The sequence below is a fragment of the Parus major genome, chromosome 20, assembly GCF_001522545.3.
Source record: "Parus major isolate Abel chromosome 20, Parus_major1.1, whole genome shotgun sequence".
Taxonomy (NCBI): Eukaryota; Metazoa; Chordata; class Aves; order Passeriformes; family Paridae; genus Parus; species Parus major.
Window position 1 is genome coordinate 6,803,064 of NC_031788.1, and position 63,673 is coordinate 6,866,736.

The following is a 63,673-nucleotide window of genomic DNA, read 5'->3' on the forward strand; positions in this document are numbered from 1 at the left end:
CACCGGGGATGAGGATGGACCATCCGACAGCACCATTTGTGCAAGTGGCTATCAGGGAGTGGGTCATTGGCATGCACTCCCAGTGCTCAGGGCATGCTGTGTGACCCCAGTCCCTTCAGCCTGTCCAGGAAACCCTTCCCATGGCATGTCTGGCGGGTCAGGTCACTTCACTGCCCCTGGCAATGTCAAGCTTGGGATGGTTTGAATGGGCCCAGCTTGTCCACCTGGCATGGCTGCCCTGCTCACATCAGCATTTCCCACTCTGCCAGTGCCCATCTCCTCCACAGCCTCCTGCAGGAGGATGAAACCTGCCCTGTTCCTGGTGATGTGCCCTTGCTGCTGGCAGAGGCAGCCCCAGCCCCGGGCATCTTGCAAAGTTGCCCAAGGGCCAAGGGTGCATGGGGCTAGGACATGATCCCTGCCTGAGTCACGAGCTGGCGTCTGCTCTGCCGGGGTCCGTCTCCAGGTAATTTAACCCCACAGTCAACAATGTGGCAGGATGGCGTGGCAGTAAATCAGTAACTGTTTGCCTTTGCCTGTGGTCCCCTCCCTGCCGGGTGTTTATGCAGGAACAGGAGCCGGTGCTCAGCCGCCTGCCCCACTGCCGCACCTCGTGTCACCACTGTCGGCAGTGGGAGTGACACATGGGCAGAGGCCTGGGGTGGCAGGGAGGTCATCAAGGCACCAGTTTTCCCTGCACCCTCCAGGATGGGGGCCCGCTGAGGAACTGCTGGGACCTGGCCACGCTCAGGCTGGCAGGGATGCGCTCACAGTGGGCTCAGGGCCAATATTGGGATGCCAGGAATGAAAACAATCATCTTGCAGCCCAGCGGCTCCTGCAGTAGGGCCAGAGAGTAGTGCTGTGTCAGCGAGGGTGGGATAGGGGTGGTAACATCTGGGAGGTGAGCACACTGCCCACCAGGACAGAGAGGAGGGACCTGCACCATCCCTACCTGTGCTGCACAGGGACAGAGCCCACCTGGACCCAGCAGCAGCTTCTCTAGAGCAGCAGCACTGCTGCCAGTCCCACACTGCCCACCCAGGGTCACAGGTGTGTCCCACTGTGACTTGGCTGTGGCCCTGTGCTGGTGCTGTCTTTGAGCATCATTGTCCTGGTCTGACCCTGTGACAACTCTGCCCCAGAATGGGGTGACCCCAGCATGGGGTGACCTGGCAGTGAGCAGCCAGCACTGGGAGGCTGCGAGGGTGGATGCCAGCAGCCAGAACGCACAAGATCAGCTGGATGACTGCAGATGGGAGCCCAGAAATGGAAGGCTCATGGGAGGAGACAAGGGGAAAACCACAGGGGAAGCTGAGAGCTGTCAGGAACAGTGTGGGCACCAGTGGTTTTGCCCACAGTTGTGCCTCAGCTCCAAGGTGCCCAGCTGGCTGCTGAGGGGACAATCCAGCTGAAGCTGCCCCCAGCCAGCTGGAGCACCTGGAGAGGGACTGAGCAAGCTGGCAGCAGTGCCAGCAGCTCCAGCCCACGCAGTTGGCATCACCTTCTGGGAGACAGGAATGCTTTGGCACCAGTCCCATTCGGGATATTGGTGTCCCCACCCTGGCTCTGCCAGGTGCTTCTTCAGCAGAGGCTGAGGATGGCTGTGGGGAGTACAGGGGTCTGCCAGCTGTCCCCATGGCCAGGGAGTGTCCTGGCTGAGCATATGGGAACAGCAGCCCCAAACCAGACCCCAAAGGCTCGTCTCTGCTCCATCCCTTGGGAGCTGTTCCCACCACCACTGAGCCTGGTCACAGTGGCTGCACCCAAGCCTTGCGGGTGACCGTGGCTCCTCCATGGCAGCAGGGAAGGCGCTGGAGTCACGTCTCCTGACTGCTGAGGGAATGTGGTCAATGATTAAAAGGGGCACACTGAGGTGCCCTCAAGCAGTGATCCAGACTCCCGCTGCTGGCACAGAGCAGGGATAGCAAGTACAGGGATACAGAAGGACACCTCATCCTCTGGAGACTCTGCGCCCCTCAGTCAGCAGCACAGGGAGCCCACACCGTGGGCATGGACTGGTTCATGGCCCCTCAGGTCCAGCTGTGCACCTGCTGAGGGCTCCTGCCACACTGCCACAATCCTGCCACCGCCGAGCCCCCCGCTGCCCACACTGCCCCTGCAGCACAGACCTGTGGCACAGAGCTTCAGTGGTGCATGGAAGCTCCAGAGCTTGGGATGTGCCTGGCTCTGTGCTGTGGGATTGCTCCTACCTGCTCATTCCATGTGGGAGCCCAGCCCAAATCAGCCCCACAGTGCTCTAAGGGCTAGCAGAAGGCATCCACCCCAAGCCCCCCAGCACTCACCATTGTCCCTAGCAGTCGCAGGGGCTGCCTGCAGCTGGGCACACAGGGCCAGGATGCCCAGGAACAAAATGATGGTGGTCTTCATGTTGGTGAATGCCACAGCTATGGATGGAGAGCACGGGTTGGCGGGGTTTATATCTGTGTGGGGCTGGGGAGGGGCCATGCACACAATCTTCGTGTGCCAAAACACTCACTGCTGCTGCATGTCACAGTTGTGCCCGAGGCAGTGACGGCCTGAGAAATGATTTACCTGGCCTTCTCCAGCCCTGGCTGCAACAGGGGGAAGGACCCTCAGCACCCTCATGGGGAAAGGGAAATGAGGCCATGGGCTGGGGTCACCCTACAGCCATGGGGAGCCCAGAACTATCTAGCTGTGACAAGTGATTAGATGAATTTGTGGGATAGGAACCCAGAGGGGGTTGCTCAGGAGGATGTTCCCCTGGGGGCTGCTGTCCTGGCAGTGTGTCACTGCGGTGACACAGAGCTGTGGGTCTGCTGGGCTATGCCCATCCCAGTGACCCAGTGCCTGCCTGTCCCAGTCCTGGCCTGGTGCCTGCATCACGCCACGTCTGCCAGTGGAGCCTCAGGGGACAACTGGCTGGGTCCCCGCGGGCAAGCATGGCCTCAGGGGGAGCAGAACCCGTGGGAAGCCTCCATGAGACACAAGGCTGGGTGCAGCCGTTGCTGAGCACCATTCCTCCGTGGGGACAGGCTGGTGGCTCAGTGCCGACACGTCGCTGGCTGCAGACATGTCTCAGCAGATGGGTGCTGTGGTGGGGTCAGCACTGGGGCTGCCTCTCACCTCTCCATGCTCCCAGACTGGTGAGAGGTGACCCTGGGATGTCCAAGGTTAAAGGTGGGGGGTCGGTCACAGAGAGCCCAAACTGAGCATTTGAAGGGTGCCCATGCCAAGGGTGAGGTGTGCTCCCTGCTCTTGGGGACCCCACGATGGCCACTGATGTGTCTGAGACCCTGCCAAGGAGGACCTCTGCTTCCTGCATCCCATTCCACGCAGACAGGGGCATGGTCAAGGAACTGCAGACCTGCCAGGGGGCTGTTCTGTGGCTCCTCTCATTGTTGAACTGTGGCCATGCAGGCACAGCGAATGGCAAAGGGCACCTGCAGGGGCTGCCAGCAAGTTGGGCAGATGCCACCTGGCTTAGCAGGCAGAGCAGGGGGCTGGCAGGGCTGCAGGAAAGCACAGCCGGGGCTGCCATGGATGGAGGACAAAACCAGGCTTTTTGAGGGGCTGGTGGAAGAGACTTGTCCTGTCTTGGAGCTGGACCCTGGCCTCAGCCGGGGTCCCAATGTGGGGGGTGGACACCAGGGACATGTCCTGCCTGGGAAGTTGTGACAAGGCCACCCTGCCAGCATGCAGGCATCCTTGCTGAGGCCAATGTGACCTCTGTGGCCTCATCCGGGGTTTTACAGCTCAACGATCGTACTTTCCCACTTGGAAATTCCTGTGTGCGTCATCCCTGTTCTGAGCAGCCGAATGCATTTGTTGCTGCCAGAACTTTGTGTCTAAAGCAAAAGGAATCACGAGCAGGAACCAGGGGCTTTGAGAGCAGCCTGGTCACATGTCCCTTTGAGTGACACCTTTGCCCCAGTGTGGCATGTGCCACAGTGCAGTGGTGGCGATGCAGGGGTCTCTCCTGAACAGCCCTGGGGTTTTTTTTTTGGCTGGCGCTGCCCTTGGGCTCTGCGGGGACCTTGCACTCCTCCTGCCCCAGCTGCTGTGTGCCCGGTGGGTGTCACGGCGTGGAGCGGCATCAGCGATAGCCCACGGCAGTGCGAGCCTGGCGTGTCCTCCGCCACTGGGCTGTGGGGAATGGACCCCCTGGTCTGGGCAGCCCCTTCCCCACCTGCACCCACCTCCCTCCCGCAGCTCCTCCCGGCCGGTGCCGGTGCCTCTGGCGGCTCTCCCCGTCTCCTCCCGCCGTGTGTCGCGGCTCGGGGGCCGGTCCCGTCCTGCTCCCGGTGCCGATCCCTGGCGGCGGCCGGCAGAGGAGGCTGTTGCTCCGCCGGAGCGGACCGGGAGCCGGCCCGGGCTCTGCCAGCGCTGCCCCATCCCCGTCCCCGGGGGTGAGCCAGCGTCAGAAGAATGTGGAGCTGCTGGAGTGGGTCCAGAGGAGGCCACGCAGATGCTCTGGAGCCAGGCTGGGGGTGTTCAGCCTGGAGACGAGAAGGCACCGTGGAGATCTTACAGCACGTTCCAGTGCCTAAAAAGGCCCCAGGAGAGCTGGAGAGGGACTTGGGACAAGGGCATGGAGTGACAGAACAAGGGGGAAATGACTTCCCACTGACAGAGGACAGGTTTAGATTAGAGATTAGGAAGGAATTTTTCCCTGTGAGGGCAGTAAGGAACTGGAACAGGCTGTCCAGAGAAGCTGTGGCTGCCTCATCCCTGGAAGTGTTCAAGTCCAAATTGGATGGGGGTTGCAGCAATCTGGTCCAGTGGAAGATGTCCCATGTACTCTAGGACTGCTTGGCCCCGAGCTGGCACCGTGGCTGCTGCTGGGTGCTGACATGAAAGTTCCTGTGTATGGGAGGCAGGGGGCTGGCACCTCATCCCCAGCACGCTGTTGCTAGAGCTGGAGGAGCTGAGGGAGATCAGGCAGGACCACAGCTGTCCCCTAGCTCAGGGTGAGGAGGGTGACCAGCACAGGCAGGGTACTGCCTGCTACAGCCCCACTCAGCCCCACCTTGAGCTGTCCCTCACAATCTGGGGGTTAAACAGCACTGCCTGCCTGAACACCCGCAGGGACTGCTGCTCAATAGCAGCTCTAATAGCCCCTATCCATAATGCAGTGAAGCCAAGACAAGATGCAAGGGTCTAGGCTGGGCTGGTGCTGGCTGCTCACGGCTCTGTGCCACGCATGGCGCCTGGCTGGTGGCACGGCCACGCGTGGCGCCTGGCTGGCTGCGCGGGAAGGCGGCCTCCCAAAATGGGGATTTTATTACAGCCATACATCACAGCGGCGGCCTGATGCGGGCAGACGGCAGTGATTTTTCTTCATGGTTTACAGACAAATGAGGGGAAGGAAAATTGATGTGAACTTTGCTATAGCGAGAGGTCGGGCACGGGCAGGGAGCTGGTTATGGATGAGCCAGGGACTGCTGGGGCTGCCTGTCCCTGGGGCCCCTCCTGGCCCCCTGCTCCAGGCTGGATGGATGGGAGCACTGGCAGCAAAAGGACTGGGAGCATCGTGTCCAGCATGGAGACTGTGCTGCTGCTCCAGAGGGTTGGAAGAACAGGGGCTCCCATCCCTGTGGAGGGATGCCCGGAGCGATGCTCTGCTGCTTAGGTGGACCATGTGAGTAGAATTATTAATTCCAGCATGGTTTGGCCATGCAGTGACATGTAGGCTGCTGTCACTGGCTGCTGGCGAGACCTTTGCTGCTCTTACCACAATTAAAGTTGCCTCCAAATATTACAGTCCTGCCCAGTGTAAGATAACAGCTAATACCCTCCAATAGCAGTTATCAGCTTCTCCATATGGTCCATAAATATTAATACAATTCTAATTAGTTCCTTTAAATACATTGCCTAAATAAAATGTTTCCAGGGCAATAAATCAGGAGCAGGTTGTCTGCTCACCCTGCTCACACCCATTGCACAGGGGCTGATAAGCCCCACGGTTTATCATTAACCCCTCACCTTAGATCAGGGAGAAGAGGATTCCAGATGCAGTTTGTGAGCTGGGAACGCGCTGTAACCCTCATCAATAATTTGTTGATGTATTTCTCCAGGTGCACCTGGTTTGTATTCCCAGTGATTTGCTCAATACCAGGACTGCCCGTGTCTCACCTTGGCAGACAGTGGCTCTGGATTGATGACTCTGTGCTGGTGTGCTCCTCTGGAAGATCTGTTCCAGCTGCAGCAGTGCCACAGGTCCCCCTGGCACAAGGCAGTCCCTGACCTGTGAGGCAGGAGGGTGCCTGGGGGGCTGCTGCTCTGTGCAGACCCTGGCCTTCACCCTCACCTCTGAGTCTTCCTTCTCCTGGGAGGTGGCAGCAGTGACCATCCTCCTCAGAGCTCTCCTGTGAGCTGGAGGAGATGGGATCCCTTCAAAGGTGCTGGGGGGGGTGGGGTGAGTGTGTGCACAAGGTGACATTGCTCACAGTGGTGTAAGGGACACAGAGTGCCAGCTGGGGCACAGCACTTTGAGGGAAGCATGGCATCTGTCCTTCCAACGCTCTGGATTTGGGAGTACCGGAAAAGAACAAATACCAAGCTCATTTGCTTGAGGAGGAATTAATATGGTGTGAAGCCTGTAGTAGATGATTTAGAAAGTGAATTTAAAATCTCAACACAAATAGATTTTTTTATAAGGTCAGAGGAAAGATTAAATGCTACAGACAAGCACAGCACTTGCCATTTCCAGCATCACTTTCACCATAAATATTTTGGGCTGGTGCTGTCCCTGCGCTGCCCACGTGGGTCTGAGGCTGCTCACCATGGCAGTGTTGGATGAGCAGGGATGTCCCCATGGAGGGCAGGATGCCTCACCATCCCCTTCCTTACCAGGTTGCTGCCAGAACCTGGAAGCAGACAGTGATGCTCCATGGTGAGAAGAAGGAGAGGTGTGTGTTAATACTGGAGAAACCAGCCTTAACTGCTCCAGCTTGGGCAGGATATATTCCCAGACCCCTCCAGTATTCCTCAGTGGTGCAGGAGGAATCCAAACTGTGGTGCTCACTGTGTGCCCACTGCCAGTTCCTGGTTCCTCCTCCCAGTGCCTGGCAGTGACCAGGATTGATGGCAAGAGATTTGAAAGGCTCCAAATGTGGAGGTTATAGCACTGAGCCACCCCCATCCATCACTGGCCATTCATTACCAAGTAACACCCTGCACGCTGGGCTGATTTCACACCTTATCTGAACCCAGCAGCTGTGCCCTAAATCCTGAGTGCCGAGACTGTCTGGAGGAATTCGGCTGCCTGTGCTTAAAATTAGTGTTAGCATCTATCATTTCCCTACACCAAATGGCTTTTGTGTCGGCACTTGGCAGCGCTCATCCGTCACCGGGGCTCCAGGCTGCCCAGCACCATGCCCTCTCTGTCACTGTCACAGGACCCCTTGTTGGCAAAATGTCACCCAAAGGACAAGTGCAGCAGCTTGGCCTCTCCTCTCAGCTGGCCTGATGGCACTGCCAGCAGTGAGAGTGCCCTGGCAGGCACCAGCTCTGCTCTCCCCAGCCCCACTGCAGCCAGGCATCTGGCACGGGCACAGCCTGACACGTGTCCTCTGGCAGGGTGGCTCGCTGCCTCAGGTGCCACGATGCCAGCACAGCCACGGGGCCGGGCACCTCTGGCTGCAGTGCCCGCAGCCATTCCCGGTGAGGTGAGTCTCTCCTGCCAGGCTGGTGCTGCCGGAGCTGTCGGCGTGATGAAAAGCCTCCCGCAGCAATGCAGATAACATACAAGCACAGGTCAGGCGAGGCCCCTGTAGCCCATCCATCAGGCGCAGCAGCTACAGGCGCTCCTGGTGCCACCATCTGATGCACGTTATCCGGCACAAATGTGTTTCTTCCCCCAAGGTTAAACGGATGAGTGAGGTTCAGGCGCTGACAGCTCCGCCTGCCCCGCGCCAGCGATAAATGAGCTGCAAGAACCAGAGGGAAAAAAAAAGGTTTGTTTTCTGTCAAATGCTCCTTTTGATGGTGCCGGCACGAGGATGGTGGCAGTGCTGAGATGAGGATGGGACCTGCTCCCGGTATGGCCTCAGGGCAGCCAGCGGTGGCACTGTCACAGCTGTGTTGGGTGACGGGCAAGAGCAAGGGCTTGGTGAGCTGCTGGAGTACTGAGTGATGCTGGCAGCAGGCACTTGGTGTGGCCCCAGCGTGCTGCCGAGCCATGCTGGGACCGGCAGGGATCAGATGGGATGGTGGCAGGCCTAATCCTTCCCAGGGTACCTGCCTGCCTTGGGCACTGCCCCAGAGAGAGTGCCAGGTGGGAGTCCCCCACCATTTGCAGTGTCTCTGCCAGGCTGCTGCTGCCCTGCTCAATGTCACATTTGGAGCCTGTCAACGTGAAAAAAGGTTTGCAGGCGATAAGCGATGGGGCTGCGGCCGCGCTGTGCCGCCCGCGCGTGATTTACTGCGGCATCGCTAACGGAGCGCAGATTTTTCTTAATCTAAATTGAAAACTACTCAAGTAGAAAAATAATTTCATTGCTTCATCCTGAAGGGGCGGGGGGAGAGGGAGGGGAAGAGCTGTGCCAGGGCAGGCAGGGCCACAGCCGCCTGCACCCCCTGCACCACCATTCCCCATGGCCTTGGGCAGCTCCTGTGCTGGGGACATGGGGCAGCTGCTCCAGCTCGGGCAGAAAAACCAGGTTGTGTGTGGTGGGGGCAGTTGTCAGGACTTAGCTCTGGGGTGACAGGACACACCCAGTCCTGGCTGGGATGCAGCCCCCCAGTGCAGGTTGATGCTGGCACAGGTGGGGATGTGCAGCCTCACAGATAGATTGGTAATTTGGAGCACGAGTGAATTCTGGGAGCATTTGCTGAGCTGGATAATAACGTGCCCAGTGAGCTGCATCCCATGCATGCTGCCAAATTAAAGAATTTTTTTTCTCCTTTAATTTAAAAGTCACCGTTGGGAAATTTCCACTGGCCGCAGCAGTGATTTCCCCTAGGCTGCCTTTCTGGAGAAATCTTTAATTTTGATTGTCACACTTTGTGGAGTTTATCTCAGGGAAGTAGAGCCATAAATAAGGTGCTACTTCAGCACCCAGGCTCCAGCTGCACCAGGACAGCGAGTGGCACTGGTGCAGGTGGGGAGCAGAGAGAGCCTGACCACAGACACCCTCTCCCCTTGCACCTTCCTCTTCCCTCCCTCCTCCAGCCCCATCTACCCTTGGCTCCATGCCTGGCTTCTCACAGCCTGATTTCACAGGTCAGCAACCTTTAATTACCCGGGCCTGTCCCCATCCCTCCCACAAAATGATTCCCAGGTTCATGAAAATCTCATTAACCATAATACCACAGTTGGGTTCCCATGCTGGCACTGGACCCCTCCAGCTCCTGCAGTGCTGCAGGTTCAGCCAGGGCTGTGCCCTGGCATCCAGCACCACGGGACCCCAGGACCAGGCATGCAGGGATCCTGGTCAGGAGCTGTGCCAGGCTCTCAGGGTGGGAAAATGGCACTGGAGAGGGAGGGCACAGGCTGTGTTTTGCTCCATGGTTACACCTTCACAGCCCCAGCTCAGCTGGTCACGGTGCTGTGGGGCTGGAACGGTGTCACGGTCAGACCGGGCAGGTGGCAGCTTCCAGGGCTTCTCCAGCACCTGCGGTCCCTCCAGCTCTGGGGATCCAGCACACAGCCCTGACAAGGGGCCTGTCCTCTCCCTCCTGGGGCTTGGGGAGGGCATCCCCCAGCAGCTTTCAAGCAATTAAAAAGTGGGAAGGGATTCAGGCAGCTCCCTTCGGCGCGGAGCCGGAACAGCAGTGCTGGGCGAGCTCAGTAAAGGTTACACCATTTGCATTTTACCCTTCAGTAATTCCAACACTTACGGGTGCAATTAAGCGGCAGCCTGGTGTTATGAAGCTATCAGGGCGGAGAGATCTGAATCCCAACGATCTCCGTGTGCGTGCCTGTCCCAGACTGTTCCATCTGTCTGCGGTGACACCGCGGCGATCCCGGCGGGTCACAGGGATTGATTTGATTCCATCAGGTGCCCGTTGTTCCCTTGCTGGTGGCTCAGCCCTGTCCAGGTACCTGGTTTGATACTTGTGGAGGGTGAGCTCAGGCACCACGGAGGGAAGTGAGTGTTGGGATGGTGGAGCAGGTCCAGGCTTGTGCCATACTCGTCACCACAATCAAGCATCCGATCTGATGGTACCCTCCAAAGAACAGCCCTTGGCCTGCTTTGTTTTATGTATGACCCTGATGCTGTAGAGCTGGATGGACCTAGATGTCTGTCCCAGTGCCAGTGGCACATCTCTCCTGTGAAACCTGTCTCTCCTCAATGTCTGGTGGCCCCTACCCTCTGTGGGAGGACAGGGGCTCTGTGGCCATTCTCCTTTCCTGCTTCAGGGGGACAGCAGGTTGGGAAAACCGCTGCCTTCCACTTTAAGCATCATCCCAGCTTAATTCGATGGTTTTGAGTCCCGGCTCATGATTTCTGCAGCAATTTGGGCTGAGATTTCTCTCTTTCCCTCCATTATCCACTCTGATTAACTCAGCTGGCCCTGTCAGCTCCCATTCCGGTGTGGGGAGCCCTGTGAGAGCCTGTTAAAATGCATGAGCCTGTGGCAGCCGCTGCACTGCCCAGCGAGGCTGAACCGAGGGAAGGGGCTGCAGGCAGCAGGGCTGTGGTGGGAAGCTGGGGGCTGTGGGGGTCCAGGGACAGGGTTCAGGTGCTGTGGAGATGCCAGTGTCCCCCTCTGTCAGCATAGGGGTGTCCTGGCAGGAGCTGAGGTGCGGGGGGACCCTGTGGGATGCAAGACTCAGTCACCTCCACATGCCAGGCTGTTGGGCGGCTGAATCTTCCCCCATGCAAAGGCTCATTTCCCATTCCAGCTCTGACTTGTTCCCTTTTTCTCATTTTAATAAAGACGAAAGCATCCAGAAACGCGGCTGCACCCGCCAAAGAGCGAGATCTGACATAATTAAAAAGTGGCTTCAATCAGGCTGTTTTCCTAATGGTTTGTCATATCAGCCCGCACGGCCCTGCACCCCCTGTGCTCCCAACCCCCTGAGGCATCATTTACATTTCTTAATAACCCCTCATTAATATTCATGACGTGGGGAGGGTAATAACGGCTGAGTGCACACCACTAATTCAATTTCAGCGAGCCTCAGTGTGTTTAGTTAATCACCGGGGGACCTGGGTTACTCAGTACAATTATTTATTCGGAATTAGATCTCGAGGCATCTGGGTTGAAACCTGAACTCGGAATAAAATTAAACCAGGATTCTCCTCCTCTCCTCCTCCTCCCACCTCCGCTCCCATCCATGGTTCTGAGCATCCCCTGCAGCCCTGCTTTGCTGGGATAAGGAAATGGGGTTTCTATGCTGTGACCCTTGCAGTGGCTGGGGCTTCTCCTCATCTGTGGCTGCTGCTGGGTCCTGGCTCCTCTTTCCTGTGCCCACCCAGGGAAAAGTGTCAGGAAAGGCCTGGGGACATTGTCAGCCCCGAGGGTGGCAGCCCTTCCCCTGTGGAAGGTGGGTGCCTGGGAACAGGAAGCCAGGATTTCTGGAGTCCTTGTTCTCCCGACCAAGCCAAGTCCCAGGGTTTGCTCCTGCCTATCCAGAGCCTTCAGCCCCTTACCCAGCTTTGCTGCACGTTCCACCTGGGAGAGGCTGGTGCCAGCCCCATGCAGCACCCACCATCCAGGGCAGCTGCTCGTCTCCATCCTTCATTTATTTCCTTGTGAGCTTTTTTAATACTCTGATTTTGCTCCTGGTTTCACTTTTTAATTCAATATTTCGTCCCTGTGCTCCAACTCACCTTATTGGATAAAATTTCCGTTATTGAATCCTGCCCTGTAGGACTGGATGAGAATTGGGTTTCCCAGACAGCAGTGCAGTGCCTCGGTTCCTCAAATTCATGCTTTTGTTTTTTTGAGTGTTCCCCCTGGCCTTTGAGTCCTGTCAGGGAGGTGAATTGAACATTTTCTATCCCTTTGTTTAACAAAAAGCTCGAGGTGAAGGTGCTGGCCTCACTCGCTGAGCTCAGGTTGGGGCTCTTGCCATCACTGAAGATTTTTGCCTTCCCCCAGCTCCTCCCAGAGCTGTTCCACTCAGCGGGAATGAGGTGGAGGGGAAACCTCGTGGCAGGAACAGGAATATTCTGTGTGTCCGTGGATGGTCAGTTCTTGTCCCACGGCTCTGTGTGTGTTCTCCACCTGCTTGTTTGGTTATCCCTGGATAGGGGTCAAGCTTCCCAGTAGCTGCATCCTGTTCCCAGAATGTGCCAGTACCCCTGGAGGGTCTCCAGATGTGGTGGTTTCACAGCTGGGGAATTATGTGAACACTCAATACCCCAAAGCCAGATAAGCTAATAATTATCTTCTATTTATCTCATCTTTAACATGCAGATTTGTTGAGTTAATTTTCCCATGACCGATCTCCTATATTTTCTTGGAACAATGGGGGATGTGAGGGACTCCTTCAAAAACATTATATATTTTTTTAATTTTCTGAGATTTCTCAAGCCAGACTCCTGCTGAGATAACTGCGTAATAGCTGCAATCATTATGAAACATTATTTTAGCTCAAAACTGTTTTTTAAAGCATAGTTGAAATAAATTCAGTAGGATTTTGGCCGAGTTGCCTCTCTCCTAATTACTCTTATTTGTTAAACTGAGAAATGCCTCAGTCTGTCTGGGGTTCTGCATCTTGTGGAATTACAGAGCGATTTGTCACGACCTCAGCATACAGGGGCTGTCACGTCGCTGCTGCCGCTCTCAGAGCCCGGTTATTGGGCTGTTCTCAAGGTGACAGCGGTTAATGACACCGGGTATAAATAGAAATGTGTTGTCAATAAACGCTGGCAGCAGCCGCCCGCATTCCCGAGCGCGGCTCAGCCCGGGGAGCGTTTTTAGAAGGTTATGGGAAATGTGTCACGAGAAAACGCCGCTCCTCGCTGTCCCCGGGGGTGGCTGCAGGGGGGCTCTGCTGGCTGTCGCTTCCCCCGCGGGTGACAGCAGCGCCCGGCTCCCGGCGGGGACGGGACCCCCGCTCCCCCCTTCGCCCGTGGAACCGCCTGCTCGGGCCAAGGAGGGTTCTCCCCTCACCGGGGAGGGGTCTCGTCCTCTCCCTGCCCTGTGGCACCGGGGGACAGGCGGGAGTCCCCGAGCCCTGCCCTGGGACCCCCGAGCTGTTGGGTGGCCCCGCCGGGGCTCGCACCGTGGGGTGGGGGTCGCCCCGCTCCGCTCCCGTTCGCGACAGCCCCGCGCTGCTTTACGATAGCGTGGCGCTTCCCGCCTCTCCCTTTCCGGCAAGGCCCCCTCGCGTCGCTTTCCGGCAGTGTGGCATCTCGCCACCCGTCCTCCGCTGCCTGCCTTACGGCAGGTGTCGCGCGACCCCGCTGGTTTGCGACAGGTTCCCGGTGGCGGGGCCCGGTGGGTGCGATGGACGTGGGGGAGCTGCTCAGCTACCAGGTGAACTCGGGAGGTTGGGCCATACTGGGGGTGTCGCGGTCTCCTGCGCTCCGGCCACCGGCGCGGAGGTCCTCTCGTCCGTGGCCCCGCTGCGGTGGCAGCGAAGCTGCTTCAGCTCCGGTGCGGCCGCGGGCCTGGGGCGGCCGCCGTGCGGGGCCTGCCCGGCCGCACTCGGTGCGCTCGCACGGGGTCTGGTTAAAGTGTCGCTGAATTCTGGGGGTCTCTCCCGCTCTTCGGAACAGCGGTGCCCGGTGGGACCCGGTTACCGGGGGTTTTGCCGGTGTCGTTTCGGGCACAGATGGGCAGATTTGTGCCCGCCTGTGCCTGGAGCGAAGCCTGAGCTCGTTCCATAGCTGTTCTAGCATGTCTTTTTCTCCCTATTTTATGACAAAACCCATTTAATTTCACGTTTAACAAAATATTTTTTAAAAGTTTTCCTTATAAGAAAACTCCTTACTTCCTTTGCCCTGCGGTCATTGATTGCTCGTTGTGTGCAGGTATCGAGTGCGTTGATTTATTGTCCCAGGAGCAGATTTCAGGTGTTCCCTGTGAAACAGGGAATACGAGTGTGAACTGCAATGACATTTTGATATCTTGGCTGGGATAGTGTTGGGCTTTACTTCAGTTCCCAGCCCGGCATGCAGCCATGGGGCTTCCTTGGATGAGGAAAACACCCTGAGACATTTTCAGGCGTGTGAGTGTGGCCAGGTCTGCTCCTGAGCCACAGAATTCCTTGGGGAGCTCAGTGCCATCCTGGTGTGCCTCATTCTGTGGGGCACAGAGGTGAAGGGAGGGTCTTGCTGTTCACCCCATGTTTGTGCTGTGAGAATCTGTTGTTTGGAGATGCTCAGGGAAATAGGGAAAGTTGCTATGGGTTTGAGAAGTTTCTCAGCAGCTTTCCCAAGTGTCTGGGGCATGGCTGTGGGAGGAGTCTGTCTTTGAGAGCTCCACTAGATTCCTCCTTGCTCTGTCTCAAGCATCCTTCCACATCCTGCTGCATTCAACAGCAGAGCCTTGCTGGTCTGAGATCTACTCCACTTCTGTATTTCTCTATCTTTTTAAAATGTGATTTTTCAACATCAAATTAGAATTTTCATTTCTTACATTCCTTTGATTCTTTTGCCTTCTCCACCCCATCTGGGGGTTGGTAATGTCATCCCTTACATGTCTGGGATGCAGGTTAAGGCACAGAGAGGTTAACCTGAATGAACTTTGACATTTTTTTTACCCAAGTTCCAGTTTGGGGTTTTGTTAGTTGGTTTTTCTCTTCCTCTCAAAATGTCAACACCCCAGGATTCCCTCCACTCTGGAGGGAAGTGTCCATCCACTTTACTTTGCTCACTTGAATTTTATACAGCTTTCCCTTGGATGAGCTTTCAACGCGGCAAGGGGGTGATTGCTTGTGACAGCGGGAACTGTATTCTGTTGAGGTAAAGAAACGCTGCTTAGCTGCAGGATATCGAAATTTTAATTTAATTTCTTGCTGCTGAAATCATTCTTAGCTGCAGGGAAAAGCATTCTGCAGTTTTCAGCCAATTGCTGAAATAGTTCCTGAAGGATTTGTCTTGGCTCTTGCTCTCCTGGGCTCTCACCTGAATGCAGGTGGTTCTTGTGTCACTAGCTGAGGTGATGCTTTAGTGAGCATTGGAAGTCAGTGGTGCTGAATTCAGACCTCCAGAACTGGGTACAATGGTGAATACAGGTGAAAAATGTGGAGGAGCAGAAGGCAGGTAAATAGCTCTGGTTCTGAGAAAATGAGCTTCCCTTTTGTGAGGGCATTTTTGGCTGAGAGGTGGGGAAAATTAGTTGGAAATAGCAGATTTCACTGCCTCTCATCCTTTGGGTCAAACTCTGCCTTTGGAGAGGGTGGCCTGAAGAAGATAGCCAGGGGAGGGTGGCTTTGGAGCTCACCCAGCAGCTCCTGGCCCACTCCAGCCCTGGATTTTGAAGCTTCCATGCTCTGGGCTGAGCTTGGGCTGTTTCAAGGTCTCCTTGGTTGTCCTTGTTGCAGGGGTGGTACTGGCTGTCAGGTAGGTGGTGTGGTGCCTTAGCTCTCTGATTTTAATCTCTTGCTGCAAATGAGTTGGTCTTCTCAACCTCCCTCAGCACAACCCAAAATAATTACTTTCCTCTTACACTGTTTTGAATTTTCTCCTCTAAATGTGTAATCTGTGCCCTTGCTTCAGCAAGAAGATGTTCTCCCTTGGAGCCAATCTTGGCGTGGAAGACTGCAGGCACCATGCCACCAATTCAGCACCAAGTGTCTGCCAGAACAGGAAAAGAAACCTCTTGTAACAAAAAATACAATTAAACAGCACCTGGCCGTTTATACAAAGCTCAGGAATCCATAAACTTTACATGTTGCTGCAAAACAGTTGCAGATGGTCTAAAGTGATGATTAAATATTGCTGCTGTTTGCCCAGATCCTCCGTGTTTGGTCTCTGATTACAGAGGGTAATTAAGAGGACAAAGCCAACTCTGGGGCTATTCCGAGTCCTCTTTCAGTTGTCTTGGGAGGGAATAGGGGAGATTATTTGAATTCTCATTAAAGGCAGATTTCATCACCGTGAGTGATCATTACAAACTGTTAATTTTTTGATGGAATGTCAGTAAAATCAAACAGCAGAAGAAGCAATAACTAACAGGGTGAGATCTGACTTCACTGCGCTGGGCGATCTTCCTGTTGTCTGTCAGGGTTTTAGTGTGGTGCGTATGGGGATGGATCTCCGTGTGTCCATGGGGGCACAGCATCATTTCTGCTACTGGGACAGATAATTTGCTGTGAGTTTCCAAAGTAATGGATCCATCTGATGGTAGGGGCAGCTCAGCTGAGCTGGTTGTTGACTACTTACAACATTATTACTCTAGGAGCTCCGAGCCGACATTGGCTCAGCTGTCTGCCTTATCCCTTGGCTGTGCTCCTGGGAGTACAGCCCCACTCTGTCAGAGCGGTCTTGGTGCTCTCACAGTGTGGCAGGTGAATCTCTAGTTTACTTCCCAATGCATTTGGGAATGTCTTTGACCACCAAACTAGAGGGTGTCAAGAAAGATCCCCGTCCTGCACCTCCCTGATGTGCTCCTTGGCTGGTTAATAAGGGACAGCACAGGGGTTCATTCCTTCTGGAATTAATAATCCATATCCATGTGGGTACAGTGTGCACCTGCCATTGCATTTGCCTCAGTTTGTGTGATTTTGGAGCTTTTGGGTCTCTGAGATTTCTGATTTTCCTGGGGTATCAGTTCCAGTTTTTAGTGCTCAGATCCTGCACCATTTAGAAGTGCTGTGTTCACGCCTCAGGAAGAAAAATCATGGAAAAGTGAGATTGATAGTAGCCTGGTTTATCACAAACATTGGAAACAAAATTAGGAAGTCATTGAAGATTCCTCTGGAGATTAGGATCCCAAACTGACATCTGCTGTGCTGCTTTCTGAGTGGCTCTTTGGAGCAGGCTGGGAGGTGGGCACAGAAGAAGCTGCATCATTTATGAAGATTTATTTCAGATTTCATTAACAAAAAAATTCTGATCCCCACAGTAACGAGGTTACTTACAAAACAGATACGTCAGTAATATGAAACTCCTGAGTATTTCTTGAGTAATATGAAACTACTGAGATCCCTCTAAACCTTCCTCATGTTTAGCGAAGGCTGAAGCAATCAGGATTCTGAGAAATGTGTGTTCTGATTTTGTGGGGTACTTAACCCTGATATTAATGTGCAATCAGTGCTCCGAAGAATCCCAGGGGTGCTGGCAGATTATTGTGCTTTGATTTAGGACATTGTTTCCCTGTCCCTCGTGGTACACGTGTGGGTGCTGCTCCTGCTGCCCACACTGAGGGCAGGCTTGGTCTTACCTGTGTCAGGTGTGTCTGGGGAAAATACCCAAAGGCTGGGCCCCAGGGAGTGTCAGCTCAGGGTATGTCAGCTAACAGACACAACCAGTACAGGAGGACTGCAAGAGAAAGGGAAAGATAATTCTCCCCTTCCCAATTACCAGCTTCTGTTTACTTTATCATATTTTATAAACAGTAGCTTTTTTTAAACCCTTTTGTATTCATTGGTTTTTGTGTGGTGCTATCAGTGTTAGATTTAAATGAGAATGCCTACTGAATAAATTACTGTGAATGCCCTGCATTCAACAGGAACAGAATTAGGCTTAGCTAACAAAACAATTGAAAAATGCTTTTCTTGTGCATTTTCTAATGAATTCCAACTTCTTGCCAGATTCACCTTAGCACAACTAAGTAAAAAAACCCACATTTTGTTTATCAAATGATTAACTTTCTCTTTGCTACCAGAAAGGCAGAATTTGTGCAGATGTCTGTGAAGCTGTGGAATTGGTTAAATAAATGTGTTTGGACACGATCTGTATGTTTGCTGAGCGAAATGCACCAGGCTTGGTGCAGCAACCTATGGGCTTAATTCTTGCTGGTTGGTAACAGTCCTTTGCAAAACACAAATGCAAACCCAAGATGAAAATCAATGAACAGAAACTAATGCCTGCCTTAAATCAGTTGTTCATGACTGTGCATCTCTTGTGGAATGAGCAGGACCCAGGTGTTCCACTCGGGCCGTGGTTTCCTGGCTTTAATAAGTGCTGGTTGGGAACGGCAGTGTTCTTAGCAAGGTTTTGCATATCATCAATAAGGAGAGGCAAAGCCTTAATGCCTGCTTAATAGCGTTTGCCCGGAATTCAATTACTGCCTATTGCCAGGCTGCTGGCAGCGTTAATGATCGCACGCGGGGCACTTCCATGATTTATCATAATGATTCTGCTATGTGTTAGAGACGCCTCTCCCAGCAATGCATAAATACAAAAAAAGGGTAAAATAATTGAGATGGAAGCAAGGGTGTAAATTCTGATCTTGAGGATTGTGTACTCAGAGGAAATGGGGAGAGGTTAATGATGGAGTTTTAATTTAGGTTTTGTTCTGGGATGTAGTCCCTTCCCATGGCGCATTACTTTGCATCTGACAGACCCCCAGCTTCCTTAGCCTCTAATTGCACCTCAGGGTTGCCAGGGGCTTTGGTCCTTTTTAATGTTTAGAAATAAGAGTGAGGAATGAGATTCCAATTCCAAATTAGGAACATCCATAGCAAATCTTGTTGAGATTTCGATGTAAATTTTGGGATTTATGTCACTAATTGCTGTTTCTGTGTTTGTGACATTAATCTGTCAAAGATGGTTTAGGATGAGTAGGGTATTACCAAGGAGTGAATGGAAGGACATAGGAAGGGCAGTGCTCTTTGTGACATCAAGGACATTGAGAGAGGAGTATGGATTTACTGAAGATTTTCCTTGGATGATGTAATTTAGAGCAGCACCTTTTCCTTATTCTTTTTATGGGGTTGCTGGTTGCACAGGGAGTGTTTGAATTATTAGTTGTTGTCAACGACACGTTTGTTTCCAAACGGATCTATGTTAAATTATATTTTAATGTACCTAGAAGATAAGTAATAGGAATCTGCTTAAAAAAAAAAAACCCAATCCACAAAACCCTCCAAGCAAATAAATTTTTCATTTCACAGAATCTCTGGGTATGCTTCCACGTCATGGCTATTGAATTATGAGCTGAGTAACTGCTTTAAAGGTGCATGGAGGCACTTTAGAAGGGTTTTAAGTCAGGAATGTACCATCCGTAATGGAAATGGCAGGGAAGATATAGGGAGAAAGGAGACAGATAACAGAGCTTGAACAGGTCTGCCTGGGAGCGAACAGATACAGCTCTGATTTGTGCTAATGTGTTGTCTGGGAAACTTGATTCTGCATCTTCCCTAAAGTGGTGACAAGGTGGTAACCCTGAAAACAAGGTGATCCTAGCCAGCCTGCTGTCTCGCCTGCTTCTTAACTATAATTAACTCCTCATGTGCTTTTTGGGGCTGAGTGGGGGGGACTTTTATTTTTTTACATCTCCTGAAAGCAGCATTTTCTCCAGAGCATCTTGTCATTGGTACTAGGCTGTGCCACTGGTGCAGCTCGTGGCAGAACTGGAACCACAGCTGGATTCCCTTATGAGCCTGCAAGGTTTATTACCCTCTGCAACCCACAAGTTCCTAACCTGCCAGGGAGCTGGAAATTCCCGTCTTGATGCTCACACTAGTGCCAGACCTGGTGGGAGAATGGCACTGTCACTTATTTCCTCTGCACCTTTCTTTGGATCAAGCAGGAGAAGGATCCCAGTCTCAGGTAAAAGCAGGACCTGTGTTCATGGAAGCCTGATGTGACTTTTGCCATTTTAGACAAAGGGTCTCACAGAGCAGAAGAGTAGGGGCTGCCTGCCAGGTGGTGTTTTATAAATTAAGATGGATGCATGTTAGACCTAATGAGGTTACAAAATCACCTACCAGGTGATTTGAGCAGTAATGTAAAGTAAAGGTATTTTTGTTATTATTTTATTATTCTTGATACATACACTCCTTTTAAATAGCAAAGAATTAACTTTGTTTTGCTATAGTTATAGAGCATGGAGTACTCTTGTTTCAGCTTGGTCGTCCTTCAAAAATGTGAGAGACCAAATTTAATGTCCTTGTAGTTTTTGAGGGGAAAGTTTTTCCTTCTATTGCAAATGCTTTTATCCCTTTCTGCCTGAATGCAAACATGGGATTAGGATTAATGGACTTCTTGTCCTTGGCAAATTACCTTTAATTCTGACAATCAACTAGAAATAGTGGAATGAAATAGTAGGTTGTTCCAAGCAAACTATGATGGTTTGGGCTCTGTTTAATCCAGTGTCAAGCCCCTGCAGAGCTGCAGCAAGCTGCAGTCCTCCTTGTCCTGCCTCCACTGAGTTGGGCTGATTCTGCTTTTACTTGTCAGCAAACTTCAGACAGAAAGATGGGGGTGAAATGAGATGAACACAGGAATTCAATATAATCTTGTACACATTGCAGGTAAAAAATTATCTTTCCCTGCTGTCTGCTGAGCATATCAGTCTGCTGGCTGTGAAATGTGGGGTTGTCTCAGCTGAGTCAGCAGGTTGGGGTTCCTTGATGGGCAGCTGTGCCCCACTGAGCAGGGCTGTTCAGCCACTCCTTGTCTGTGCACTCCTTGTCCTTGCTGTCTATGAAGATATTTCCCTGTGAATTGTGTTCATAGATCAAAGAAGGTAGGATGTTGACACAGCTCTTGGCAGAGGCATTCATCTACTCATGTGATGTTCCACTTCACTAAATTAATTTCCTTTCCAGTTTTCAGAGTTGTTAAGTGTCGTGTAAGCAAATCTTTTAAACAACTTGTAAGAATTTCTTTGGTATGGCTTGTAATATTGGTATTCTGGTTTGCAAGGGTCACAAAACACTTGTATTCATTCACCTTTTATTTCTCTGACTTCAGCCTAACAGAGGGACAAAAAGACCCCGCGATGAAGAGGAAGAGGAAATCAAAGCACGTCGGAAACAAGCCAGTGCCCGGGAGCATGGTCGTCATAGGGAAGAGGAGTCTGCTGCCCTGGAGGAAACTGATGATGAGAAGAAGAAACTCCTTCAGATAATTGAGAGAGATGGAGAAGAGGAAGACGAGGAAGTAAGTCCTCTGGAAAAGGAGAGGCAGTGGAAATAACCAAACACCAAACCCCTTCTCTGTGATTTCCATTTCTTACCATGTAGGTGGTGAGACTTAACGTGATCTTCCTGTGCTTGTACAGCTTCAGTTTGTGGGTTTGCTTTCCTGCCCTGTGGGGTGCTCATTAATTTCATATTTCTCAAATTTATCAGCTGAAGATTCAAATCGGGGGCAAAAGCGAGAGGGCTTTCAAGTCTGATCTCTGTTTGGTCTGAGAATACCCAAATCACCTTCTAAAGTATATTTTTAGGAAACAGTTTCTATGTTCTAACCAATTTCCTGATGATTGTTTTCATCAGTACCCCCAACCATGCAGTTTCTCCCCCTCTTTGTAGCTGTGCAGCAGCAGCAGCAAATAAACAAACATTCTTCTGTACAAGAAAGGTCTTGGGTCAGAGGAGGGGGGTGGCAGCTGTCAAGGGTAAATGATTTCAAGCCTTGGAGACAGAAATCCAATGCTGCATTGGCCTTTCTGCCAAGGGCCAGGGAAAAGATCACTTTATAAATGTGACACATGGATTGGTATAAATCTAGAAGATACTTGCTTCCTGCTGCCCATGTCCTGTTTGATAAAAAAAACCAAGTGATGTTCACCACTACAGAATCATGTAGCTTTGTAAAATATCATTGTCCTTTGTATACAGCATTGCCAACATCTGTCTTTGAGAATCTCCCTCGTGTTTTTGATGTTGAGCTATTGCCATGACAGTTGTGGCTGATAGCAGAGGAAGATAATGCAGGATTTCTGTAGCATTTCAGCTCCAGGGAGGATGGATCGAGAGAAGAATTCTCCTGACTGGCTAGAGTCTTACGGATTCCTGCAGTGTGCCAGTCCCTCATCTTTGTCAAGTGGAGTCCTCCCAGCCAGACATTTTAAAAGCTGAAAGTCCAGTCTTTCTTTAGAACTCAAATATTTTGTTTATTACTTTGGACTGCAGTTAATATAAGTTCCATTAAAATGTGCTTTGTCCCAGTAAATTTGATGGGAAGAAGCTAATCTGTAGGACACTGCAATACTGAATGCAAATTCAATACAAGATATAAAGCAGATCCTAATGGAGATATTGTGGTGATATGTGTTAGAGGAAGCAAAGAATTAAAGGGAATGCAGAGCAAAGCAGTGTCAGCATGTGTGGGTTGAAATCCCACTGCAAGAAGAATGTGCTTTGGGCACTGTAGTATTGATTGGCTGAATGGGGTGGTGACATGAGGGGGATGGCAATGAGACAGGATGGGCAAAGGAACGAAGGAAATCCAATAATAACTGAAGGTTGGGGCTGGTGTTGTTACTGTAATGGAGTTTGCTGAAGAAATGGAGGTTTTCTCTCTCATACCAGATTGCTGCTTAGAGTCACTGACCAAAGAATCTGCAACACCAGCAGCACCTCTTGACTTAATACTGAGCAGGGGACACGGACAAAACTTGGTTTAAGATGGGAGGGTGTCTTTTTTTTGTTTTGAGAGCTTCTCCTAAATAGTGGTTGTAAAACAGTCAAACAGAGGAGAGGGAAGAGGTTACACAGAGAAATCTATATCATCAATTTTTTAATAAAAGAAGTGCATTAAAATCATAAACTAAGGAAAATGTTTGTAGGTGTTAGAGAGGCAGCTGAGGTTGCATTGCTGCTGTACAGTAAATATACAACTCCAGCTGAGAAACACCTTCAGAGCATTTACAAAATAAAGAGAAAATACTAGACTAGAATATTGATTTATTTCTTTCTTTAGGAAAAGGTTTTAAGATAGCAGTGAAAGCTTATCCAAGTGAGGAAAATGTGGAAGAACATAAATTCAGGGCAGTTAAATGTAGACTTACAAAAAGCAATAGCACAAGAGACTTCTGCAGAGAAGCTCTCCATGGGCAGAGGCTGTCAGTGCAGGGTTGCTCTATGTCAGAAGCAAAAAAGCATCAATATGCACTGGTGGTGCTATATAATAGCACCATATATAATAACAGTTATAACAGGTGTAAAAGAGCAGCTCGAGGTCTGAGCTGGAGTGGGTAGTGATGGTGTGTGAGGTGTTTGGCAGCTCTCTGCAGTGAGATTCCAGAGCTGGCTGGAATTCCGAGGGCCCTGGGCCTGGCTGCAATCCCACCACATTGCTGATACTTCTCCAGCCATCCAAAGCTCACTTGTCTGCCTTTTCTGATTTGGTCAGGAGGAACCTTTGGATGAAAGTTCAGTGAAGAAGATGATTCTTACCTTTGAGAAGAGATCCTACAAAAACCAGGAGCTGAGGATCAAGTTTCCTGATAATCCAGAGAAGTAAGACTATGCTTAACTTTTTTTCCTTTGATTTTAGGTGTAAGCCTAAATCAATTGCTGGAATATAGAGATGTTTTCAGTTACATAAGGCTTATGTAACACCAGTTATTGCCTTGTAGTTCTTCTAAATATTATTTGAAACTGACTTTGTTAATTAAAAATGGCTTTGTTGAGACTCTGGTGGGGCCAATATATGGCTGGCAGCACAAAAACCGTCATAAGCAATAATTAAAGGTTTCATCTCATCATTTGTTGTGAAGGTATGTGCTTGCATACCAGCCAGAGGTCTGTGTGGGGAGGAAATAATTTTGTGTTACTCAGTGCTGTGGTGAGCAGAATGGCTGGATGGGTGCAGAAAGCCAGATGTGGTGTTCATGCTCTAGAAGCCTCTTCCTCCCTTCAAGGTGTTCTGTTATTCACATTAAAGGGATTTCTTCCTACACTTCAATACCATTATTTTTTGTCTAGTTTGCTGTCCTTTCCCTTACCCAGATAATTTTTATGGACCTCATTCAACCCATATACTAATATGTGCTAGCTAGGGAAGGTGCAGCACTCTGCAGAATTTATTTTATAAGCAGGTTTTTTCATGTGTGGCTGCAGCATCTTGATTTTAATTTTTTCTTGAAATTCTAGAACTGAATTACAGAATTGGAACAAATCTGCTTATTTACTCTATGTAAGTTATACAGTAAAAATGTTTATGCTGCTGCAAGATTAAACTTCAAGGGGCAGGTGTAGTACAGGGCGGATAGAAATGCTGGTGCCATGTGCACCTGGGATGACAAGTCCTGCCTGGTGTCTCCTGGAAGGTAGTGGTCTCTTCTTGCCTTTTTATGACCCTTTTTTGTCTTGCCTCAGGTTTATGGAGTCAGAGCTGGATTTAAATGACATCATTCAGGAAATGCATGTGATCGCGACGATGCCCGGCCTGTATCACCTGCTGGTGGAGCTGAATGCTGTGCAGTCTCTGCTTGGGCTGCTGGGACATGACAATACAGATATCCTTCAGCTGTTAAAGCAGCTCTCATGGGAGAGGCTTTCTACTGACTTTTCTGTAATCTCTCATATCCTCTTTCCCAGGCTCCTGTAGATGTTTTTCTCCTCTTCCCACCACATTGAATTTATGTGTTGTTTTTTTTTGTTTTTTCCCAAGGAAAGCCCTCTTTGTTCAAGTAATATTGATTCTGAATTTTTTTCAGTGTTGTTATTTTCCTTTCTTGTTTTATGACCCTTTCATCTAGTTTTGTGTGGCAGTGTTAGAGTGTGAGCAGATGAGCAGCAGAGAAGAAGTGACGGCCTGGGTTTAGCCACGATAATCTCAGACTGTGCAAACTTTGTTTTACCCCTTCTTGCTGAGCTGAGCTGTCAGTCTGTCAGCTGTTGGTCATGGATTAGCTCACCACATGCTTCACTTTAGTTTGTAAATGTGCCCTCTTCATGTGCCCATACCTTTAGTTTGGTGTGCACAGAGCTCAAGGCTACAGGTGGCCCCTCTGGTTAAGTACATATCCAGAGACAATTCCATTTCCATGCTCAGTGGGGTCCAGTGTCACTGACCCTGATCCCTCTGTACACCTGTACACCTGGTTCTTGTACCTCTGAAGCTCTGAGGGCATCTGGCAAAGAGTTTCCCATTTGGTAATGTTGATCAAAAACAGTGCCATTTTTTGAGTATCCTGGTGCCTTGATGCTTAGCTGTCAGCTGGGAACTGGCACTATGCCCAGCTCCCCACTGTGCAGCCTGTAAAAACAGACCTCAGCCCACTTTGCTTGTAAAATATTCTACAGCAGATTAATTTGAAAATTTGTTACATGATTTAGGAGATTGTGTGTCTGTGTCCTGAAAATATCAGTGAGTGGAGAGAGCAGTGAAGCCCCATGGAAAGGGCACTGGATGTTGACTTGGGACTCAGGCAGTCCTTTTTCCATTTTTATTGATCCATGGCCTTAGGAAGGTAATTTATTCTTTGCTTCTTTATGTATAAAACAGGAGATAACACTTACCAGCTTTCCTGAGGTGTTTTGGAATATACAATGTGAAAAGGCCTGTTAGTGCTGCATGTTGTAGTCTGATGCACAGATCTTGGTTTTCTTTTTTAGCACTTTTCTTTATAGCACCTTCTATTGAGAATTCATAATTCATTCTTTCTAAATGGGTGCAGTGATCAGAAGCTAAAACCAAAACATAAATATTTTATTGCATGCCAATTCATATTAGAGAGCACTGCTTATGTGTTTGGGTATTTTGACTTGCATTGGGTAGAACCTTGATGTGGTGAATGCTGTTCCCTGCAAAACAGTAAAGCCCACAGCTTCCCTTATCCAAGATCTGCGAGGAAATGGCTCTCAAATAACTGTTAACAATTTATGTTGTACAGGGAGAAGCTCCTCCCATGCAAATCCAATTTCGTGGTTACTGTAGTTTAATTATTTATTTTATACCAGACACCACAGACTTGTTTGTACTGTGCTCTTTTATACTGAATTTCTCATTCATAGGGAAAAAAGGAACAGTGGGAATATTGACTGGGATAGCAGAGCTATTTTCCAGACGAAGCGCGCCAGGGTACAGCTTGCTTTGTCCTGTCAGCCATGGAAAGCTTTGTGCTGGGGTCACTGCTGCTGTCAAAGACTTGTCAGAGTTTCCACAGCGAACTCTTTTTATTTGGTTTGCAACTTGCCTGTCACTGAGTTTACAGGTAGGAATTTGGCCTGAGAACTGCAGTTTTGGGAAAAGTATATTTCTTGTTATAAAACTGCTGAAGTGTTTTGAGCTCCATTGGAAGCAGAGACTGCTGCTGCTCACATACAGGGTAGAAGCACTATTAAAGTGAAGCATCTAGACATAAAACTGAATTGATACAGCTCAGGTTTTCTAATGATATTTTGTTAAAACAAATGGGAAAATATTTTTTAAAATGAGTTCTTCAAGGAGAGAACTAAACAAATGGCTCTTCAGATGTGATTTAAATGTGGTGTCTTGAGGGACTAATGCAAGGAGACAAAAGCAATGTCCAGGGGGAACAAATAATCTGCTGAATGATTCATACAGTTTTACACAAAACATGTGAATGAAAGATGATCACCAACAAGATTTTATTAATGAAAGACATGAACGCTTCAAGCGAGGCTTTGCTTTACCATCTCCTAAATTTTATAGGACAGCTGATACTCTCACTGCAAACCTCAGCAGAAGCTTCCCAGACAGGAATGCTCTGCATGATGAACTCTGCTGAGTTCTTTGCTGTGCACTCTCAAAAGAACCTGGTTCAGTTATCTTTTGTAGCACCCCAGAGACAGCAAAAATCTTCAACTGATTCCTCCCTGAGCTTTCTCTGCCACAAGCTGATGAAATGCCATTCCCTCAATTTGTCTTTGTCCATTATGTATTAACCCCCAGACCACCTTAGTGGTCCTCTGCCTTCCCAAGCCCAGTATGTCAAGGTCTCTCTTTTATTGCAAGTTGCCCGGTGAGTGCCAAAGAGAAGACAAGAATTCCTTCTGTTGACTTGCTGGTTTTGCTCTTGCTGGTGCAGTGCAGTGTGTGATTTGCCTTTTTCACTGCAGTGGCACTCTGCTGAGGTGACACTTGGCTGAAGTGACACCCTGGTGACTTGCCTGCAGCTTGTCCAGCAGAAGGTCCAGGCTTTCTCTTGCAGAGCTCACCTCTCCAGCCAGCCCCAGCACACGGCTGAACTTCACTAGGAAAAGACAGATGAAAATACTTTTCCTGTTGCTGCTTGTGTGTCTGAGCAAATGCACAAATAGGAGACCTGGGAGCCAGTTTTTGTCAGCCTGGGCACTTGAGAGAGATCCATCACAGAGTGGTTATTTAGGACATGCAGAAAGCCACGTCTCTTGCTCTGCCCCTGGGATGCAGGCAGGATTGATCAGTGTGTCTGAGAGAATAGGGAAGTGGGTCTAATGAGCTGGAATACGTCTTGTCGTACAAGGGAGCTGTGCAGCAGGCAGGGGAGCTGTGTGTTATGCAGCCCAGAGTTAATGAGTGAAAATTGGGCTGGCAGAATCTCTGCTGTTCCTGTGAGGGCTGTGGTTTGAGGAGTGTGCTGCCCTAATTGGGCTGGGCAGAGGGGGGTGATGCTCCTGCTGCCGGCGGTGCCCTCGTTAGGGGTGTGTGTGTATCAGGTTAGCAGGGCTATCACTGAGAGCAGAATACCCAAATCACATTATTATAACTCATTTCTCTTTGCTTGTGTTTAGTCTTGACAATGCAAAACGGTGCCTCGTTAGACCAACTCCAGCATGTTTGATTTGAAAAAAATAAGTAACTACCATGAAGAAACAGTAAAATTGCCTGATACAGCAAGCACAGAATCACATTTTTTTTTATCATTCCTAATTGTTCAGATTCCCTAATTTTAGTGCTTGTGGGGCAGGTCTGCTGCAGTAGTCTGTGTGCTCTTGTGTCTGGTATCCTGTGCCCTGCTGCTGTGATTGTAATGCATTGTATCACCTCCCTGGTAATGGCTTGCCAGTTGCTTTGGTGTCGTGTCATGAGCACACTGGCCTAAGAGCCATCTGCTATTGATACTAAATGTGTTTGCCTCCCTGTTAGTTGTCCTTAACACCCAGCACATGTTTCCATAGCTGTGGTTGACTTGCTGCAAGAGCTGACTGATATTGATACTCTCCATGAGAGTGAAGAAGGAGCCGAAGTCCTCATTGACGCTCTTGTAAGTAGGAAACCCCAGATTATTTCAGTGCCACAACATCTGCCTCAGACCAGCCATGAGCACTGACCCACAGTGCTTTCTGCAGCTCTGGTTGTCTTTGCTGCCAACATCATGATGGAGATAGCCAGCAGAAGCCTGTTCTGAACCTGAGACCACAATGGCTGTTTTTGATGAAATGCTAGAGTTTGGGGTGGGTGGTTGCACCATTTGCACGTTGTTGCACCATTTCTTTTTTGGAAGGAACACTGTCATATTGCAAAATTTGTGTGGGCTGGGAGATTTTTTGGTGCAGGGAGGGAGAATGAAGTAATAATATTTGTGACTTGGACAGTGTCCCATTGAAAACAGGAGCTTTGTTTGCATTTCCTTTCTCTTCTGTGGAAAAGGGTGACCTGGGTTCACTCATGGAGAACTGAAGTTTGTGGCAGGGACTGTTACCCAAAGGACAGTGATGCCTCTGTGATTTTTCAGTCTCACCTCTTGCACAGGAGACTGGTTGTCTTCTACCCAGTAACTCTTGTTTCAGGCCCAAAAATCTGGGCTTGAACTGGGGCATTTGTTGGTGATGGTGTGATTTTTTCTTAACAAGTAAAAACTTGAAAGTTTTCATGTAGAAGAGCAAATGAACTTTAAAGGGTGGAGGAGGATCCAGAGGTTAAGGGTCCCTTTTGGCACAGAGTGAACCAACCCAGAAAGTTACCTAGGTGGGTAGGAGATGCATTTGTTGGTATTAAGTGCTTTCTGCACTGTGAACTCTCTGGGTGCCTCTTGGCCTCTGTGGGGGTGAATTTTCCCTTCTCCTGGTGTTTGTGCTGGATGCCTCCTGCTCCCTGGCTGAACAATGGGGATACCAAACCCTCCAGAGAGGTGATGGCCAGCCAAACATGAATTTTACAGGTGTGTCCTACCTTGGAGCTGGTGAATTGGCTGCCTTTGAGGTTTACTATGGCTGTGTCTGGTTCTGTAACTATTGTGTTGAATTTGGAAGACAGGGAATTACAAGTTTTCTTTTGTTTGCTTTGTTTGGCTGCTCTGTTTTTTCCTACAATCCTTCTTGTCCAGTCACTATAATGTTACCTTCCAAAGGTTAATGACAGTGCCCAGAGCCCAGTTCCTCCAGCTGGCCTCTGGGCTGTTGTTAATTACTCTGCCTTGGTGGGGAGATTGCTGGGTGAATGAAATGGGAGAGAGGAGCTGCTAGAGAAGATGTTTTCTATAAAATATGTGGAGAGGTAGTAAATCAAGTGAAGTTCTTTCTCTGTTTTCATTGTCACCAGCTCACTGATAATAGCCTTGTTTAGAGGTTTCATTGTCCTGCTTGAAAGAAGCAGGTCAGGACTATCTTGGGAGAAATGTTTAGATATCTGCTTTTTAGATTACTTTTTTTTTTTAAAGAAAGTAGGTAAAAGGTTGTACAGTATCTGAAGATTGTTGCATTGTTTTCTGAAGCAGCCCATGTATGTGTTTTTTCCACATATTTACTGGGCCCAAAACTGGTTAAGAGTGTTTGAATTGGTAATGTTATTTTGTTTAGCTGTTCCAAGCTCATGTCCACAATGGAAAGTTTGCCAGAATCAAGCTGAACTCTTTCAAATTCCAGTTTTAAAGGCATATTTCAGGTGTGAGCTCTGTGATTCAGGGAATCCCCCCTGCCTGTCTGGTTTTCTTTAACTCACTGAAGTCAACTTGGTGCAGTCATCTTGAGAGGATTTAACTGCAGGACTTCAGCTGGTGATGGTTCAGCTCTTGGGTTTGGATCTGTGGGTGTGAGCATTGTTCTGTCAGCTTTTTGTACTAGGTGCAAGGTCCAGCAGCAATGTAGGCAGGCAGCAGTGACCAGCTGGGAGCAGAGCCGCTCACAGAGCTGACAGTTCTCTTGTCTTGTGGTTTGTGAGCCTCATGCTTCAGAATTCTGAGGGATTATAAATCTGGTTGGTTCAGGAAATAAGAGTGTGACAAGGTGCATGTTTACGTCCTGATGCTTTTCTGTTTAATCTGAAACACAAAACTTGTTTCATTAATTAGGAAAAACATAGTGACAGATTTACATGATGATTCCTTTGCTTTCTCTGAGATTTTACAGCAGGGTTGTTCGTGTCTTCTGATCGTGTCTGGCAGGGTGTTTCCTTCATCTTCTTTTCAGCCTTGTTTCTTATCTTTTTATCTTTCCCATGACCCTGGGGATTTAGGTGGAGGGTCAGGTTGTGGCCTTGTTGGTCCAGAATTTAGAGCGCCTGGATGAAAGTGTGAAAGAGGAGGCTGATGGTGTCCACAACACCCTGGGTAAGTGGCTGCTGCACAACCCCTTGCTCCTTTCTGTGGATTGTACCAAGGGGTGTGAGTTATCCCTTCCTTTCCTTCCTCCTCCTTTTCCCTTGGAATGCCAGCACTGCAGTACAGGATCTGGTGTAGCTTTTATTCAAGCACAGCTTGGAATCACTCATCCTTGGAGCCAGAGTTTGTCCTTTGTCCCATGGCTGCATGAAAGGTGCCACTTCCCAATCCAGTTGTGTTTGGAGGTGCAGATACATGGATCACTGCACTACACCAGAGGCAATCACAGAACCTTTTAGGTTGGTAAAGCTCTCTAAGATCACTGAATCCAGTTATTAACCCAGCACTGCCAAGGCCACCACTAAACTGTGTCCCAAAGTGCCACATCTACACAGCTTTTAAAAACCTCCAGGAAGGGACTCCACTGTCCATATATTTATTATGAACATATCTGTGAGCTATACTTTGTTTCTGTCTTGACAATATATTTAACTTTCAGGTAGTGAATCATTTGCAGTTTATGGAAGGACATAACTGCCTCTGCTCCCTGATCTTTGCACAGCACAGAACCATGGCAGGGTGGTGCCACTGCTGGCAGTCAGACCATCACCCACTCCTTGCAGTCCTTCAGGATTGTAATTTCCTAGGACTGTAAGAATGAGAGAGACTGGAAACATGAAATTTGTAATTTTTGGTGGGGAAAACCATCTGTTTTCTGTGTCTTTCTTCCCAGGAATAGTGGAGAACATGGCAGAGTTCCGGCCGGAGATGTGCACAGAGGCTGCACAGCAGGGCCTCATGCAGTGGCTGCTGAAGAGGCTGAAGGTGAGCTGGTTTCTCACTTTCCTTCTACAGACCAGCTAGCACAAAAACTAGGTTAAGAAAAGCCAGTTGTGCTTGTGTATGTTGTAAAAGCTCAGTTAAGGACAAGAAGTTATTGTTCAGAGTCTATGTCCTCAGCAGTTTTAGTTTAAAAAGACACACTTTGGTCTTGCCTTTAGAAATGGAAACAATCAATCGAAATTGTCTCTTTCATCTTTTCATATGATTCATATATGTTGGATTTCCATGTATGAGATCTGTAGGACTATAAAGGCTGACCAGTGAGAGGGGACACTAATATTAACCATTTAATGGCCTTTGCTTCCCATGTTCCTAACACTTTTTTAAGTGATGTCTGTGTTTAAATGCTGCTGGGGGCAGCTTTTGCTTTGAACTCAACTAATTGCTTTTTAAATTAAAAGCTGCTTTTCATATGCTGCATCTTTTGACAGTGAGTTACAGACTTTAACTGTGTCTTGTGTGAAAAGACGCCTAAACATCCACTGGAAAATACTGTAGAAAAAGAATGGATAGTTCAGCCCTCTCACAGAAATACTGAAGGAAATACAGCAAAGAAATTCTGGCTGTTCTCTAACCTGTCAGGCATTAGTACTTCCCTACTTAAATGATTAGAAAGCCTCTGAAATTCCAGAAATTCTCCATCAGCTGTGTAAGTGCAGGTACCCCTCTGTGCATTTCACATCCTTGTTAGCAGAAGTTATCTGTAATTTCTCACTACAGGTAGTAACATAATTATGTTCTTTGCTTAAAAAGAAAAAGTGAAGTTAATTTTAGTCTTGGCAGGTAGGTACTGCTGCCTGCCTTGGAATTGCTATGGCAGCTGAAAGGCTGAGAAATTTGGGAAAGCAAAATAATCCCAAGTAGGATTCCCCTGCTTGGTGCCATAGAACATGAATGCTCAATGGCATTCCAAGCTTGTGCAGGGTGTCTGTTGTGTTCCCTGGCTGTACTATCCCTGGATTTGGGATGTGGGATGAGGCAGGGCTTTTTCTTACCTGTACAGGGTTATGGGAAGCTAATGAACCCCCCTCCAGGTGTGTTGGCTCTTAGCAGCACATGGTCTTGAATCTCTAGCCCTGACAGATGTGTTTGTGACTAATCCAGCATCTCAGCAGCTGTGTAGAGATACTGTGGAATGTCTGTGGGATAAGTTTAAGATCAGGGTTCTGTCTGGGCAGTGATGAGGACATCTGGCACACAGCACAGGACATGAATTTCTGTTTTCTGACAACATTTCAGGTCTTATAATTGTATTGTGACTGTCAGAGCTGCCTCAGAAAGCTCAGGTGGAGAGCTCCTAGCTCCCTTCTGCAAACACAAGCAGGGTTTGATGATGTGTGCAGTCTTGGGAGATCAGAATGCTGTTTCCCAGGATTTGCAGGGCAGCAGTTGGTCACCCCATGGCAGAAGCTGGCAGGGCTGTACAGCACTGAGCACCTTCCCCTCTCCTGCATGGTCTGCCTGGAGGTGTCATCTGGCTACTGTAAATACTGTCCTCTGCAGAGTTCATTTGGAATGAAAAGCTTCATTAAGAGTCAATATTTGGTGGTGTTTGGGGTCCTCCTGCTTTCCATGTTTCTGTGTGTTGCATGGTGCTTGCACACTGTGCTCTGTTCCATGCCAGCACGGTGGGAGACTGGAGATGCTGCAGGGGGTTGTGTGTTTGGGGTATCAAATGTTGTGTTTTAAGCCTAGGACTTCTGCTTTTTCCCTTCTTGAACAGTGGAGTATAAATAGCTGGTAACTGATGATTTTTAAACTTGTTTTATTTTATGAATCTCAGTAAAACAGGTTGCATTATTATCTGATTGGTTAATGTTCAGTCTGTTTCTGTAGATGAAGCAGCTTTGGCAGCATGCAAAAACATTGGATTCAGTTCAGAATCCACTCTAGGGATTTTTTTGGGGATTCAAATTCAGCATTTTTGTTTCATTATGACTTCTTTAGCATATTTGAGGATGGAGGGAGTATCTGAAATGGAAGTTATGTGATTGTGCAGGCAAAACCCATCTCATTTTCTTCTGACTGTGACACTCTGATCCTCTCAGGAAACTCTGGCAGTTACTATATAATGTTATTGTGATGTATGTTCTGAAATTCTGGTTTTGCTGACAGGCACGGACTTCCAGAACAGAGATAAGTGCCATGCACCCACATAACATTGTGGAAAATATATCACAGGAAAGAGATTCTGTGTGGCAAACAACTGGAAACTGTACTTGGGAGTTTTGAGCCATCTTGGCCAAACCTACCATTGCAGGGCCATGTGAAGGATCACAGTGGAGCTTCTGCATGTGTGCATGAGCCCACATGTACCTCCCATCATTCCTGAATTAGAATTGTTACTGTTTATCACTGAAGGAAAACTGCAGAATTACTGTTGTGTTTTATTTTAAGAGCTGCTCATTCATTTGGTGATTTCATTAATATGTTCTTCAAATCAGTGAGATGCTGAGGGCCGTGCCCTGATGGGTCTCTTTCCTTCCCCCACAGGCTAAGATGCCTTTTGATGCCAACAAGCTGTACTGCAGTGAGGTGCTGGCAATTCTGCTGCAGAATAATGATGGTGAGCCATACCTGCCGTATCTCTGTCAGTGAGGGCAGAATCCAGGCTTCTCTCAGATCACAGCAGGCCTTTTCTGCCTCCAGCTCCCCTTTGCTGGCTTAACTCTCCTCCATGTGCTCCCTCGCCTCCACCCTCTCTTTCTCTGCGCTTTTGTGCTCTGTCAAGCTGTATTGATTTTGTTTGCTGATGTATCAGTGTTAGATGGCTGTAAAATCTGACAGTTAGCTTCATTTTTCTCTCTCTTTTCCCCCTTCCCCCCACCTCTGTCTAGACAACAGAGAATTGCTTGGGGAGCTGGATGGGATCGATGTGCTGCTTCAGCAGTTATCTGTGAGTAATTCCCACATGCCTCCTCTTCCATCGGGAGACTGCTGGGCTGGGTGGGAGGAGTGGAAAATATCTGGGGTGCAGCCCTAGGGGTGCTTCATATTGGGTGTGGCATAGTCCTCAAATACCTTCCATGTGGTGTGTCATCCATGGTCAGTGAGATGAATCCCTTTGGTAAAGATGTTAATGCTGACGTACACGGAAGTTAAATTATTACATTATAATTTCATGGCAAGTTGGTGGTGGGCAGGGTTTGGAATTGGTCCATCTTCAGCATGCTCCACTCCAAGCACAGGGCTGCCTGTGTTTGAGCTGGCTGAAGGTAGTGTGTTCATAGCTCACCTATATTTCTTCAGGCAGTGTTACCTTCAGCACCCTCAGGTATGAATTGTGTAGGAATCTCTGGTAATCAGCTTATCCACATACTTAATTTGCCCTTCCCCTTGCAGGCCCTGTGTATTATCCTTTAAATCCTGCACCAGGCTGCTGCACATTTGTGAGTGCACAGTCAGGGCAGCAAAGGGCAGCACTACAGAGGATGCAGCAGTGACCTGTGTGGTCACTTGATGACACCTGTCAGGTGCTGGAGCTTTTGGGTGCAAACTCTTCACGTGTGTTCTGCAACAGCACAGCCCAACATTTGGGGATAATACTGCTTTCTTTGTCATTCAGGTGTTTAAACGGCACAATCCAAGTACAGCAGAGGAACAGGAAATGATGGAGAACCTGTTTGACTCCCTTTGCTCCTGCCTAATGCTCAGCTCCAACCGTGATCGCTTCCTGAAGGGTGAGGGTCTGCAGCTGATGAACCTGATGCTCAGGTACCTCATTAGCATTGTGATTTCCTTCCTGCTTTTGATGTGCCAACACATGTTCTGGCTAGATATTTGTGGCTGTATTTTAAAACTTCTGTGTTAGGATATTTGTATGTCTTCTCTTTCTTCAGCAGGTAAGTAAGTTGGACTTTCACAGACATAGAATCTCCACTCTTTGTCTTTAATTTTATTTCCTGAGTACTGAGGTTGCCACAGTGGCTGCTGGAAAGTGGCAGATCTTTCATCTGGGTGTCAGCCACAGAGAATGCTGTAGGTCAGGTAAACCCTCTAAGGATTTAAATGACCTCCATGAGGGCAGGAGAGGACCTTTGGATGTCTCTAGGGAAAACATTTTTCCTTTTGTACCGCAGTTCAGTCTCCACTGTGTTGTGTAGCCTCTGAACTGCTGAATTTTTGTGGATGCTGATAAAAGAATTACTTTTGTGAATGGGGCATAAGTTTGCATTTCTTGTGCTGTGCTTTGTCACACCCTGAACCTCTGAGGTTTCTCTGCTCTTGCTGCCTGGCACTGAGTTGTGTCTGCTGGGCTGTCTGGCTCCCCAGAGCTGCGGGAGGGCACAGCGGGCTCTGTCTGGCTGTCCCCAGAGTGCCAGGCTGTGTGCTGGCGGGTTAGCAAGCACCAGCCAGGAATGCTGAGCTCCTGCAGCTCAGGGCTGGGGAATGTGCAGCAGCAGGGAACCGAATAAATAACCCAACGTGGATTATTCAAATAGGAACACTGGGTTTTCTTGAGGCTAATTAAGGAAAAGCTCCAAAACTAAGAACGGGAGGGAGGCCTCCCTCTGCCTGGAGTCCTAAGCTGCTAAACCAGCCTTGCAGAACTAATTAGTTGGAGTTCTTGTGCCATGTGGGTGGGATTCAGTGTTTGGATTTTTAAGAGCTTTTTACCCATTTTTTGACTCTACTGTTTAGCACTCTCTGCACCAGGATCCCAGCTGGAAAATTATGACAAGAGGAAAATTTATCCTTGGCTGCATTTTGCCCCCCACAGTAGTTGCAAAGGGGTTGGGAGGAACAGAGTGTGATGGATCTGTCAGCAGCAACTCTGTCTGGTGGACAGAGCTTCCAAGGCCTCAGTCAGTGGATTCTGCAGTTTGAGTGGAATTGGTAAAGCAACAGTGGAAAAAAACTAACAATTCACAGAATTTGTTCTAGAAGCTTCTGTCACTACTGTCCACAGGCATGTACTATACTGACAGCTGATTATTTTATATTTTTTTTAACTCTTCTAATCCACTTCTAGTGCTTAGAAGCTCTCACAGGTGCTCAGCTTTTCTTGGACAGAGCAGCTGAGGTGACCACAATCTGTTGTTGTAAATAGGTAGTGAATGTGGATAGTTGTGATCTGGAGCTGTTCATCTGTATCTTCTTGATACCTTCATGATAAACAGCAGAGAGCAGACATGCCATTCAGTTGTGATTGACCACCTTGCCCACGAACAAGGCAGAGTATTTTTCTCTCTTGTTGGTGTCCTGTGAAGGCCGGGGGTAGAGATTTGTTATTTTTTGGTTTTACTTTGGAGGTGGTTAATCACTGTACCACAGCCTGTGCAGATGAAAGAACAAATAGGCAAAGTTGAAAGTGTATTGACATGATGTGAGATAGATAAGCTGTGTGAGAATAAAGATATCAGGCTTGAATCTCCATTACTGTCGTAGGGAACACAGCATTCTGTGTCTGGTGCTGCCCGATCCATCCAGCCAAGTCGTTCCGTTATTGATGGTTGTGCACACAGACCTGCAGAGAGCTGCAGCAGCTTTCAATGAGTATTTAATGTGCTCATGATATTCCTACAGATAGTCATGAGAACAGGATGGTTTCTGTTGTGCTGAGCCTTAAAATGTGTGGCCAACAGCAAAAGGCAATGTTATATCATGTGAACTTCTCCAGGTTTGTGGGGGGTCAGTGGTAATGCCTGAGAATGAGCCCAGTGTGGCTGATGTGCCTTATGTGCATGTCCATGGCCAGATGGGTCCTTGACTCATGCTGTATCTGGGACTTGCAGTTGGCCCTGGAGAATTGTGGCTTCACCAAGCCACATGGGAGGTGAGCAGAGGGTCTGGGAGAAGAGCAGGTCGAGAGGGATGAAGATGGTGACAGCAGGAGTGAAGGAGGGAGTTTGGAAGCAGAATGAGAGCAGGGCTCTATATAATTATTTAACTTATATCTCTGCACCAAGGGAAGCTTGTTTATTTTATGTCACATGTTTATCAGAACCAAGGTAGTAGCCACCAGCGGAAAGTCAAGAAATGTCCCCTAGAATTAAACTACATTTTCTTTTCAGGTCAGGAAGTACTTCTTAGTGCTCAGTCCCTCAGTCTTGCCTTAGTAACCTAACTGCATTTTAGCCAAAAGAGAGGAAAACAGGCTTGTCCTGTCAGCTCCCTGGTGCACCCTGACAGGCAGTTTACTGTGTTGGGTTTGTGCTGCTCCCGGGGGATGTGTCAGGGAGATTCTCTGTTGCTCAGGAAAAATGATGAGTGGCTTTCCCAGCTATGAACTGAGGAGCATGTGTATGCACAGAGACAAACACAGCCCAGGGAGCTCACAGGGACCTGCATCACTAGGGCCACAAAATGTTCTGTCCTTGCAGCTATGCTGTGACTTTCCTTGACCCTCAATAAAAGCTTTTGTCTCCTGTACAGCAAAACAAGACAACTCTATAGAGCTCCCTGAAGCTTTTCTAAAGCTATTTCAGGGTATATTTTTTTATGATTGTTAAAATATTTTTATGTTTTCTTGTCCTGCTGTTCCTAATGACCCCTGGAAACATAAGCTGTCTCTTTACTAAATCTTCTGGTTAATTAAACGGAACCATTTTATGCACACTTTCCCAGGAAATCTACTGTTCTGCTTTTACTGGTATTTTGGAAAGTTAAAGGCTATGTTCTGCTAATGTGGAAAGTACAGATAATGTCAGCACCTCTTTTTTTCTTTAATAATAAATGTATCAAAAGAGTTGTCTCAGATGTACAGGTGTTAAAAGGAGCAAAACAATGGTCAGTGAATAAAGTTGTAATTCAGAGTTTCCATGAACACTGAGGCCCCTCCACGTTTGGTGATTCTCATGTTTGCTTGTCTGTGAATTAGTGTTCAGCTAAAAGTTCCCTCAATAAGCACAGATGAGACTAAGATAAACTGCTTGCCCTCTGGCAGAATAAATATTTCAAATAAAATCAACTCCAGACAGTCCAGGCAAGCAGCTATTGATCTCTAAAAGCCTGAACTTAAACCCAATGAATATTCCAGAGCTCAGCCCTGCACAGCCTTCCTAAATGCTGATCAATATGCAATTACTTCCCCTGAAAACATTTCTGGTGTCATCTGGCCTAAGGAGTACTTTATTTTTAGCTCTCTGTAGTGGTGATTTGGGGGTGCCAAATCACCCTCCTGCATAGCCTTGGCTGGTGGGGGGAATTCAGAGTCCAGCTCCACATGCTGTCCTCCCACCACAGGGTCAGAGGTGCCTCTGGCTGCACTGGGCAGGGTCACTTTCTTTCAGGCTGGGGTGTTCATATATGGATATTTTAGTTTGCCTGTTGTTAGGGGCTCATGAGGTTGGGTCTCTGCAGGGAAGTTTTCCACAACTTTCTGGAGGCTTTCAGGAACCCCTGCCTGAGGGACATAGGATCCTGGTGGCTCAGTGTGCAGCTGGGTAGGATCAGAGGAGATTGGCATGTGCTCAGGGTAAAAGGTGATGAGGCTTGTGCCTGTCCTGTCCTGGAGGGAATGTCCTTCTAGGCTGGCCTTTGGGGACACTGGTGGCTTATGTTCTCCAAGCTCATGTTAGCTTCTACTGATGTTCACTTGGTCTGGGCTGTATTATTGACCAGTTTTTCAGTTCAGTTTTCCCCTGGATGGATTATAAATTGCTCTGGTTTGGTTTGTGATGCACAGGGCAGCTGGTGATCATTTTCAGGGTGTCCCTGTGTTATTGGTGTGGGTTACCACCATCAGCACCCTGAACTGGCTTTAAAGCAGAACAGCCCAGAGTCTGTCTGCCTCCTTCCATTGTGGTTCCTGGGGATGAGGTATCATTATAACTGACCCAGCTGTGCTCACCAAATTTACTCCTTTGTTAAATTAAACTATTATTAGATTGAAATCCTGATCTTTGTGGTGTGATAGTATTTGTTTTCTGTATCCAACCCAGCCCCCCCCTTCTGTTTTGTGCCAGTGTTTGTAAAGGAGTGGAAAAGTATCTTCTTCAGTAGCCAAGAAATAAGAAAATAAAACCGTGACAATAAAATACATAAAATGAAATAAAAGTAGGAAATAAAAAGAAATAAAAGACATTAAAAAAAAAATAACCAAGACAGTTTTGAAAAGAGTTACTGTTGATACAGTGTTTTTGCTCCTAGAAGAAAAATCTTGCTTAGAGCTTGTGCTCAGACTCTTCATCTTGTTCTTGTTGTGTTCCTTTCCCTTGTGTCTTTAAAGCAGGGTGCTCCAAAGCTCCTCAGGTACAATTTAATTTGCCTCTTTTCACAGAGAGAAGAAGATTTCCCGTAGCAGTGCCCTGAAGGTGCTGGACCATGCCATGATCGGACCAGAGGGCACAGACAACTGTCACAAGTTTGTGGACATCCTTGGGCTGAGAACCATCTTCCCTCTCTTCATGAAATCACCCAAAAAGATAAAGAAAGTGGGAACAACTGAAAAAGAACACGAAGGTAGGTGTGCTTCCAGATCCTTCTTGTTGCCATGGAGGAGCTGAATGGACAGCCAGTGTCTGAAAAGTACCTGCAGGGAGGAGGGAAGGGCACAGCTCCCACCTTCTCAGGGCTCCCTCTGCAGCTTTCAGGTCTGGGTGTCCAGCCTGCTGCTCCCTGTCACAGCTGGCTGTTGAGGGCACACTTGTCCTGCTTGTTTTGGTATCAGCAGCTCCTGGCGATTCCATTTCATGTGCTGTTAATAAGTTATTTTACTCCTGTAGAGTCTGTTGTTTGAAGCTCTTACTCTGATGCAAAACTCTTTTGAAAAGAGTAATGAGGCAACTACAAATGTCACCTCAAAAGCAGTGTTTTCATGGCTCTGAGCACTGAAGTGTGACTGGATGAACATCAGGCATTGCAGAAATAAACTGCATTGCTTTTGAAGTTTTTTTTTTTTTTTTCTTTTTATATTTTTTAACTCTCTACCCTGGAAAACTGCTTTAACAGAGACCTGCTCTGGAATAAAACTACAATTACTGTGGAACCTTATACTGAGCTGAGTGGTCAGTCCTTCCTGCTCCTGGTAACAGTGCCTTCCCCATTTTGTTGTTCATGGACTGTATCTTGGAAGAAACTTTAAATGCTGCCAGTGATGCTTACGGTTTTGTGCCAGTTCATTGCTCAGCTCAGTTCTACAGAGGGTGAATACTGTCAAAAGCTGAAGAGGTGTGAGTGGGACTCACATATGCCTAGGATCCATCCTGAGCTCCTGCAGCAGCCAAGGGAAAATGGAAAGAAATAGCAAAAACATGGGAGCTCGAAACCCAAATCTCCTGCTTTGGGACTGTCCTGGCAGCTCAGGTGTTCTCCCAAGGCCAGGAGGGAGGTGCTGCCCCTGCAGAGCTCTCTGGGTGCTGGCTTCAGGCACTGGCTGGGACTGAGCAGCTCCTTTCTGTGGCAGAGCTGCTGAGCTGGGGACAGCTGCTTGTCCTCCCTCCTGAGGACATGGAATGGCCAGTGGCATGGTTGGGCATATGTGTGGCAGTGGCTCCTTTCCTGGCACAGGTGGAGAGCAGGGGCTCACCTGTCACCCAACCCCAGAACAATTCACACACCTGCTGGCAGCTCTGGTCACTTTATCTTCCTTGTGCTGCTTGTCTTGGGTAGATAATGGTGAGGGGGAAATGCTGTTGTGTGGTCTGGGGGTTATTCAATGGACTTGTAGAGATAGGTTTGGTTTCTGTAGGTTATGTAATTAAATTGCAGGTTTATGTAATAAAATATGCAGTTATGCTTCGATGGATTTAGGGGATGTTTTGAAGTTTTCATTTGCAGTGTGAACATGAGGTTTGCTTAATTCTTCTTACTGAAAGAAAGCTTCAGCTTTCTGGGTAGAGATCTGAGTCTGTGGCTCATGCCATTGACTTAATTTTTCAGTTTTAGAAAGTGAGCTAATCTCTGTCTCATCTGCTTCTTCTGGAGACTGCAGTTGATACCTGTGTGCAGTCCTGGCTGCTGTGAGGATTAGTCTGGAAAGCCCTGACAGGGTCAGTTCCTGACTATTTCTGTGATAGCATGAAAAGCCAATCTGGCCTCAGGAAAATGAAGTGATCCATGCAAACAGGCTTTGTATCACACCTCCGTCTCATTATCATGCTGAAGAAATGGAGAACATTAAGATGAGTCCAGAAATCAGTTCTATTAAAATAAACTCTCCCTAAAAGGCTGTGGTAGTAAGTCCAATTTTCTTTGTTTTGCATCACTGGGCAGGTGAGTTACTGAATTTCTAATGACAGGAGGTAATAGAGATGTTCAACAGGGTCCCCTGGAGCCTATCACAGCGTTGTCCTGACACGGTGTAAGCAGCACAGAGTGTGCTTTTACTCTGCTGAATGTTGCCCCAACCATGCAGTAGTTGCCCCTGGGGGGGAACATGGCACAGGCTCCTGGGTGCCTCTGGCTTTTAGGGTAATGGTGCAGGTGTGGCATGATGGAACTGGTTCCCTCTGTGCTGTTCTGGTCCTAGGAACAGCCTGCTTTTTGCTTATCCGTTTGTCTGTTGATCAAAAAGAACACTCCTGTTCAGTCTGCATATTTTCTCATAAAAACTTTATCCTGTGTTCAATCTGTTTTAAAAAAATTAATTAGAACAGTCTTCTATTAGGAGAGCTTTCATGTGTATGCCAAATGGAGGAAGAGATTCCTTGAAAGGATTCTTTGGAGTGGCTTTGCAGCAGTGGCATCAGTGTTTATTTGAAGCAGCTCTGAGGAGCTGGGCTGTGCTTGCCCTCTCTGCGCTGCTGCTGGGATGGTGTCAGGCTGAGCATCCCAGGCTGTGCTGTCAAACAGAAAATCCTCAGAGGGCTCTGAAACCTGGAGCCTAATTTCAGCTGCCTAAAGGCAGCTAAAATGCTGTGGGTGAGGTACCAAACAGCTCTGCTGAGGGGTTTGTCCAGCCTGTCCCTCTGTCCCTTGGTGTGCAGTGGCTGAAGGGCTGCCAGGCTGGCAGTCCTGGCACCCACTGGTACATTTCAGGTACCTCACCCCTCACAGGACATCCAGTGCTCAATCTCTAAAGCACCAAATTTTCTGTGTGTACCTGATGGTTGTAGGAAAATATTCCCTTGTCTTTATTTTATAGCAGTGATGCTATTTACATAAGAGATAGTCTATAAAACCATGTTTGTTTTATTGTCTCTAAGGCAGTGTTCTGAATGTGACAAAATAATAAATACCCTGGTGAAAAAAAATCTCAATGTGACTTGCTGAGCTTTTATTTATCGCAGAAATTTATAATCCAAATTAAATTTGATAAAAGTAACTTCTCTGTAATGTATTTCTTCATTTCTAAATGCTAGCATAAAGGTGTCAGTGCTGGTTAGCTACATTTTAAACACTGTCAGTGTTTAAAAATTATTTTACTCTAGGGAGCCTGTGAACAATTTAAATCCAAACTGCACGTATTTATGCTTTATGTACACTATGTAATTAGGAAAAAAAAGAAAGGGAAAATTTCTTAACCATCTTTATGGATGATCTGAGCCCGAAGATTGGGCCTGTGGTGTCTAACTGAGTGCACATTATCTACACTTGAATTTTGCCTGTGTTTGTACAGATCATTATATTAAGATATTAGATTTGGGAGAAAAAACTCGTTGGAAGCAATTTCCCTTTTTCTGAGGCAGTGAAGCAACTCAAACCAGAAATATTTTGCTGCTGAAGACAGAAATGGAGTTTTCCTGTGTCTGTGGGGTTGCAGTACTCACATGTGAGTGCCCAGCTGGGTTGGACAGCCACAAAGAGAACCAGCCTGGCCGTGTAGGAGGTGCTGTGTCGTGGATGTGTGCTGTGAGCTGGTTGAAGCAGTGTCCCTTTAGTGTCTGTGATTGCAGGGAATGGACAGAAATCTGTCTCTGAGTGGTTCTTGGCATAAATAGAGGGTAAGATTTTAAAGAACACTTCAGTGTTGTGACTTTTGAAATGTGGGGGTTGCCATATGAACATCTGCATTCCCAAAACCTTTTTGTTGCAGAGCTGAGGGTCGGAGTGTCCCTCTGTCCATGAGGGTGCAGCAGCTCTCAGCACAGTCAAGTCACAGCATTGGATGCTGGTTTGAAATTCTTGAACAGTCTCAGAGAGCTAAAAATGGAGAAAAAACAAATTCCTCCTGAATTAGAGAGTCTGTAGTGAAGCAATCATAGCTGGCTCGACAGGCTGTATATCCTCCTGCTCTTTCTCAGGATGGTTATTTGCAGCCGAGTTTTGCTCACTTGGAGAGCATAATGAACTATAAAAGGATGTTTGTCCAATTCATCTTCATTTAAAAGCCTTCTCTTGTCTTAGATGTCAGTTTTAGTTAGGAATGCTTAATTTGATATCCTGAGAATTAGTTCAGCCAGTTTCCAAAGGAGAATTCCTATCGCTGAGGTGTTTTGCTTGTTTGCCCTCTATCAATAATGAAGCCTCTTTTGGAGATCCTCAGCTACACCCTCCCTTTAAAAACAACAAAACCCATTTCTTAGTAAATATATTCTTACTCCTTTATGACATGCACTAAAGGCAGCAGAGCCCTTGGAATGAATGTTTGCTGCAGAGCCAGGTTCCCTGGGCATGGGGAATTGAAAAGGCAGCAGCAGAAACATGGCCTGATGAGGAGTTATGGGTGTTAACTGAGCACCCTCTGCCAGGCAGCAGAAAGTGTTTTTCTTTTGGTGGTCTTGAGGAGTGAGCACCCAGGGAAGGCATCAGTCTGTTTAAGCAGAACTTTATTATGCCAATTTGTTATTTCACCATCACCCTCCGACAGGAACCTGTGATTTGAGTGAGCCATGATGCTGAGAACAGAGTTAAATTTATCTCAATTAAAGTGAGCGTGCTCCGCTGTAAGAACATCAGAAAAATAAACTTTCTCAGTCAATAGAAAGAATTTTGTTTTATGTTCAGTTTGATGGCTGGATCCAGCTCACCAGGGCTGTTGCGTGTGGAGCTTTTCCAACCCTCCCAGGCCCCCCTTCACCCATCCATAAAATTGGTGTTTCTTGCTTCTTCTCAGTATTTTAAGATAAGATTTTTCTTGGCAAAGTGCAGTGATACTCGGGTGGGTTACTGTTCTGAAATGTAGATTATTAACACGAAAACAGGTTATCTGATGCTACACCACTGGGATAGCATGTTCCAGTGCCACCTGTAATACTGGGATGAGCCAGTGGCTTCATCCAGGTTTCCCAGAAGCCCTGAGGCCACAGAGTTGTGTGCCTAGGAGGGATAAAAGTATCTCAAAGAGCTGGCTTGCTTTTTTTTGCTAGTATTTTCCTGCTTTTAATTAGAAGCTACAATTTATCTTAATCGTTCTTTACAGGACAGAAAGCTCTGAAATGTGTTCTGCTGGGTTCACCAGATCATCCTGCTTAGCCTCCAATGGGCTGCTGTCCCTGGCATCCAGAACTGCCTGCTGTCCCCTTCCTGCAGGATGATGCTTGCCTCCTCTTCCTCACTGTTGAGCTTCCTCCCCTGCCAGGCAGATGTCCATTCTAATGAGATGAAAAAAAGAAAAAAAAAAAAAAAAGGCAGGGGGTGGGGATAATAAAGGCAGAGGAGTGTAATGTTACAGCTTGATTTGACAGGACCTCCTGCTGTTGCAGCTGCCAGTGCCAGCCATGGAATAGATTAATCTGTATTCCAACACGCCGAGCTGAAGTCAAGATCGATCTAATTAGGGTGTTTTAAACACTGCTTGCATGCTGAAGTCTCTGTGCCTGTCTGGAGAGGGAAAGGCTCCCAAGAGCTTGAGGTGATGCTGCAGGAAGCACATGGAATATGACCTCCTAGAGCCAGGGATGTGTCTGGGATGGTGCCCTGCAGGATTGGGATCGTGGGCAGCAGCAAGGCTTGCAGGTGAGCCAGCCATGGGGCAGCAGCAGTGCTACTGGCTGATGAGAGAGAAGCCTCCCATCTTCCCACATCCAGGAATTTAGGGGATTTTGGGATGTTTGCATGAAAAAAAGTTGTTATTGATGCATAGTAGCTGCCAGCTGGTACCTGTTGTTTTTGTGAAGGCACCTTTGTGGTGTTTCAGCATGGCTCAGTTTGGTGTTTCCTTCTCAAAGGAATCACATTTAGTCATTCTTTGAAGTAGAGCTTGTCTGCAACCTCTGCCTCTGGCCTTGTCTGTGCCCTCCCTGGAAGTGATGCATTTTGTGCAGGTGATGTGGACCTTGGCTGAGTGTTACATTCCTAAGAAGCTCCCAGAATATTCTGTAGCAGGGAGTGTGCCTGTGGCTTCACCCTGGGGCAATGCACAGCTTGTGGCCTCTGTCTGCAGTGAGATCAAAGCCAGGCACCTGCAGATTCTGCGTTCTGGGGACTCAGAACAGCATCAGCTACTCACCACTTCCCAAAGGAGATCCAACCCTGAGCAAATATTGTGATTACAGCTTTATAAATGTTGCACATGTGAGATGGAGATGGGGTCAGTCTGGTGAGATGGTGAGACCCCATCTGTGGGAACCTGCACCCCAAGGTTTGTGTTTCTCCCTTCCCATGGCTGTGCAAACACTTTAATCCACCAAATCATGAACTCAGCCTCTCATTCCATCAAGCTTTGTCCTCATTTTGGCCAGTGTCCTTGCCCATGGATGTTGGTATTTATTGGGTCAGGACTTGCACTATGAGGCATAACCTTGATTTTGGGGTGCAGCATAAAACACACTAGTGTGTTATTTTTCAGGAAGCTGATAAAAAGCCATTTTAGATCAGAAATATTTCTCTAAAATATTTCTTTGAACATTTTGACCAGGCAACTAAATATTTCCTGGATTTTCTGCAGTGATATGTTGAAAGAATAACCTTGTTCTCAAAACCTCTGTGTCAGCTCCTTTAGACTTGTCAGTAGTTTTAAAGATTCCATTGATAAAATGGATAAATATCTGCATACAACCACCAAAGCAAAAATGATGGTTAAAATGCATTTCCTAGTAAAGGAATATTGGAAAAAAGCAATGAAAATAGATCATTGGTGAGAATACTGCTCCTAAAATGCTGCATCAACACTTCCAAAAAAAGAAGCTTGTGGAAAAAAATAGTGTGACATACAGAATGCTGACTTCTTCCTAAACCACCAGAGCATATGTTGGCATATATGGGGAAAAAAAAAATCTTCATTTTGTTGAATTTCTTTCTCCTTAAGAAAATGGGATCATGCAAGAACTTGAAGGTTTTTATGATGCTTTTAATGTCAACACTTAATTTGGTGTAGCTTTTTGTGGAGTAACAGTTTCTGTGCACTGACACCCCCGGAGCCATCCTTCACCCCCGTTAGCCTGTCGGAATGACGGAGCAGCCACACGGTGCGGCCACCCGATAAACCTGTTATCTGCCTGCTCCTCCTGCCGGCAGCACTCCCAATCTCCTTGGAACATGAAAAATTGACACCACCTCAGGCAGAAATCTGTTTCGAAAAGGAAGCTCCATTTATAAGCAGCTAATGAAATGGGGGGTGTGCGTGCGCGTGTGCAGCCTCTCCTCGTGCTGCCCTTGTGGAGGATGCAGATAATCTGTGCAGCGAGGAGCACAGATTGGCAGGCAGTCTGTGTGCCTCCACCTGCCAGGGCCCAGGCAGTTTTGGAGCAGGAGCTTCCAGCAAACATGGTGGTGTAACCCATTCTTTGTGCTGGGCTGCTCGTGGCTCTGGGCTGGGCAGCGCTGGGGAAGTGCAGGGTGTGACAGCGATGAGATGGTGATCCCTCTCCTCTGCATGCTGTTTCCTCCTCTGAAAATATCAAATCTTGAGGCCCCATTGCTGCCCACCACCATGGGTGAGGAAGTGTTTATGGCCATTAATTTTCATCAGTCTTAATCAGCAGGATTACAGTGAGGACATCTTGGAGAAGCTAGGGTGGCTAAACCACCAGCCCTGTGTTTAATGCAGTCATGCAGGTGGGAAGCAGTACTGACTCGTTTGGAAAGGGAGATTCAAGCCCTTCTCCTTTGCTTTGCACTGCTGTGATTGGGCTCGAGGCAAGTGGCTCAGTCACCTCTCAGAGTGGTGGGACATTGACACAGGTGTCTCCTGTGTGCTTGCAGCCTTGACTTTTTACTTGTCTCCTTGATTTGTGCTGAAAAATATGAGCCCCAAGTGCAATCGAGAAGATTGTAAACATGTTTATTTGGTTGTTTCTGGTTTGTTGTGGCCTGTTTATATTCATTGATGGGATTTTCTGAAAATGAAAGTGGTTGGTTTGAGAATTTTTCCACTAGCTCATACCACTTCAGTCTCTGCAGAAGTGCAGTTTTCTCTTTCACCAGCTCTCTTGTTTTAGTAGCTGTCCCTGCTTGGGTGACCTGAGGGTTTGGGTGATAGTTCTGGCTTTGTCCAGGGCTCCTTTAGGCCTAAAAGAAGAGAAAGCCAGAGTGGAACTTGTACTCTATGTAAGGTGCTTTAGGTCCCTGAGGCAGAGGAGGAGGAGGCCTCACTGGCTGGGCTGGAATGAGGAGCTATCTGTGCTCTCTGCAAACATGGCTTGTGGCTCTTACTGCTGCTGTCTCCTCTCACCATGATGGGAGGGAGCCAGGGTTCTGCTTATCAACAGCTACATGCTGGAGTGTTAATAGTAAATTTAATGGCATGTTACAGAGGGAAATAAGCTCCTCTTCCTGATCTCAGCATGCAATTTTCATTTTGTATTTCTAGAGCATGTCTGTTCCATCCTGGCCTCCCTTCTGCGAAACCTGAGAGGGCAGCAGAGGACACGGTTACTGAATAAATTCACAGAGAATGACAGTGAGAAGGTGAGTGCTGAGTGTGTGTCTCAGTCTCTGGGCTGCCAGGTTGGGAGGGTTCTTGCTCAGGGTGCCTGGTGCGCTCGCTGAGTTACGAAAAGCCATCCTTGTACCTGCCTGCAGAGACTTCTGCTGTCACAGACCTTTGTTCTCTCATTCACATCATATCTACACACTGCAAAACTGGACATTTAGTGCATGGCCTCTACATCCCCTGTGCTCTTGTTTTTTGGTGCTCTTGCATATGGTAGTAGCAATTCTGTCCTGGGTTGTGTCTTGGCTGTAGAAGACAATCTGCAGTATTACATCGTGCTCTGAGATCAGGACAGCGTGGAAAGGCACCAGTGTGTCTGGTGAAGCTCTTTTGCAGAGAGTTTAGGAGTTGCTGTGGTACACATTTAACATTCCCCTCTTCTAGAATGTTTCACTTTAGTGGTGTTTGCTCTGGGAAATTCTTTCCAAAATATTTACATGGTGGTGGATAGATCAAAGCTTTGCAGAAAAGAAATAGCTTTTGCAAACCGGGGATCCCAAGGGATTTTTTAATTCTGCCACTGGGAAAAATACTGGTTCCTTAGTATTCCTCATTAGTGTGTTTTAAAGGTGTTTTTCATAACCTGTTCTACCAATTGTAGATAATTACTAGATAGGATTTCAGCTGCCCTAACACAATTCAGAGGAGAGTGGGAGAGCTGGAACATCCAGCACGGATAGACAAGTCCACTGGGGAAACCAGGAGCCTGGAGGACCACAGCACAGAGAGTGAGCTGGGGACACATGTCTGTTTGTTGCCATTTATCTGGCACTGAGGGACTGTGTTCCCATACAGGATGACATCCAAATGCCTGCAGCCCCAATGTGCTCATCCAGCCAGCACTTGTACCCTCCTTCTGTAACATGTTCCTTCCTGGGAGGGACAGAGCTGCCTGTTGCTTTGTGAAGGCTGAAGCTGAGAGGAAAACAAAATTGCATGAAGGATTAAAGATAATTGCATTATTCTTTTTTCTTGCTTACGTCTCTCTTCTGCCTTTGCAGGTTGATAGGCTGATGGAACTGTATTTTAAGTACCTGGATGCAATGCAAGCAGCTGATAAGAAGATTGATGGCGAGAAACACGTATGTATTGCTTGAGTTTTGCCAGGTCATGTCTGTAACACCTCTGCACAGCCATATCATCTGCACAAGACTTCTGGCCCTGCCAGTCACTATCCTCAGGTGTGCCCTCATACCTGTGCTGTTGCCTCTTAATTCCTATTGCCTCACTTTCCAATTCCAGGTAACCTCAGATAAAGTGGTCCAAGAATTTCTCTACAAATGCTTCTGGCTGTGTCTTAGAGTGGATTTTACCAGAAGTACCTAAGTCTGTGCTTCAATTTGCCTTCACTTTTACCTGGCTGCAGTCCTGCTTGGTTTGGCAGATGGAGAGCAGGTGAAATGCAGAGAGACAATTACATGATAATGTGTGAGGCCTCCTACCCTGGTCTGCAGAGTTGTGATCAGCGGCGAGGAAGTGTCTGTGTTGATGAGTTGGCTGAGGTGCAGCCAAGGGCTGTGTGCTCCCTGCACACCAGCAGTGAATGTTTGAGTGACACGAGCCTTGGTACAGCACAGCACTTTCTTGGAACTGAAACTGGAACAGACCTTTTAAAAGGGAACGAGCGGCTGGAGTCAGGAAGCAGCTTGCAGAGCTGTTAGCAAGCTTGGCCAGCTTCCCACAAGATTATCTGTATCAGTGCTGGGGAGGGTGTGAGATTGATTAGCGCCGATGGAGAGCGATGGCTGCAGCTGCCGTCCCGCTCGCCGCGCGCTCCGCGTGCCACGGGCAGCAGCCCCCCACCGGCCCCGACAAACAGCTGCCTGCCCTCTGCCAAGGCTGCTTCTCTGGGCACTGCCAAGCATTCCGAGGGCATTGGAGCACTGCTGCTGCTCAAAGAGGCACGGGAGTGAGTGATGAATGGAGCTGCTTTTCCTGCCAGTACTCAGGCTCCATATGGACAGCGGCAGCGTCACCACTGAGCGGTGGCCTGGAGGAAAACAGAGTTTACCCTTTCCTGCTTTCCTTCTGTGCTCTGTCCTTCCTCCTCAAAACAGGGCAAAAAATTATTTATTCTCTACGTTTTGGTGTTGCTGTGGGGGTTTTAGAACTCAAAATCCAGAATGGATTTTTTCAGTTGAAGCCTTGTAGTCTGTTGGAGCTGCCTGTACAGAGCCCTAAAATACCACATGCAGAGCAAGGGTATGTGCCCTTTATCCAGGAACACTCTGGAGCAGCCTGCAAACATTAACATCTGTAGCAAACAGCCAGCACAAAGCAGGAATGGAGGAAATTTGTGTGTGAAGAAGCTTTTGTGGAAGCTTTTCAATTAATATTAACCCATTCATGTCTACTAAATGCACAAAAGAAGTAAATCTAAGGGACATCAGATTCTCCTCCTGTACCCAAAATAAATCAACCTAAATTCTTTACCTTCTATTAGAACTAATAATCGGATTTGGCAGAAGCATCTCATGGGTGCAACATATTGGCCACAACATGTATAAAATATGTTGAAGTTCATTCCTAGCTCAGAACACTTTTGGAGAATTTTCATTTGCTTTATTTTGTAGCATCAGATGGTCAGTGGGACATGGTGTCCTGAGATCTGAAGTGGCTCAAGCATATTCCCCACACAGAAATAGGCAAAAGCCATCATTCTGTCTGTCACATCACAGCACTGTCTGGCTGTGACAGGATTTATGGGGCACTTTAATGTTCCTTGTTGTGGCACATGAATCACTGAGGTGGATTGTATGAACACTTTAGAAAGTGTGCTCCATCACTGGGGGGGCTTTTGACCTTCCCCTTGCAGTAGAGGACATAGTACCCCAGAAATCTAATATACAGATCCTCACCTTTCTCCTTGCCCCATGGAAAAATGGTATTTGGTGAGATTTCACAGGTTCAGGCTACACTGATGAGAGTGAGATCCGAGTTTGATGGACAGAGTATCCTGGTGTAAGTCTTGCATTACAAGGAGTGGAAAGCTGCTTACACAAGGAATGACTGAGTGCTTTATCTTTAGTAGTGCAGCTGGCATAAGAAGCTCCTGCTCTTGCAGTTCTCTTTCTTTGTATTTCTTTTAGCTTGGCTTATTGTAGTGATCTGGTTTATAGCCCTGCTTTTCAGCCCATGGCAGTGATGGTGATGGAATGGTTGGGGGTGGAAGGGAGTGGAGGGATTTCTGAATCTGGCTGTTCTGAGGAGGGACAGGTGTAATAATCTGCACCCTAATCTGGACTGTGAAACAGGATGCAGTCATTGAGCTCCTTCTCAGTGTTACCCCCTTATTTGCTTCAGTGGAATCTGTTCGGAAAGGTTCAGAGGTGATAACGTGGTGATTAACCTAATTGCCATGGGAAACCCAGGAGCAAAGTCCATGAGAGCATTGTCTCCAACACCTGATGCCTATCTTAGCACTTTTCTCAGAGTTTTTAGTTAATGAAAATATCTTGTTCTCCTCTCAATTTCTTTAATTATTTCTGTAGGAAACGGTGCAACATCCTGTGGCCTTTACCTCTCTCTAAAATGAGGTATAATTATGGGTGGCAGCAATAGCCTTGATGATCTCTAAAGATGGTAGGAAATGACAAGAGATAGTTTAATATTTTTATAGTTCCAAAGAAAATTATGCTCATCAGGTTTATTCAATAAAATATTCTCACCAGACACTTTGTGCTATAATGACTTACAAATTACATGCTAATTGTGCTACAGCAGAGCCACTCCATCCTTGAAAGGAAGAGGTGGAACTCCTAGGGATGAGTGTGGTATCCACAGGTGAGGATAACAGGTGGGGATTTGTGTTAGCCCATCCTTTCAGTTTGGTATAGAAAGACTGGATTGCTTGGAGCTGTGCTGAGGGCAGGACGTGATGGCTGTGAGTGTGGCTCTTAGCCTGTGGTCTGAAGGCCCACCCTGAGCACATCTTGCATCCCTCAGCTCTTGCCAGTGATAGAGACAGAAAGTAGTAAGGGGAGAGACTCCATCTCTCGTCTTGGTGCACAGCTATTTGGAACATGCTCATTTCTGTCCACCTGGATTGGCCTCACTGTTCTGAGTGGTGAGGATGGAAAACCAGGATCCTGGAGGTGTTCTTTGTTCTTGATCAGTACCCACTCCTTTTGCTCTGCCCATTTGTGCAGTGTGTGCTGGAAGGTGAGCGAAGGGTGAGGAGGGAGGAGGATGCAGAAATCTCCAGTGCCCATATGGAATAATGTGATCTTTGGTACAGCACTGGCACATCCCTTGCATCTCTAGGCTTGGAGTCTCTACTTGACACCTCGAGGCCTGTCAGTCCTGCCTCATTAGTGTGAGAGAAGCTCATTTTAGCTTCACAGAAGCCCATCTTATTGCTGTCTTCTCCCATCAGCAAGGGGCATCTCAGTACATATTGCTGGCAGATTAGAAATGGCACCTGAGCGCTCATTTGGAGGTTAGCGACTGACAGCTTTGAAAAAGAGACCAAGTGGGAAAGGGGCTGCTTGGTACTGAATTGGAGCCAGATCAGCACTGAAAGGGTGGCTGTGGTTTAAAAAAAAAACAAAAAGAGGACTGTGAAAAGGCACCTTAAAACTGTACTGTCTTCTAATTCATATCTGCTTAATTTACTGGCACAAAATAATCTTCTCTGCGAGAGGGGCTGTTAGAGCCGCCACCACTGTGTAATCAAGACCGCGGCTGCCTGGATCCAGCTCCTGTGATCGCCGTGCTCGGATCAGAATACAGAGCAGACCCAGCCTTTGTTTCTTGCTCTGGAGATTCAGAGTCCTGGCCTGTGGCTGTTTTTCTGCTCAGGAATTTAGCACTGTTGAGCAGAGCAGCCAGTGAGCCTGTGTGCAGTGTGGAGTGTTAGCAGTGGTTTGGGAGTGAGTGTGTTGTCTTTCTTGAGTGTTTTTTTTTGGTTTTTTTTGATAATTGTCTCACTGTTCAGCTCTCTCACTAGCCAGACTCATCATTGTTTAGCTTTAGAGACCAGATTTGAGCCATTTGGCATGGATTTAGGGTGAGGGAAGTTACTCTCTGCACAAAATTGGATTTTTCTATTTACTGGCAAGAGCTCACATGCAGGCTTTGCCCAGTCATGCCTGTGCCCATGATTTTGAGAACCTGGAGTAAATGACAGTCATGCGTGTGTTGGAGTCTTCAGGATGTGATGCTGAAGTGTCACATCTGAGTGTAGCCAAAGCAGCTGATTTCACAACACAAACTAGTTCTTTTACTGGCAGACTGGATTTCTAGGAGGAAAGGAATATTTCACTACCTAAGCTTTCCTCTCCCTTTCAAGAGGAAGTGAGAATCAGCTGTCTAAGCCACTCCATCAAATTTCTATCCAGGGAGCATCCATTGCTCCCCTCCAGGGAGAGTTGCACAGGACTCATTTTCCTTCTTACACCTAAAACCCTCAACTCACCATTAGGTACGAGGGCTTGGCTTGACAGAACAGCAAAATTTGGCAGCCTCAGCCAGCTTTGGTGCTGGTGACCTTGTGTGCATGCATGCCTGGAGCACGTGTGCCCGAGGAGGCGCATCCTGTGGAGCATTGCAGGTCCGGAGCGCTCGCAGGCGATGGCTCTAATGAGGAAATATTGCTCCTCCGGCGTGCGCCCACCTGCCAGACGGCTGCGGAATAAATCACAGAGCTGCGGCGAGCTCGCGGGGCTGACGAGCTGCTTCCTTTGTTTAAGGACAAAACCAGAAGACAAACCCCAAAATGCAGAAGGTGACACGGCTGCTTGGGCCTGTCAGCCCTCCCCATGAGGATGGAGCACAGGCATGTCCTTGGGCCAGCTCAGGAGGCTGTTCTGAGCTCGCTGCCAGGTGGCTCTTGGCAGTGTTTTGAAGATGTGCTCTCTGGACATGGGAGATGGAATGGAATGGAATGGAATGGAATGGAATGGAATGGAATGGAATGGAATGGAATGGAATGGAATGGAATGGAATGGAATGGAATGGAATGGAATGGAATGGAATGGAATGGAATGGAATGGCCTCTTTCACTCTTCCTCTGGCCTCCCTCTGGGCAGGTCTCTGTGAGTGAAACTTGTGTATGCAGAGGAAGAATGGATGGTGGGTTGTCATTCCCATGGGAGTCACTGCTCTTTGATGAAAAAAGCCCTGTCCTGGGTCTGCCCTGGCAGCACCTCTTAGAAACACAGCTGGAAGAGCCTGGCTGGTCATGGGAAAGCTGTCCTTGTGCAGGATTTTCAGATGTGTTTTCTCATCTATTGGTCAATAATGAAGCTAGAAGCCCTCTAGGTGTTAGAGTGTGCTGGAGTCGTGTTTTGCACTGCTGAACAGCACCCTCAGATGGCCAGTAAAAGAGTAGGTTTTGTTCCATTCTGACAAAGGACTTGTAAATCATGGATACATGGGTCTTTCCACAGTCACACACCCTCATTTCTCAATGTAGAAATGTGATTTGTGTGTTTAAATTAAAATTTTAGCTTGCAGATGGACACACTTCACAACCAGCAAAGGCAAAACTTCTTCAAAATTGAATGAAATGTTTTGTGAATTTAAATGAATTATTAAAATACTTCTTCGGTGAGAAATACATGGCTGGTAATGTTTGGGGGAACAAAACAGTTCTTAAGAAACCACAAATTCCACCAACATTTTGCCACTCCTAATGGGAAGTGCTGTGAGAGGATCCTCACACCTTTCCTTTGTGTGGCTTTACAGGACATGGTGCGTCGAGGAGAGATCATAGATGATGACATGGAAGACGAGTTCTACCTCCGTCGTCTGGATGCTGGGCTCTTTGTGCTGCAGCTCATCTGTTACATCATGGCAGAGATCTGTAATGCCAATGTTCCCCAGGTAAAGCTGTGTACGAGGTTGGCAGATCATCTGTGTTGGCATTCCCGGTGCAGACAGGGCTCTAAATCCTTGCAAATGCTGTGTTGAGTAATTGTTTCTCTAATTCCCTTTTGGGGAGGAAACCTACTGTTTATTGCACATACAGCTTCATCAAGTTGTAGCAGATAGGAGGGCATTAGTGGGGTCAGAAGCCAATTGTTGTCACTAAATTTGTATAATCTGTGTGAGCGAGGTCAGGGTTTGAAATGGAAAGGCCATGTTGATGCTATTGCTGAGGGAGTAGGGGAAAGGGACCAGCTCTCAGGAGGTCTCACAAAAGCACAGATACAGCTTTTCTTGATCTGTGCAAAATGCTGCATCTCTGCTTCCTCTGAATGCATTGGGGGTTTGTGAATGCATTCTGTGGCTTCTTATTTCTGTGCCACGTGCCTTCCTGGGTGTTCCTGAGAAGATGCTGTGGGCTGCCAAGCCTGAGTTGGTTTTTGTGGTGCTCAGGCTGTGCATAGACTTGTGTTGAAGATTTCTTTCTTCTCTGTCCTGCTCCCCATCAGATTCGTCAAAGAGTTCACCAGATCCTGAACATGAGAGGCAGCTCCATTAAAATTGTTCGACACATCCTGAAGGGTGAGTAGAGATATCTTGTGCAAGTGTCTCATCGCTACCGGGGACAGCTTGGTCATCGCTTTGCAGGATGAGCCTTCACATGTAATTCTCCTTGGCTTCCTGAGCATCTCCAGGCAGCAGCTGAGCAGTGTTCCGAGATGCTGGCAGGGCTGGAATCACCCTGATTAGTGGCGTGCTTTGCTTTGCCTCTGAGTTAGGACACTTGCTGTAGCTGCTGTCACAGAACAGCACGTCACTCCACGCTTCCATCACCTCCAGCCTGGCTGGAATTCACTGCTGACATCAATGTGAGAGTAAATATTTAAGGGAAGTGTACATGCCTGCTAGAGGGAAGAATAGTGGAGTCTCATCTTTCATTAACATGGCCTTGCACTTTACCATCTGCACCATATTACTACCCATGGTGTATTTGTCTTGTTCTTAGTGTCAGATTAATATGGATTATAGCATTAAAGTATCCTCCATAGCTTTAAAATGTAGCTGTTGTGATTTGCAATCCCAGTTTTAAAGTACTGCTTGTTATTTTTAATGCTCATGGTGAATTAGAGCAATGCCTATTTTAGCTGTGGCCCTCCTTAGCAGCAGCAGCCAGTGGAACTGGGGGTGAGGAGGGCAGGACTCAGCCTCTTCCCATGGCCCCTTGGAGCTGAGAGGCTTAATGGGAGCAGCAGGGAACCAGAGCTGCCTGGGGAAGTTGCTTCCTTATGGAATGTATCTGCTCCAAAGGGGCTGTGTTGTTTTCAGTGTGGGGTTAGGAGTCTTAATTTTCTTCTGGAGGGAAAGGAAGTTTAGCAGCACTGGGCTTGTGTTTCAATGTTTCTGCTTTCTTTGGGAACAACAATGTTCTCCTGGGTTTTCCTTGTCCCCACTTCAACAATGGCAGGTACACACAGCTTATTTCCTGCAGAACCTGTCGGTTTTCTCCTTTCTCATACACAAGAAAAAAAGGAATTAGAAAGCTGGCTGGTATGACAAAATTAAGAGTGATTTTCTGACAGTGTGAGATTGCCTGCAGCTATAGGCAATCTCTTTGGCCCTTGTCCTTGGCCACGAAGTGCAAGCTAATGCCTGCTGGTGAGAAGGGGGGGCTGCATAGGATGTCTTTTCTGATTTTAATTATGATACTTGAAAATTCCTGCCTCTAAACTGCCCCTTTCCAGTGTGGAGTACGGCACACATCCATGATCAGATTCTCACATTTGCCCTGGGCCGTGTGTCCCTGAGGGAGTTGTCTGCACACCTCACTGGATTTGCACACCTCACAGTCACGGCTCTGGCTTGTTGATTTACATACCAAGCTGAATCAGAGGGCAGCTGCATTACAATTTCATCTGATTCTTTTTTTCCCAGACAGTGACTTGCATTGTGAAACTTTCTCCACGGCTGTGTCAGGTGTTACAAGCTCAGGGTCGTGCTGGGTTGGGTGCTTTCAGCAGCACCACGTTCCCTGCCTGAAGGGACACATTGGCATGTTAATAATGCAGGGATGGGTACAGAGTTTGGGCTCTGACTGCAGCTCTCCCCAGCTCTTATACCTGCCAGTTTTAGAGACTTTTAGAGACAATAGTCAAAACCTCCCAATAAATTTCTTAGTGGGTGCTTGTGAAGTCCTGCAGTGGGACCCAAGAGGCAGGAGCAGCACTGGGCTCTGAAATTTGAGATAGTTACACACCTGTGCCCACATGTATAGTGAGCACAGATTCACCAGCCTGTAACAGCAGCACCACCTGGGACATGCACCTGCTTCTCTGAAGGAGTCAGTTCCCTGGACACAGCTTCCAGGAAAGCAAAGGAGCTGGAACAGGGATTTGGGTGTGGACCCTGCAGTGTGATGCTGGGGCCAGCAAGGGGTTTCCAAAACTTCACTGGAGTCAACTGCACATGACTCTATTACAAGTGACTGAGAGATCAGGAGCTTGAGCCTTGGCTGGAAGGTTTCCAGGCTACTTCCCAACTTGCTCTCAGGACAGATGAGGACTGGTTTATTTTTACATTTTGTTCAGTGTTTTGCTCTTGTTCAGTTTTTATTTTCTATTTTTGCATACTAATTAGGTGCTCAGTTTTTAGTTTGATTTTTATGGCCTACATATTCTCCATGTTTCTCTGGCAACCTGACAGCTGATGGATCCCTTGGGGTGGCTCAGAATTACTTACGATGCAAGCAAGGAAGCGAGACTGTTTTCTTATGGTAGAGCTTTCAAGGGGGAGGAGTGGGCAGGGAATAACGGGAGGCTCATTAATGCATTTCTGCAGGCTGACCAGTCCTCCCACACTTCCTTTTTTTGGAAGATCAAGCATTTCTTGCAACAGGACAGGTAGTTTATGCTTTGGAAGAAAACAACTGAGTGGTGGGTGCCTTGGCTAGGGAGATGTTTTTGGGGATGGAGGCTGGATTTGGGGTAGCAGCAGTGTCTGTGTCTTGGGGAGGTGCCTGGTCTCCATCTGTCATTGGCAATGGAGTGAGGCACAGGCCTCTCTAAAATGATACTTGGCTCTGGAACAGCAAATCTCGCTGTTCCTTGCTGATCCAGAGGGTGTAGCCATTGATCCTTGGCTCCCTTGGAAGCTCTGTCAGAGCTGCTCCTGCTGGGGCCCTGCCCTCACACCTGGTGTCAGGTGAGTGGGCACACTGAGAGCTGGGCATGTGGAATGGCTGCTGCACATTCCAGCCCAAACCCATTAGCACAGGTAAACACAAAGGAAGGGTCAGTGTGCTCTGAGGATGGAGCTCAGTCTGGCTCATGGTGCCTCCATCTGTGCAGGCTCCAGAGCTTCCAATATCCATTACAAGCCTCAGTATTTCCCAATTGATTTTTACTGTTCTGTAACCATTGTATTTTGTCTAATGAAGCAGAAACCAATCTTGGGCTCTTTCCCTTTGTGTAGCTACAGCAGTGTGTAAGCTCTGGTTAACTGTTGGCAGGGGCAGCTTACATTTGGGGTTTTTTTTTAGCAATCTCAGTGAAGTGGTGGAATTTTAAATAAAAAAGTAAATACATAAATCTTGGTCGGAGATTTACTTTGTTAAGCCTGGTTCTGGGGGTTTTATCTCGTGTCTTCAAGCTGCTAATGCTTCAAATGAGCATTAGCATCTGTCATAACCCAGTAAACATTCTGCCTTGGAGTCACTGAGGTTTTAGTCTTACAAAGCCTAGATGTTTAGAAGGAGAAATGCTGAGCTTTTGGACAAGATAAGAAGAATTTGTTTCTTGTTTTTGTTTGGGTGATCTCCTGGAACAAAGGAAGGGCAGTGTCATTAGTGGCACTCAGCAGCTCCCTGCTTGAGCCCTAGTCCAAGCAGTCTGGCCATCCTTACAGCTGGGGGCAGAGCAGCGGTGCCAGGCTTGAGGACTGTGGCTGTCCCTCACCTGGGTTTGGAGAGGCCACTGCAGGTGGGAAGTGTTGACCTTGGGCTGCAATAAACTCCAGCACTTGCATCCAGTGGAGCTGTTCCCCTGCTGGAGCGTGGAAGGGGCTGCTGGGGACAGAGCTGGCTCCTGCACCAGCTCCAGGGGCATGCTGCTGACAGAAGGCTCTGGTACTGCCTGAGGGGACAGGGGATCCTGAGCTAAGTGCCAGCCTTGGCTGGGAAGGGGATCCCATCCTTGTGCACTGGGACCATCTCCTGCCTGAGGTTTGGATCCCCAGTGCAGCCCTCAGCCAAAGCACGCACAGCGCAGCAGGGCTGGGCTGTCCCACAGCAGTCAGTCCATACACAGGGAGCTACGAGGAATCCATCCTTGTAGGAGCTTTCTGCTGCTTTTAAGAGCTGTGGAGAGCAGCTCCTCCGTCCAGGGAAGGTGCCCTGAATTGGGCCCTTTGCCGGGACAGTGGGCAGCTCAGGTTCACCTGCAGCAAACCTCAGCCGTTACCACCTGCTCATGTTACAGTTACTGGAGCAGTTTATAAATATTAAAAATATTTTTCCCAGGGGCTTGGCAAAGAACTCTACTGCTTTTACATAGAGAGAGAGAGAGAGAGCCAGCATGTACACACAGGAGGGAAGACTCCCACATCAGCTAACTTCTGGCTGTCCTCACTGCTTTCAGTGCTCCTGTAACAAAGGCTTTGATGGAGCTCAGAGCAAGTAGCTGTGCTAAACGTATAAATATTAAAGCAAACTTTCTACAGCAACTTACCATTCAGTGCTGAATACAAGCTGTTCTGTTTGTTTGGAAGAAGGAAAAGAATGCAAGCAGGCGGAGGCAGGGAAGCGCTGTCTTAACCATCAGGCTGCTCCTGATTTCCTCAGATTTGTTCAGCTCCTTGCTTCCGCAGCTCAGAACCTGCTTTTCATTTTTTCTTTTTAAAACGTCTTTGAAAATGCAGGTTCTGGTTGCAGGAAGGAGGGAGCTGGTAGGGGATGAGAGCTGCCAGCTCCAAATGAATATCAGGAAGGAGAACTACAGGGGGAATGTTTAGTTCTGTAGTGTTTGGCCTTGTGCATGGATGGGTAACACCACGCTCAGCGTCTGGTGTCCTCTTCCTGATGACAAGGAGTTTGGTTTGTAGTTAAATCTGAGCTGGTGGCTTTTCTTCTGTGTGGCTAAAAGCAGATGGAGATGGAGGAATTTGGGTCTTCTTGGCAAAAATCCTCATTCAGGATGCTTGGACAGCAGGCAGGTTAAACCCAGGACTGGGAATGATTAACAGCTGTCACAGAGCCTTCCTGACCTTCCCTGATGACACTGAGTGTCCAAAGGGACCTAGGAAACCAGTGATTTATGGCACTGTTTGCATTTCTTGGGCATAGTGCCATGATTCCCATGCCAGGGAATGGGTGCTCCAGGGTGCTGGGCCAGAGCAGGGAGTTCTCTGCCTCTGTCTGCCACAAAAGCTTTAATGAGTGTCAGCAGGTGTTTGTTATGCAAAGCTTTAACCCTGGAGATGGGCAGGAAAACCATCAACGCTTCTTGCATTAATTCCCATTAGGCTGTTTGCAGTGGCTGTAGATTCGCTGTGGTGTCTGCAGGAGCTGTTGCCCTTGTTTGTTCCTGTTGCACTCAAAGCCGGTGTCCCTCTTCTCTCTCCCTGCAGAGTACGCGGAGAACATCGGGGACGGGAAGAACCAGGAGTTCCGGGAGAGCGAGCAGAAGCGGATCCTGGATCTGCTGGAGAATTTCTGAGGACCTGGGAGACACCTCTGTGTCTGCCCACAAGCACGTGGCACCAGTTCTCCCTCCTCCTGCCCCTCCTCCAGCCTCTATTGCACGATGAAAGTGATGTTTCTATGAAACTGCTTCTAAATGGGATTTGGGAGATATTAAAGATAGTTTGCTTTTTTTTTAGTTCCTGGTTTGTTATTTGAGCAGTGTTCTGTGAGTGGGGCTGCAGCTGCATACCCAGCACAAAGCCAGCATGAGGTTCCCATCTTTTTTATCTTTTTCCCCCTAAATCAAGCTGCCAAGGATCAGTGTGAAATAATACAAATGTATCCGTGGCAGGGAGGGCAGAGAGGAAGCCTGGATGGCTCGAGAGACTGTTTGCAGGTTCTTCCAGCCTGATCCATTAATGAAAATGTACAACCCTTGTTCTGATGTGAGACAGGGAGGTTGAGGTGGTGGTGTGTGTCCAGTTCATCCCTTCTTCAGTGGCAGAAGAGATCCAGGAATTGGCCACATCAGCCATTCCTGTTAAATATTCCCAAAGGTGAGTGGGAATTGAGAGTAGGTTCTGGCACAGGCTGGTCACTGTTCCCTTCTGAAGAGGGAAAAGAAGGAATGAGTGTGTTGGGGTTTTACCCAGAGCTAGGAGTGAGGGGAGGTAAGTAAGTGACATGCCCAAATTCCTCACAGTCAGCTTTGGGTCTTGGCTGTGCTTGTTCAGTAGAAAAGCAGTGTTGTGGTTCCTGGACAGGAACTCGGCTCTTGGAGCCGCAGCAAGTCCCCAAGAGCAGAGGGGTGGCCCTGTGTGCCCTGGGGAAAGGAGCCACAGCTCACTCTCATCACCCTCTGCACTGTGGTGTGCTTTTGGGTAGCTTTGTGCCAGACTCCGGTGCTTCCCTGAGCCGGGACATCCAACTGGGATAAGAAGTAGCAGAGGATATTTTCCTGCATCCTCTTTTCTGCTGCTGAAGTTAATGACTGTCATCACAAGCCATCGTGGCTCCCGCAAGCTGGGCCCTGCCTAATTTAGAGAGATTTGCATGCTGGCAGCATTCATTTTTTATCTCCAAGAAAAATGCATTGTCAGGGAAGCTTAAAGGCTTCCTTCAATCCTCACTGCACAGGCACTGCTGGCCTGGCGCTATTGAACACTGGTGTTCAGGGGATCAGCATGGAAGTCATGGCTTCAGCAGCCACAAAAAACGGCAAAAATACATTTCTTTTTGTGCAGAACTTGTCAAATTCCTCATTTCTTTCTTCTGTTTTCAACCTGCTTCCTTAAAGGTGTTTTTTTCCTTTAGCTTTCAGGTGTGTTTAGGTTTTTACTTGATTCCCTTTCCATACCCAGTAGAGTTGTGGTCAGAGCTGGTCTCTGGTTTCCCCTGGAAGGTGACTGGGTGTCCCCTCACACTGTGCTTGTGTTGGAGGAGCTGAGGAGAAAGGGAGGGATCTCAGAGAGTTTGAGGCAGAGCAGAAAGAGGACTTAATGAATGTGGAACAGTTTCAGCTGAGAAGTGAGGCTATGTATCTGGGGGAGAAAAGGGCAGGGAAGATCTTGAGAAAACTTCAATAAACTGCCTAAGGGCAAAGTAAGTTTATAAATCTGAGTGAACATTTTAAACCTGATCTTGCTGTTTGCCACACCTGTGTGTATACATGTGATCATTTCCATGCACAGCTGGTGAGCTGCTCTGGGTGTGCAGTGCATGATCCCTGCTCCAAGCTGGCTCCTCTCAGATGAGGAAAACCTCCCGCAGCATCTGCTGGGAGCAAAATGTCGATCACTGCCACAGTGGGTTGTGCCAGTGAACTCACCTGGGAAGCACAGCAAGGGACAGGGGCTGGAGAAACCTAAAGTGTGGTGGTGTGTGGGTTCCCTGGGGAGCAGGAAATGGTCCTGGCACGGCTCCAGCTGCCAGCAGTCAGTGCTGTCCTGCATCAGGAGAAGGAGCAGGCACAGTCTGTGATGGGGCCTGAGCCTCAGCAACATCCTGTGAGGTTGTGTTCCCTCTGCAGGGCTGGGGACGTGGTGCCACCTCTGCACTGTCCCTCTCAGTTCTTGGGGCCGTGGTGCTGCACCTGGGGAGCAGGAATGCCTTACCATGAGGATTTTTGTCTTCCCCAGCTGAAAGAAGAATCTGTGGGATTAGGGAATGGCAGCATGCCCATCCCACCCAGCCCAGCCACTGTCCCTGTGATGGATGAGGGTACTCCAGATGTTGCTGAGGAATTTGCGCAGAGATGGTTCCTGCAAGTCAGGCTTTTACAAGGTGGATGATGAATTATTCTCTTCTAATTTCCAAGCTTTTTCAGAGGGAGGAACCCCACTGCTTCAAAGGAGCCCAGTCAATTTTGATCCTGGTAATCACAGCAGACCCTACCCACTCTGGCCCCACACCTCACTGCTGGGAAACACTGGATCCTCTGCCTTGGTCCTTGGGATAGGCTGGGGGCCCACATAGGCACACTGTTATTAATTAAGGTAATTATTCGGCTTAATGTGCTGCTCCTGGCCAGCTCATTTGTGCTGTCATATTGAGCAGCACAGAAAAGCCTTGGAGGTGTGAGGATGGGCACCCCGAGCCTTGGCAGTTGTGGAGAATGACGTTATTGTAATTGAGGGAGGATTAAAAGGTGGAGCTACTAGCAGATTTCCTTGAGGAAGTTCCATAGGCTGCACAGGGAGATCTGTGCCCTGGTTTAACCCTGCTGGTTCTGTGGCCTTGGAACAGCAGCATCACTGTTGCCTTTGGAGCTAAATAAGGGTTTTGGGAGAAGGTGCAGCAGTGGCACAACCTCAAGCAGCACACGTGGGACTCTGGGCTGCTGGGACTGATGGCAGGGACTGGGTGGCAAGAGCCTGGTGGCCTTGGCTCCTCTGTGAGGAGCTGAGCTCGTGTTGAGCCACACTCCCCTGCCTGCTCTGCTCTCAGAGTACCGGGCCAGCCTCGGCACAGGGCAGCAGAACATGCAGGGACAGAGACCCCTCTCCATTGAACACCCCCCAGGCCATGCTTTCTTGTCTCTGACTGTAAACAGATTTGACTAAAGAGGTAAATGAGAAGGTAATTAGAGGGAACATGATGGATGAGGCACTCTGGTGATGGGAAGCAGGAAGCTTGCCCTCCAGGAGAAAGGAGCTGGGAGGATGTTCTTCAGCAGAGCACCCACAGTGCCTCACGCTCCCCTCTGCAGCAGGATCCTGGGATGCAGTGGTGGGTGGGAGCTCAGACCCCTGGGGATGCCCAAGGCTGCCCCAGGCTGAGAGAGGGCAATGGGGCAGGCAGGGATGAGCCTGTCACCCAGACACCTGAACTTTGCCAGGGCACTGATCCAGGTTCAGTACCAGGTGCACAAGGCTGCCAA

The 63,673-nt window shown here is 48.2% G+C and overlaps 2 protein-coding genes across 4 annotated transcripts in view; one reads left to right on the plus strand and one right to left on the minus strand.

Moving 5' to 3' along the window:
- LOC107213451 (collagen alpha-1(I) chain-like) overlaps positions 1-2,466 on the minus strand; it is an 8,656-nt gene extending 6,190 nt beyond the window's left edge. Inside the window, exon 1 of one of the 2 annotated variants that reach the window (XR_004499997.1) lies at positions 2,305-2,466. Coding sequence is in view for 1 of the 2 variants with exons in the window: in XM_015647911.2 (XP_015503397.1) it covers positions 1-36 (36 nt within the window). In the remaining variant the exon portion in view is untranslated. The other variant, XM_015647911.2, reaches the window with a different exon arrangement.
- Positions 2,467-13,324: 10,858 nt separating this feature from the next.
- Positions 13,325-60,490, plus strand: CTNNBL1 (catenin beta like 1). Of its 2 annotated transcripts, none has more exons than XM_015647686.2 (16): positions 13,325-13,417; positions 20,749-20,937; positions 23,137-23,243; positions 24,105-24,244; positions 27,843-27,940; positions 30,130-30,223; positions 30,948-31,039; positions 33,551-33,623; positions 33,895-33,953; positions 34,623-34,771; positions 39,279-39,460; positions 47,631-47,728; positions 48,755-48,835; positions 54,441-54,578; positions 55,130-55,202; positions 60,240-60,490. In XM_015647686.2, exons 1-16 carry the CDS (start codon positions 13,388-13,390, stop codon positions 60,326-60,328), a joined length of 1,692 nt encoding a protein of 563 aa, XP_015503172.1. In that variant the 5' UTR covers positions 13,325-13,387; the 3' UTR covers positions 60,329-60,490. The 2 variants fall into 2 exon arrangements, with proteins under 2 accessions (XP_015503172.1, XP_033375005.1); XM_033519114.1 differs by lacking the exon at positions 13,325-13,417 and adding an exon at positions 19,323-19,602.
- The last annotated feature ends 3,183 nt before the right edge of the window (positions 60,491-63,673 follow it).

Bases quoted from the DNA above. Each gene is read 5' to 3' on its own strand.
- CTNNBL1 (XM_033519114.1), top strand. From the start codon at position 19,504: ATGCTCACACTAGTGCCAGACCTGGTGGGAGAATGGCACTGTCACTTA. The intron at 20,938-23,136 runs GTAAGTCCTCTG...TGATTTGGTCAG, and splicing joins GAGAAGAGGAAGACGAGGAA to GAGGAACCTTTGGATGAAAG. The intron at 55,203-60,239 runs GTGAGTAGAGAT...CTCTCCCTGCAG, and splicing joins TGTTCGACACATCCTGAAGG to AGTACGCGGAGAACATCGGG.